The sequence below is a fragment of the Cannabis sativa genome, chromosome 5 (genome assembly GCF_029168945.1).
Source record: "Cannabis sativa cultivar Pink pepper isolate KNU-18-1 chromosome 5, ASM2916894v1, whole genome shotgun sequence".
NCBI classification, from domain to species: Eukaryota; Viridiplantae; Streptophyta; class Magnoliopsida; order Rosales; family Cannabaceae; genus Cannabis; species Cannabis sativa.
Genome location: NC_083605.1, coordinates 68,031,509 through 68,094,709, shown reverse-complemented (window position 1 = coordinate 68,094,709; position 63,201 = coordinate 68,031,509). Strand labels below are relative to the sequence as shown.

Below are 63,201 nucleotides of genomic sequence, written 5' to 3'. Positions count from 1 at the left end.
AAGTATCAATTTAAAAACACGTGGTGACACATTATTAGATCATGTATTAAATAAGCTAAAGAAATATGTCACTACAAGTTTCTGAGTTGTCACTTAACGGGGTAAATTGACACTTAACAATAAAAAAAATAGTAATACTACAACAAAATCGTAAGGTAAGGTACTTCTGCCATAACTTTTTTTTATAAGGGTTATATGTGTAACAATTACAAATGTTAAAAATATTTCGCCGCAAATATCCCTTATTTTTAAAAATATATATAATGAATTAAATCAAAACTTCTATAATTTATTATATTTGTTTTTGAAAAAAAAAATATATTTATCTTTAATATTTAGATTTTTTATTTTGGGATAATAAAAAAAAAGGTCTCCTCTATTTTACATAAACTCTAATTTGGAATCTCAATTTTTTTTTTTTTTTTAAAAAAAAAAAACCTTGTGTTATTAAAATGGTAAAAATAATCTTTTAGACACAATTTTAGTTGAATTTTGTTTTAAGCAATTCTTTTTTTAATTGAGCTTAAATTAGATTTTAAATAATTTAAAAATTATAATTATTAAAAATAAAAATACTGTTACTTTTTTTAATGAAAAAAATTCACTAAAAATATATTAAGGGGATTATTTTTTAACATTTGAATTATCATATGATCATTTTTATTATTTTTTAAAACAGAAGGTCTGAAATAGAATTTAATATAGCAGGGGAGACCTTTTTTTTTCCTTTTTATGTTATCCTTTTTTTAACCTTTAAATCTATTTTTACTATACCATTTTTATTTCACCAACAAAGTCTATAATTAAATTGATATAAATTTTTATTATTTTATATATTTTTTGTTCCAAAATTATTGGTTAACACATTAAAATTAGTTAAGTTATAAATATTGAGAAATATTCAAATTACACATATTTTACACTGTATAATTAATCTCAAGTACAATAAAATGTGATATAATACTTAAAAGTATATATAAATAATATTTAATTCATATTATTGTAAATAATAAATGTGTGAAATTTAAATGTGTATTTAGCATTTTCATTATTTATATATACTATATAATTTAAGCTAAACACTTCGATCATTTAGTTGTCATATCACGTGTTGCATTAATCAAATTATTTGAACGTATTCTTTTAAATAAGGAAAATTTAATATTTCATGTCTACATTTAGTTAAAAAAAAATATAAACCAGAATTAAATACGATCTTTAATAATATATGTTACACAGGCAACGCACATTCAAAAGCTAGTATATAGAAAATTGTAGAAAGAAAAAAAGAAAAAAAAAACGTGGGTTAATTCTTTAATAGCATGTTGTAAATTGTGGGTTTTTAACTTTTAGAGATAGAAGCTTTAGAGCTTACGGATGAGGAACCTGTGATTGACGATGTCCCTGTAAAATTAGTCCTGTTCGAAACCTGGTACTGCTCTGCTAGGGCTCTGCGACTCCGATCTCAAATCGGTGGCTATGGCAGGTCGTGGGCGTCCGAGGAAGGTAGCGCAGGGGTCGAGCAAACCTAGATCTGCTGTCAAAAATTCAAAGAAGGGAGGCAAGAAGGCGATTGATGAAACGGTTCATGCTGGTTTGATGGAAAGGATTGCTGAAGTTGAAGCTTTAGAGCTTACGGATGAGGAACCTGTGATTGACGATGTCCCTGTTCTTCAGGATGGTTTTCAACCTCTCTCTCCGAAGTCGTCTCTGGATGCGATTAGGAGACAAGAGGATGTTCGAAGTGACTTCTCCCATTTTATGCAAGCTAACAGTCGATGCAATAGTGCAATTGCAGCTGGTAAGAATTCTATCCCTCCTGTTTTGCGATCTACATCTGTTGTTAGAAATTTGGAGAATTCTTTTGAATGTACTAAGCAGAATGAGAACAAAGTAAGGATCACTATGGATGACATAGAAGATGAAATTCAATTTTGGAAGCCCTCTATAGTCTGTTATGTGTTAGGAGTGAATCCTCCTCTCCATATTTTAGATGGATTTGCTCATAGAATCTGGAAGGGGAAGGTTGATAGAGTGAAGTTGCTGTCGTTTGGAATTTTTATCATTCGGTTTCAGTCACTTGAGTACAGAGATCAGGTTCTAAATGGAGGCTATATCTTCTTCAATAGAAGACCAGTAATCATGAAAGCTTGGGACCCGAATGAGAACTATAAAAAGGAAGATGTCAAGAAGGTTCCTGTTTGGGTGCAGTTGGAAGAATTGGAGCTGAAATATTGGGGCCAGAAATCACTTTTTAAGATTGTTGCTCAGATTGGAAAACCGATTCTTGTGGATAATGTTACTAAGGAAAGAGAGAGATTGAGCTATCCAAGAATTCTTGTAGAAGTTCTAATGGATCAGCAACTGCCAGATTTGTTAGAATTTGAAAATGAATTTGGCTTGAATACATCGGTTGGGATTAAGTATGAGTGGAAGCCTATATCTTGTTCCCACTGTTCTGGTGTGGGGCATGCTACTACTGACTGTAAAAAGAAGGCTGTAGTGACTCAAGTGTGGAAAGTTAAGCAAGATAATAGGGAAAAACCACAAGTTGATGCTGAAGGATTTACTAAAGTGCAAGGAAATCTGGTAAGAGGCAGCCGAATGGAAACAGGGGGTACGAGATTGAGTTCTAGGCACAATGACAATACAGAAGTGAGGAATACTTTTCAAGTGCTAGAAGAAGAGGAAGAGATGGGTGAAATAGGGATGCAAGATCATGACTTAGCTTGGCATAAGACTAGAGGGGGGGAGAACCCTCTCTATCTAATGGATAAGCTAGTATGTTGGAACGTTCGGGGAGCCAATAGTCAACACAAGCAGCATTTGATAAAGCAATTTATCAATTTTCAGAAAGTTGATTTTGTTGGGCTTCTCGAAACAAGAGTTAAGGCTCTGAAACTTGGAGCCTTATACTTGAATGTTTTTGCAAATTGGTGCTTCTCATCTAATATAGCATGGCATGCAGGAGGCAAGATTGTCATTGCCTGGAATCCAGGAAGGTTCAATGTTGACATCCTCAAATGTACTAGCCAACTAATGCATTTGAAGTTGACAACAATTGAAGGATTTGATAGTCTGGTGACTGTGATTTATGCTTCAAATAACAGAAATGAAAGGAAAGTACTATGGAGGGATTTGTGTGAGTTGAAAACAAATAAGCATTGGCTTTGGATGGGAGACTTCAATGATATCCTTGCCAAAGATGAGAGGATCGGCCAGAGGGTTAAAACTCATCCTGATACAGATTTTTTGCAATGTGTGAATGAGTGCCAAGTGGAAGATGTCAAAGCAAGTGGGTGTTTCTATACATGGTCAAATAAGCAACATGGAGATGATAGAATTTATTCAAAGATCGACAGAATTATGGCCAATCAAACTTGGATCAATAAATATGAATCTGCTGAAGCGGTATTTCTCAATGAAGGTACTTTTGATCACACACCTGGCTTATTGACTTTATACCCTAATGCAATTAGTGGGAAAAAGCCATTCAAATACTTCAAGATGTGGAAGTCACACCCTAGATATGAATCTGATCTGAGGGAGATATGGAGGCAATCGGTTAATGGCTCTAAAATGTTTCAGATTGTGACTAAGATGAAACAATTCAAAGTGAGACTTAAAGAAATAAACAAAGAGGGATTTATGGATTTGCAGGCCTCGGTAACTAGAGCTAGAAATGATTTAGATGGCATTCAGAACCAACTTCACAAGAATCCCATGGACAGTAACTTGCACATGTTAGAGAAAGAAGCCCGAGAGAGAATGATTAAAGTTCAAGGAGATTATAGCTCGTTCTTGCAACAGAAGTCCAAAGCAGATTGGATTCAGCAGGGTGATTGCAATTCCGCTCTATTTCATGCTTGTATCAAACAAAGATTGAGACAGAATCGAATACTATCAATTGAGAATTTAGATGGTAGAAGAGTCCATGAGCCTGAGATGATTACAGAGGCTTTCCTGGAGTACTATCAAGGTCTGCTTGGGACAACATTGAATCAAAGAAGGAAGGTAGATATCAGGATTTTGGCCAGAGGTCCGATTCTTTCTAATGAGCAATCTGAGGGTCTTATGAAAGAGTTTACAAGAGATGAAGTGAAGAAAGCAGTATTTAGCATTCCTGGAAATAAATCACCAGGTCCGGATGGGTTCTCTAGCAGCTTTTTTCAGGACAACTGGGAACTTATTGGGGAAGATATAAGTGAAGCTGTGATAGCATTCTTGGAATCAGGTAATATTCTCAAAGAAATTAATTCTACGATTATTACTTTGGTTCCTAAATGCAAATGTCCTAATTCAGTTAAGGATTTTAGACCAATTGCTTGTTGCAATGTTATCTACAAGATTGCAACCAAGCTATTGAGTTCTAGAATCAGTACTGTTCTTCCTGATATAATCTCTCAATCACAAGGAGGGTTTATTAAAGGTAGATTCATAGGGCATAATATCATGATATGTCAGGACTTGGTGAGGCACTATCACAGGAAAGCAAACAAGCCAAGCTGTATGATAAAACTTGACCTTCAGAAAGCATATGATACAGTTGAGTGGGAGTTCCTAGAGGAGGTTCTAACTGGGCTTCACTTCCCAATTAAGTTCATCAGGACCATAATGAACTGTGTCTCTACTCCCAAGTTCTCTCTTATGTTTAATGGAACATTACATGGTTTCTTTGAATCTAGGAGAGGGCTTAGACAAGGAGACCCCATGTCCCCATTGTTATTTGTGATTGGTATGGAATATTTCTCGAGACTAATGGGGAAGATAGCAGATAAAGAGGGCTTCCAATTTCATGACAGATGTTCAAGCCTCAAGTTGAATCATCTTGCTTTTGCAGATGATGTTCTTCTCTTTAGCTATGGAGACTTCAAGAGTATAGTTTACATGTTACAAGCTTTGAAGCTCTTCTCTTTAACCTCTAGCTTACACCCTAATACATCTAAATCTGCTATTTACTGTAGTAACATGCAGGAAGAATGTGTAAACAAGATCAGGCAATTATCAGGCTTCATGAGACATGATCTCCCTTTCACTTACCTTGGAGTTCCAATTTGTGCTAAAAAGATTTCCAAGAAAGAAGGTGAGACCTTGGTTGATAAGATGACAGCAAGAATTAGAACCTGGAGCTCAAGGAACCTTTCATTTGCGGGGAGAGTAACACTAATCAACTCTGTATTGATTGCTATTCAGGCTTATTGGAGCCAAATCATAATCATGCCCAAAAGAATTTTGAAGTCCATAGAAGCTATTTGTAGAGCTTTTTTATGGAAAGGCCAAGCTGTGTTTTATGGTGCAGGTGCTGTGGCTTGGGATAATGTGTGTGAGTCCAAAGCTAATGGGGGGCTTGGAATTACAAAGATAGAAAGCTGGAATAAGGCAGCCATGTCTAAATACATTTGGGCAATTGCAAACAACCAAGAGAGCTTGTGGTTAAGATGGGTGAATAGTGTATATATCAAGGGGCAGAGTTGGTGGAGTTATGATGCCTCGATTCATTCCAGCTGGTATTGGAAGAGGTTAGTAGCTCTTAAAAACCAAATTCTCTCCCTTCATGATAGTCTTTGAATTTCGGAAAGCTGATAGATATGTTATCAAAGCTGGTTATAGGATGTTCAACACTCCAAAGCCGACTACTCATTGGAGTAAAGAGGTCTGGTCCCGATTTAATACACCTAAACACAGTATAATTCTTTGGCTAGTGATGCTAAACAGGTTGAAGACTAAGGAAAGATTGATTAGAATGGGTGTCATGATGCAAGAGCAATGTAGCCTTTGTGATGAACAAGCTGAAAACATTCAGCATCTGTTCTTTGCTTGTAGAGAAACGGTTCTGTGCTTGAAGGACATTAAACAGTGGCTGGGCTGGAATGCTAAAGCAACTAATGTGCATCAACTTGTCAAATGGATAGGGAGAGCAAAAATTTCAAAGTTTAAAAGGGCTGTCTATTGTGTTGCTACTGCTGCCATGGTTTATTACATTTGGAAATGGAGAAATTCTATTATTTGGCAGGGTGCAAGTTCGGCTACAAACCGAATTGTTGAAGAAGTGAAATGGAATGTAAAGGCTCGTGTTCAATTTTTATGCCCAAAGAAACTATCAAATGTAGATAAAGAATGGTTTTTTGCTTTATAGATATCATTCATTGTGTATCACAAAGATGTAAAGTGTTGAATAGATAAAAATGTATATTTTGAGGCCCTTGGAATGGGGTGCTCTTAGGTTGTAATTTTGTTAGTGCAATACAATTCATTGATTTATCAAAAAAAAAAAACTTTTAGAGATACTTCTTCTTTAGATCTTACAGGGAAGTTTCAATGTATAACTAAAAATAGAAAAAAATAAAATTTAAATCATATACGGAAACTGTATAGATAAGATAGATAGGAAAATTTGTTGAGTGTGAATTAATGACATCAATACTAAAGAGAAATATGTTGAAAGTGGTTTTTTAGTAAATAAAAAAAATAAAAATATAATAAAAGCGTATTTTAATTTAATTGCATTGTACACCTATTTTACTTTATTTAATTTAATTTTTTACTTTCATTTCTATATTTATTGAGATATACCCACTTTTATATATGATGTTACAATTATATCCTTTAGATTAATATAAATCATGTGCTACACTTAAGTGGAAGAATAAAAGTATATTAGACATTTTAATAAAATTTAATATGAAAGTATTTTTTGATTAATAAATAAAAAAAATAAATAAATAAAATGTATTCCTCAACTTAAGTTTCCACATAAAAACAAAAATACATCACTATGACATGCTTTTGTAAAAAAGGAAATAAAATACATTATTTTAACGATCCGCGCGACGATTCATCTGTTATGTTTCATCCGTAGATGAAATTATATTAACGGCCAAGATAACATCTTACTCATCACGCGGATCACTAGTCTCAGCCGTCGATGAAAACCATCATCCTACGGTTAAAATTGGATCGCGAAAAGCTTGGCTCCAATTCTCGCCTCAATATATAATGCCCCAAAACACAATTCCACTTCATCCATCTTAAACTTTTAAACGTCCTGTTTGGCAGTCAAGAAAATCTCTGAGAAAATGTCAGGAAGAGGCAAGGGAGGTAAAGGCTTGGGAAAGGGAGGAGCTAAGAGGCACAGGAAGGTTCTGAGGGATAACATCCAGGGAATCACTAAGCCTGCCATTCGAAGACTCGCTCGTAGGGGAGGTGTGAAGCGTATCAGTGGCCTTATCTATGAGGAAACCAGAGGAGTCCTCAAGATCTTCTTGGAAAATGTTATTCGTGACGCTGTTACTTACACAGAGCACGCTCGGAGGAAGACGGTCACCGCCATGGACGTCGTTTATGCTTTGAAGAGGCAAGGTCGCACCCTTTACGGTTTTGGTGGTTAATTAATTCCCAAAACTATACATACAATCAATCGGTTTCTTTCTATTAGGGATTTTAGGTTTTCGTTTTCTTTCTTTCTTTATTGTTTTTTAGGTTTTGAACATAGATTTGTTACCTCGTACGATCTGATATCAATGTAATCTGAATTTGAGGAAATGAATCAAATGTATCTTGGATTATCTTCAAATTTTGTCTTTTATCTGAAAAGCAATACAATGAAAGTTGGAATGAATGGAAAGTTTTGAAGTTTATTCTTTGACGGAATTAGTGACAAAATGGTCAAGATGTTTAATTAGTCGTAGTAATTAATTATAATTGTCAAATTTACTGTGCGTTTTGGTATTGTTAAGGGAGGAAATGGAATTCTGAGCGATTCAAAGTTATTATTTTCTTGTTAATGTGATGAGCATTCATTTACAAATTAATGTGGCATTTTTGAAAAATAGTAATAAGCTGAGATTTTGTAATTCAGTGAACCTAAGGGGCTAGGCTGCGTGACCTCCATTGTGTGAGGCCATGCCTTGAGCTGAGAACTTGGCTTGGCTGAGACAAAACACCTTAGCTCGAACCACTCCATATAAATCTTATTTGTTTTGTCCCATTAAATTCTATTTACACTCAATTTATAATGAGAAAATTATACCAAAAACCGAAATATTAAAATAGTATTACATGAATGTGGTTAGATTATTAAAGAGCATTGTTATTGGACACTAGTGGTGCATAGTATTTCTAAATATGTCAGCCTTATCATTAGTTAATGATATTTCTTGATCACAAAAATGTTTGAGTCTCTAATGTTGTATACGGCCATTGTCAGACTTGATAGAGATGCACTGTTATAGTTCTAGTGGGAGAATCAACACCGCCCAATCACCTCCTGGGCAATGCTCAAACATTTGATTCTTCTTTGATTTTGTGCTGTGCCTGTGGGTTCATTATCGAATGAGCTATTGTCGTTGACCCAAACAACCACAATGAAGGAAAATTGGGTACAATGGAAGGTGTTGGTATCTCGGTCCTGGATGTACCCGACCACATCTTGGAGGGGAGCTTTGTCATTAAATTTGTCACAATCAGAATTGTTTTGACAATTGCTATCACAAAAGGCTGGACAGTGAGACAGCTAAATGTCAATAATGCCTTCTTAAATGGGGATCTTCAAGAAGAAATCTACATGGTTCAACCACCTGGCTTTGTTGATCTATCTGTTCTTCACAAAGTTTGCAAGCTTCAAAATGCCATTTATGATCTCAAGCAAGACCTATGGACATGGTTTGACAAGCTCTCATCTATTTTACTCTCACTTGGCTTTATCTAAGCAAAAACAAATCACTCATTGTTTGTCAAACATGATTCTATTGACTGTTCATATGTGTTGGTCTATGTTGATAACATCTAGATCACAGGTTCCAATGATACTTATGTCTGTTCACTGGTCACCAAGCTAAATAGCTCATTTGCACTTAAGGATCTTGGCACCCAAAATTGTTTTCTTGGCATTAAAGCGATGCTTACTGCAACTGGTCTGCTACTTACTCAAAAAAAGTACATCCAAGATCTTCTATGTAAAGATGAAATGCAAGGGGAAAAGACTCACAACACTCCTATGAATAATGGCTTGAAACTGTCAACCTATGGCAGTGACCCAGCGACTTATCCAATTCTCTATAGGCCAATTGTTGGGGCACTATAATATACCACTATTACAAGACCTGACATTGCTTTCAATGTGAACAAAGTATGTCAGTTTATGCACAATCCTCTTTAATCTTATTGGGTTATTGTCAAAAGAATATTGAGTTATTTAGCTGAAACTCTTGACTACAGTCTGTATTTGAACAAAGTCTCTAATTTTCAAATTGAAACATACCGTGATGCTGATCGGGATGCAGATCCATATGATAGTAGATCCACACCTGATTTCTGTGTTTTCTTTGGCCAAAATCTAATGTCATGGCAATCCAAAAAGGATCCAACAATCTTAAGATCTTCAACAGAGGCAGAATTTCGAAGCCTTGCAGTTGTGGTTTCAGTATTAACTTAGATGCAATTGCTCTAACTGAGTTACATGTCCCCGCTTCATCTCCATCTCTAGTCTGGTGTGACAACATAAGTTCAGTCATGTTCGAAGCCAATCCAATCCTCCATGCTCGCATGAAGCACATTGAAGTTGATCTTTACTTTATTCGAGTCAAAGTAATCAACAGAGAAATTCAAGTACAACATGTCCCAACAAAACACCAATTAGCTGATTGCCTAACAAAGCCAACAATCTTTATTCTTATCTCAGAAGCAAACTTAGTATCTCTTCTATAGATGACACTTTGTTTGAGGGGGACTGTTAAGAGAAGCATAATTGGTTACTTTATCTAATTAACTTTGTGTTTTGTGAGTTAGATTTTGTTCATTTATGTAACTACTCTCTAACTGTTTTTGGTTTTTCTTCTTTAGTTGGTTTTTTGGTTATGCTCTTGTATATAAACATTGGCTTTATGCCATTCAATCAATGTACATAAAATCTTGTTCATCTTTTTTGCTTTGTTAATCTTCGCAAAAATATTTTGGAGGAGAAGTCTTTTATACCTACAATGTCCCTATACGAATTTTTTGAATTTATTTTGAACAAAAACAATGTCTCCCATACATATTCACAATCTATTTTGAATTCATACTATTCACAATCTAGTTTGAAGGTGCAAGTGTTATTTATTTGTTAAGGAAATGCTTCTAATAAATGTAGTAGGTGTTAAAAGAAAGAAAAGGAAAAAGAAATTAGAAAATTATGATATGGTTAATTAACATTATTATAACAATAATCAGACAGTTTATTTTCAAAAAAATAAAAAGAAAAACAATAATCAGCCAAAAGAAAATTTTATAACGATACTTTTGTCGGAAAAAAAAACATTATAACGATCCGCATCACGATTTCGCACTTGTGTTTCATCCGTAGATGAAATACTATCGACGGTTAAGAAAACGTTTCAGTCTTCACACGGATCACTATTTTCAGCCGTCGATGAAAAGTATCATCTTCGGCTAAAATTGGATCGCGAAATGCTTGGCTCCAATTCTCGCCTCTATATATACGCCACAAAACGCAATCCCGCTTCATCTCATCTTAAAATATTGAACGTACTGTTTGGCTGTCGAGAAAGTCTCTGAGAGAATGTCAGGAAGAGGCAAGGGAGGAAAAGGCTTGGGAAAGGGAGGAGCCAAGAGGCACAGGAAGGTTCTGAGGGATAATATCCAGGGAATCACTAAGCCTGCCATTCGAAGACTCGCTCGTAGGGGAGGTGTGAAGCGTATCAGTGGCCTTATCTATGAGGAAACCAGAGGAGTTCTCAAGATCTTCTTGGAAAATGTTATTCGTGACGCTGTTACTTACACAGAGCACGCTCGGAGAAAGACGGTCACCGCCATGGATGTAGTTTACGCTTTGAAGAGGCAAGGTCGCACCCTTTACGGTTTTGGTGGTTAATCTCATTACGATTTGTACAATCAATCAGTTTCTTTTAGGGTTTTTAGGTATTCTTTTCCTTTTTGGGTCTATGACTTAGATTTGTTATCTCTCATGATCTGATATTCAGTGTAATTTGAGTTTCGCTTCATTAAATTGTGATTGTGAGGAAATAAATCGAAATTACTTGGGCCTTTTAAATTTGTAATTTCTCATTAACTGATTTTCGATCTAATATGAATCTCGTTTCTTCAAATTGTTAATGTGACCAAGTGAATTAAAATTTTATTGAATTGTATCGTAAAAAGAATTCTACGGAGTTTCAATGAAGTTGAGATTTGAAGAATGTTTTGACTGTTGCATATTTTTTTGAGGTTGGAATTAGACACGAAATGGTAGGCACGAAGTACCAATACTACGGGTTGTGGTAATATTGATTGTATAAGTTGAATTCTGAATTATTCAAAGTTATTCGACCATTTTTATCATCTTATTTGTTGAATCTGTAGTTTTCTTTTTAGTTGTTTATCAGTAATCATTCAACCTTTTGCTTTGCAAACGTATTTCCTTGAATTATTAATTTAAATAATGTAGTTATAGGTGTATTGCCATTTTGTTTTTCAACAACCAAGTTACAACACATTAATTTAAGAGAAAATAAATCCATGAAAAGTTACTATACGTTTAAGCAGTTTTAAAGTTTTAAAATTAATCTTGTAATTTCTTTGAAGTATTTATGAGATTAAATTTATCTTACATTTGACGTCTAATTTTTCATTTCTCCAATACCTTAATTTCTTTCTTCCATCCATTTTAGCTTTACATGAAATGTTTTTTTTTTGTTTACATAGAATAGAATTGTAATAAAGATGTTATTAACAATAAAAATGAAGAGCACGTAAATGATTTTTTTTTTTTATTCCGTAAACACATTCTCATAATATTAATTCAAGGGAAAATGAAAGTAGTTTTTTTTGGAAAGAAAAAAGAAGATTAAGTACTTTATGTAGCGTCTCATGTTAGCGATATTCATATTCCATAAAAGTTATTTTTTTTTAAGTTATAAAAATACTGCCTCATGATTTTTTTTAGGGTAAATACTATTTGGACTCTGTGTTTTACAAAAGTTACAGATTGGATCCTGTGTTTTGTTAAATGACAAAATAGACCCTATATTTTCTAAAATAGTAAAAATAGGACCTGAACTTAATTTTTGACAATTTTTTTTTTAATACAACCAACTTGAAGACAATGCTTAATACGAACAGATACAAAAAATGTAAAAAGTTTTGTCATATCACTTTTAGATCGAATTATAATTAAATTTTATTTTGATAAAAAAATCAATTCAGGGTCCTATTTGTACTATTTTAGAAAATACAGGGTCTATTTTGTCATTTAACAAAACACAGGATCCAATTGGTAACTTTTGTAAAACAGAGGGTCCAAAATGGTATTTACCCTTTTTTTTTAACTATACTGTTTTTTACAGAACAACAGTGAAACACAACCGTATTTTTTAAAATAAAAATATTTTTATAAAAAATTCCACAGAATAAAGAAGTGAGAAATTTCAACATAAAGACCCAAAAATTAAACATTTGAGAAAGTCCCTTTCAAAGAAAGAAAAAAAAAAGGGTTAATTTCAGAAATGCACAAAAACAACAAAAAAAATAACAAAATACGGTTTCACAGAATTTTAAACATTTTTACGATTTTTTTGATTTTATTTACATAAAATACAGTCTTTTTATATTGAAATTTTGTTCATTTGTTGTTAATTTTTTGTTATATGTATGTTATTTTTTGTTGTTATTTTGATGTTATTTTCATGTTACTTTTATGTTATTTTTTTTGTTGATTTTATGTTGTTTTCATGTTATTTTTTGGAAAACCGTAAAAATATAAAAAAACATTCTTTAAACGTAAAAATGTAAATATTTTACAAAAAATGGTGCCTTATGTAATTATTCCAAAAAAAAAACATTTGAGAAAGTCTGGGCCTGGTCCGAGAAAAGAATGCTTTTTATGGCCCAAGAGAGTAGCAGCCCAATAACAAAACGCAACGTATCGAAGGAAAACGTACTCATGATTTGAGGGAGCAAAGATGGAAGAGGATGCTAGCTAGTGATAGTATCCTGTTCCGGGGTTTTTATCCAAATCTTTCAGGGTCTATCTTCCAGGCAAAAAGCTTCCAACAACTTTCATCAATGGCGTCTTCACTCTGCACTTACCACACCAATATAATTCCCCACTACACTTCCACAAAGACCATCAACAATTCCCTCCATGGAAATGTCAACAAGCACCTCTCCTCTTCTCTTTTGGGATCTCCTTCTTCCATTACCAGCCTCTCTTCAAGCTCCGAATTTTCTCTCAGATTCCTCCAATCCAAGCAGACTCAGCTTAAAAATTCTCCCTCAAGGCGTCTCAGTATCGTTGCTATGGCTCCTCCTAAGGCCAAACCTGGAGGCAAAGCCAAGAAAGGTAGTACATCTATCCCCGTTTTGACATTTTCACAAACGCTTTCTCACCCATTAAGCGCTTTACTCAATTATGAGTTTTGTACTGTTTTTTCGCAGTTGTTGGGTTGATAAAGCTTGCCCTTGAGGCCGGCAAGGCCACTCCGGCACCACCAGTTGGGCCGGCGCTTGGTGCTAAGGGGGTCAATATCATGGCTTTCTGTAAGGATTACAATGCCAAGACAGCTGACAAGGCTGGTTATATTATTCCTGTTGAAATTACAGTTTATGATGTGAGTTTATCTTGGTTCTGTTTAACCCTCTTTTTTATTATTCTTCTTCTTATTTTGTTGCTTTCTTAATCTTTACCTTTTTCTATTTAGGATAAGAGCTTTACTTTTATACTAAAGACTCCACCAGCTTCGGTTCTGCTTCTTAAAGCTGCAGGTAAACTACTAAGCCACTCTGACTAGCTCCCTCAATAATATACATGTCTTCTATTAACTTTTTCTGCCCAGAACAAAAACTTGTTTGGTTGGAACTCGGGGATTCAAATGTCTGTAATTTAGGTGTTAGCATTTTAGTTTTGGACCTGTACAAGGTTTAGTACTTCGACATTGTGTTCACTTCTGGTTTTGTACTGTCAATCTTTTTGAGGATGAGCAATCTTTAACCACATTTGTTCGATGTCTGTTGATGTTAATGAGGCTAGAATGAACATATTTAATAATCTTTGTAAAGAACAGGAAAATGAATATGAGATTTGAAAACACCTTACAATTGTAAACAAAATAGAAGAGAGAAAAGAAGGTAAAGATAGTGGTCTTGCTCAACATGTACTTAGAGCTAATCAAGTCTAATTCGAGTTTTGTTTGAATTTTGAAATTTTTATTATAAACTGGCCCTTATTTAGATCTTTATCAAACTATGATTGATGGGAATGCGTACATTTTTCATAAGCCGGTTCTCATAAATCGTTATTGCACTGACAAGATATGTTGTATGCATTTTACAGCACGTGCTATTGCATAATCTGACCTGGTTTTGTCCTACAAATTAAGATTCCTTTCAATTATCTTCCTTTAATCCACATTTGAATTCTATTGCTTTGGATCAGTTGTTCAATTATATCTTGTTGTATGTAGGAGTGGAGAAAGGTTCAAAAGACCCACAGTTGGAGAAAGTAGGGAAGATTACTATTGAGCAATTGAAAACAATTGCTGCTGAGAAGTTACCTGACTTGAACTGCACAACCATTGAATCAGCCATGAGAATTATAGCCGGCACTGCAGCTAATATGGGAATTGATGTTGATCCTCCAGTTCTTGAGCGCAAGAAGAAGGAAATTCTCTAGTTACTACCAGTTTCTAGGCTCTTTGTTGCTGTTATTATTTTTTTTCAATCCCATTAGGACCTCACAGTGAGTGTGCAAAGAAGACATTAAAATTCAATGTTTAATATAATATGCCTACAATTTTTTTCCTCCTTGTTGGGTGTAAATGTTTCTTCATAATTAATGATTAAAACTTATGAGGAAGAATCTCAACTGCCTTATCTGGGAGTTCTTTTAAGCAAAATCAAGAGGGCAATCAAGCAAGTCATTGAAGGAAACTATATAGTTATATAAGAAAAGCAGACCTGTGATGAACTAGTTTCTCTGGAAGAGTAAGAATTGTTGTGTAGCCAATTTCACTTGCCCAATGCAAATGATAGGGAGAGCTAGCTTTTCTACCTTGGGGCTCAGAGAAAAGTCTCCTTGCATGCTGGAGAAGACGACCCTTCAATTTTAGCGTTTGCTTGTCGTTTTCTGTTTGAGCAGATATCAAGTTAGTGTTGGACTTGCAGGAGCAGTAAGCATGAGTTATGCAGAGGATATTAGAATGGTCTAATAAGAGTATTCCAATGAGTTCTCTTTTCCATTTTTTAAAATGTCATAAAACCCCATATTTTTTCATGTAACTACTACAATAAACCACACATGATTTCTCTTTTATTGATTTTAGATTTGAAGTAATGAGAATTGAGAAGAGCAGGGAATCATTCAATTGAAAAAAATGGTTAGGGAATAAAGAGTGATATGTAAGGATGGAGAAGTTACTAATATGTAGTATTTTAATCTTTAGCTAGTTCATTAGTCTACTCAGTACTCACTCACCCATTCATCCACTACAAAACAAACCGAACAAAGTCTTGCAAATAGACAGTCTACAAGACTATGGAAAATCGTTTCCCTGGCTCATTTGCAAGCAGGACAATGGTCCCCCACATTAACATGCTCTGAAACATAGTGAGGATCTCAAGGCAATTAGCTAAAACTTAAACCTTGAATTTGACCATGCTCAGAACTATGGGAGAAAGCTTGTGAAATATAAGTTGCATATCTCATTTTAAGCTTTTCAAATCATTTTTAATCATCGTATTTGGAGTTCACATGAGTAGTTATGGGTGTTTTACTCAATGATGTCAAATTAGGACAAGCAAAACTTTATTTGTGGGGTGTTAGACGAGAGAGTTGGAAGAATTCTGTATATTATTCAATAAATAAAAGCTTTTACATACAAGGTAGCTCAAAAAGACTAGGCCAACGACACTATCTTAAAGCAATAGAAAAACTAACTTCTGAGGTTGATAGTTAATTTTTTGAGTCCGAATTGCGGCGGCAAGACCCGCTCTGGGTAAGCCATAGCTTATTTCATAACTCCTTTAACGGTAAAATTTGAGGTCGATAACTTCAGAATTGCGATTAAAATGTGATACATGACTTGATAGAGCATTGAAATACTTTCAAAATGCAAGTTGAATTGCATTAATCAAATTAATATTGAGTGAGTTATGGCTATTTTACTGAAAGCAGTTCATAACCCAGTGCCTAGGTTGACATCCCAACGCCCAAGTTGACATATGACATCCATTTGGACACTAGGTGAGTGGGGAAACGTCCTTAGGATGTACTTTTTTTTATGTCTCAGTGATATTTTGACATCACTTAGCCTATTTTCGTGTTTTGGCGAAGCTGGTTATTAGTTCTTGGAGATGTTGCTGTTTTACGGAAATGAGAGTCAAAACTTTTCATTTTCGAGTGGTTTTTCCCATGTTGGAAATGAGATATGTGAAGTTGTGAATTTAACTTCTTTGACTTCATGAATTTTAGTTATTGTGAAAAATTAGACGAACGGTCGAAATAGAATAAAATTCGGATAAGCAGAACCCAACGCACTAGGCCATTTGTCAACCTGCACGTTGGGTACTCATTTTTGAGCTTTCGGGATGTTGTTTATGAATTTTTTACTAAACAATGGCTTAATTGTGAAGAAAAGAGGTTTTAGGGTTTATTTGTTAATTAAGAGACTTTGTGGAGTCTAATTAATAAATAAGTTCAATGATAATTTTATTTGATAATTAATTATAATTATTACATTAATAGTTTTGGTGTTTATAGGATTAAAATTGAAAAATATGATATTTGTTAAATAAAAGATAAATGGTTAAAAAAAATGGCAAAATTATAACTAAAGGGGCCTGTCTATATGGCCGACCATTATAGGGTTATTTTTGCTATTATTTTATCATTTTTTATTCCATATAATTTAAATCCTAACTCTAGGTGAATAGTATAAAATAAATGATGGTCTATTATCCAACAACTCATATGACCTCTGTCAGATAACTAGAGTTTTTGAGAGTCACCATTCTTTCTTCTTCTATTTTCATAATCTCTTTTATTGTTCTTCAAAAATTTTGAGCCTATAGTGAATAAGTGTATGCCCACCTATAGCAAGTCTAGTACTCAATCATAGTGTGTAAGACTGTGAAGAATCCAACACTTGAAGAAGAATTGGGCTCAAATCTTGATAATACTCTGCAACAGAAAGGAACAAGAGTTAGAGATCTGAGTGGGAGGAGACATATTATTCCACTGCAATCAATGAAAGGTTTCTTAACTTTATATGTGTTTAAATTCTATTGTTTTAGAATTTCGTATTTAGGATGTTAATAAACATACTTGTTAGTAAATCTAGATCCTGTAAAATATATTCCAACACAAAAGGACCAAAGCACCAGTCGATGTCTCATCTCCTTCGCACGAGCTCCGACCAACATCTATCTAATTCTCTCTCTCTCTCTCTCTCTCTCTCTCTCTCTCTCTCTCTCTCTATACATATATATATTCTACGTAGGTGGGCGATGCTGGATCTGGGTTTGTGGCTGATGGGTTGGCTCTAGATCTCGCATTTGAAAGTGTCTCTCTCTCTCTCTCTCTCTCTCTCTCTCTCTCTCTCTTGTCTTTGAAGCGATATTGGCGTTTGTTGTCTGGGTTTGTCATCAACGGAGACGGAGTTTGATGCTCGACAGTCATGGTGTTGAGGTTCGTGGTTGACGACATTTGAAGCTATTGGATCTCAGCCTCCGTCACCTTGAAACCAACCGACTATCTCATCAAAACTAGTCATCGGTCTCCTTAGGTTTTATGTTTGTTTTGTTTCTCTCTCTATATATGAAGCAATGATGATAATACTCTTGTATGCTGTAAAAAATAGACTAAGAGAAAAGATCACGTTGCTTGGTGAGGGTGACTCATTTTCTCCGGCGAAAAATGGATGGGCCAGTCCTTTTCCAGTCGGTGTTCCGTCGTCATTCCCATCACTGGTAGTTGTTTCTTATCTCTTTTTTTGTCCGAGAAAAAGCAAATTTGAGCCTCCAACAACCTATTCTAAAAGTTTTACTTTTTTTTTTTTAATTTATAAATTATAAATGAAACATTATATTCTAAGGTTTATTTTAAAGAGATATTATAAAGAAGGGTAAATGGCAGCAAAACCCCCAATACTTTCGTTTTGGTTTCATTAAACCCCCACAACCCAAATTTCTGCGGGTAAACCCCCAAAACCACGAAACTGTTAGCAATTTACCCTTTCCGTCCAAATTTACCTGTTAAGTGCCAGGTTGGCTTGTCCACATGGACACAATATACACGTGGCACAATTTTATTGGTTCACGTAAAAAATTATTTAAAAAAAATTAAAAAATTAAAATAAAGAATAGAGTAAAGAAAAATGAAATAATATAAAATCTGAGTCTTTAATTATTTTGTAATATAATATTTGATGTAGATTTAATTTTTTTTTTAATATTTTTCTCTAATTACTTAAAAAATATATTAAATTTTATAATATTTAAAATATTTATTATTTGATTTTTTTATATAAAAATAGAGATACATGTCCAACAATGGTGGACACGAAATTACTTCACGTCCAACAATATTGGACTTGAAAAACTTCTTCTCATAGGTCCCATTATCACGTCGATAAATATTTATCTAGTCTAACAATGTTAGATTCGAAAAATATATATTTAATGTCTTTTGATATAATATCAAACACAAAATGAACTGGAAAAACTTATCTAGTCCATTTATGATGGACATAAAAAGAAATTTTAGTAGTAGTATTTCCTTTACCAAAAGAAAACTCATAGCGGTAATATCACATGATAATTAAACGAATATCACAATTTTTTTTTTTGGCAGGGGAGAAAGTTTAGGTAAAATCTCATAACAGTATAATATAAAGAGAAATTTACATCAAGTGACGTAAATTTCATTTTAATTATAAAATTCTGCCCGGATATTTAATTATGCAAAATACCGTTGGTTTTAATAGTAATACCGCCCATTTTCATATTAAAATACCGCTGGTCCTTCTTCCTCTGACAAACAATTTTTTTTTGTCCTTTTATTATTTTGCTTTGTTTTTCTTAAATAGCAGAGGTACGGATCCAATTATTTGACAGCTATTTTTTTTTTTCTTTTTTGTCTTTTTATTTTATAATATTATAAAAAACTTTTTTTTTTAAGTTTTAAATTTTTTTCCGGCCATATTAATAATTATTTAGGTTTAAAAATTATACTATTGTGATTTACTCTTCAAAATGATCATTTTAATATAGTAAGAAGCAAATATTTTTTTACCTTCACCAATAAAGATGATAAAAAATATATGTAACTTTTTAATTTTTTTTTTATATTTGATTAACCACATATGTTATATGAGAATAATTTAAGAATGATCAAAGTTTAAATTTTACTTAAATTTAATAAACTAACCAATTTCACGAGCTACTAAAAATTAACATATTGTATTTTTTCTAAGTTTGTGTTATAGAAAAATTTCAATAAATTTTTAAAGTAATTTATAAAGGATACCAAATAGTATTTAATTATTATTATACTAATTTTGTTGATAAAGTTAAAAGGTAACACTTACATATAAATATATATGTGATTATTACTTAATAGTAACTTTTTTATGTAATTATAATTATTAATTTCTTAAATATACTTACAATTAACGTGAAAATTTACTTAAAAAAAGTAATCTAGATACTGTTAAATAAGTAATGGATGAGTTACTAAATCATATATATATAGAATAAGTCTATTTAATAGAGTTATTCAGGTAAAAAAAAGTAGAATTGTTTTAAGATATTTTTTAAAAAACGATAAAGTAACTAAATAGTATTTTAAACATTATACCATTAGTTATATTATGAAAATTATTATACTTATAGTTGCACTCATAAGTTATGTAGTAAATATTTATACTTTATTGTATCTCATTAAATTCTCAAATATGTTTCGAAAGTAATGAAAATGTTGATACAAATATAAAAAATAACATAGAATTATCTTAAATAACAAAATATTGTTACTTAAAATAAAGTTTTAAGTGAAAATTACATGAAATATGGGATTTTGTAAAAAAGTTACAAAAATATGGCATTTATAGGTTTGCCACTCTTCTATGGCATTTTTTCACATTTAAGATTTTCTATGGTATTTGATATGCCATAGTTTTGTAAACCTATTATCCAAACCCATATTTCATGTTTTGTTTCTAACTTAATTAGTTTTATTTTTTTTTTAATTTATTTTACATTTACATTTTAGGGTTTCTTTCTATTTGGAAAATTTACACCAAATACTAACTTTTTTTTTTAAACATTACATTTATAATTAGACAAAGAAAGTTTTACATTTATACTTTTGTTAATTTTTTTTTCTTTTTTACTGTTTTTTACTTATTAAAGCTTTAAAAAACTTTTTTTTTGTCTTTTTTTATATATTTTTTTAGTCAATTTTGGCTCTCTTTTTTCTTTCATTTTTTAAGTCTGATTTTTTTTTTCTTTCTTTCTCTTCTCTATCTCTAATTTTTTTTTTTTTTTTCTAATTTCTCTTTAAGTCTCTCTTTTTTTTTCAATTTTTTTTCTTAAACTATTTTTTTTTTCTCTTTGTATATATATAAATATATATAATAAGTGTACATTTTTGTATCTCATTTTTTACAGAAATTAAACTTGTTTTTTTTTTTGTTAAAAACTAATCATTTTATTAAAAACACCAGAAAAAAAAAAAACCAGTTTCATCAACATCATCATAAAAAAAATAATATAAAAAATCATAATCTAAAAAGAATACAAACTTTAAAAACTAGTTTCATCAATATTGAAAGAAACTAACAATTTCATTAAAAGAATAAAAAAAAATAGTTTCATCAACAAGATAATGAAAAAAAATTACAATCTAAAAACGATACTAACTTTAAAAACCAGTTTCATCAATATTAAAAGAAACTAATTATTTCATTAAAAGAGGCAAAAAAAAAAAATAGTTTCATCAATAACATAATGAAAATTACACAATGACTAATAATTAAACTTTTACAAACGATACTAAATTTAAAAATCAATTTTGAACATATAAATTTTATATCAATACTTAATAAAAAAACTTCTAACTTCATTCTTTATGTTGGCATTTAATTTTTATTTGCTTGCTCAAAAAATAGAATTGATTAAAACATACATTATGTAGCAAATATAACAAAGAGAAAAAGAAATTAAAATCAAAGAGAAAAAAAGAAACAAAGAAAATTAAAAAGACAAAAATACAATAAAAACCATAAAAGAATAACAAAAAAATAAAAACAATGGAATGTGAGAAACCAGTTAGTAGAACAACCAAAATAAAAACTAACAAATAAAAACTAGTTTCTTGAAATAATAAAATAAAAAATTAAAACTTAAAACTCAATTATGAACAACAATAAAAAAACCAGTTATAAAAACTAGTTACTTAAAAAAAAACCAGTTATGAAAATAATAAAATAATATGTGTGTCAGAAACTGATTATTTAAAATAAAATAAATAAAAAGTGTTGTTCAAATATCATACAATAATAAAACTGGTTTTATACAAACTAAAAAAAATACAATAATATCATAAAAATGGAGCAACCCTATTACAGAACAGTTAAAACCTATGAAACCAGTTTTGACGCTATAAAAAATCATAACAAAATATAAATGTTAATTATAAAGTTAACTGAAACCAGTTTCATCAAACAATCAAATAAAAAAAATACACACACACACACACAAAAATATCATAAAAATGGAGCAACCCTATTACAGAACAGTTAAAACCTGTGAAACCAGTTTTGACGCTATAAAAAATCATAACAAAATATAAATGTTAATTATAAAGTTAACTGAAACCAGTTTCATCAAACAATCAAATAAAAAAAATACACACACACAAAAATACAAAAAATAAAAAAAAAAAACTAATCTCAAATATAATCAAAACAACACACCATGCATACCAATATTAAAAACAAAAAATAAGTGTAAGTTTCGAACCTAGAAACAAAATAAAAAAAAAGTAACTTAAAATAAAAAATTTGAAATAACATAATAAAACTATTTTTTTATTCTTTTAAATTGTTAGTTTCTTTTAATGTTGATGAAACTAATTTTTAAAGTTTGTATTATTTTTAGATTATTTTTTTATATTGTTTTTTTTTTCAGGATGATGTTGATGAAACTGGTTTTTTTTTTCCTGATACTTTTAATGAAATAATTAGTTTTTAACAAAGAAAAAAGGAAAAAAAAAAAAAACAAACAGTAGTTTAAATAAAAAAAACAAGTTTAATTTCTGTAAAAAAAAACACATCTAGTCATTTTTTATTTATTTTAGTGTTTTATTTAAAAAAAAAAAAAGAAGAAAATAAAAAGAAACACAAATTTAAAGTTTTTTATGGCATTCCTCATGATCTTTTTCCATATTTGTAAGTTTTTCTAAAAAAATGCCATATTTAAGGCAATTAAGTTTTTATGCCATATATATCAAAACATATCTTCATTTTCCCATATTTTTGTAAATAGCCCATCCAAAAAAGCACCCTAAAATATATCATGTTCTATTGGATAGGTAGATCCAATTACATTATTTATAAGAAACAATCAAAATGATTGCAGCCTAAAAAGGAGCATGAACACGTGAGACTGAAGCAAAATTTTAAGAGATTGCTCAACCGTAACGGTGCCGTAAGTCCTACTCATTGTCTCTTGTATGATGAAAAGACTATTCTGTCCCTACCACTATGATAATTAGTCTTCTGCTAACACCGTTAAAAGGTTCCGTTACCTAATTTTAGTTTAGGATGGCCAGATTGGCATGCCCCAACCCACCAATCCAACTAGTTTTGGTCCCACCTCCTTAGCTGGCAACTCTAACCCTGGTCAACTAACCACAGTTAAATTTCAAAAAACTAACCATGGTCTAAAACGGCCTTCCCTGATTTGAATTGGGCTGGTATATATATTCTCACAATGCGAAGATAAACTTCACCACTACCAAAGGCGTCTTGATAAACGCCGATCTAGGGTTTCATTTTCTTTCTCCTTTTTTCTTCTTATTCTCAGATTTGTTCTTTTCCTCAATCTGTGAAAATGAGAGAGTGCATTTCGATCCACATCGGTCAGGCCGGTATTCAGGTCGGAAACTCTTGCTGGGAGCTGTACTGCCTCGAGCATGGAATTCAGGTAAAAAAAATGATCATCAAATTTTTGATTCATTTGTGATTGTGAACCCTGATTCTCGATTTGTATGGTTGTTAATGGAGGTTTTTGTTTCAATTTCATTTTAGCCCGATGGACAAATGCCCGGTGACAAAACCGTCGGAGGAGGAGATGATGCCTTCAACACCTTCTTCAGTGAAACTGGCGCCGGAAAGCACGTTCCACGTGCCGTGTTTGTTGATCTGGAGCCAACAGTTATTGACGAGGTGAGGACCGGAACATACCGCCAGCTTTTCCATCCAGAGCAACTTATTAGCGGCAAAGAAGATGCTGCCAACAACTTCGCCCGTGGCCATTATACCAGTAATTCCTCAGTTTTCTTTTCCGATTTTAATTTCTTGATTCGACTCGTGTATGCAATTTACTTATGAATTTTCCTCTTGCGTTGTTGTTTTTTGTTCAGTTGGGAAAGAGATTGTTGATCTCTGTTTGGACCGAATCCGAAAGCTCGCTGATAACTGTACTGGTCTCCAAGGCTTTTTGGTCTTCAATGCCGTCGGTGGAGGTACCGGATCTGGGCTTGGATCCCTTCTGTTGGAGCGTCTCTCCGTTGATTACGGAAAGAAATCGAAGTTGGGTTTCACCGTTTACCCGTCTCCACAGGTCTCCACATCTGTGGTGGAGCCTTACAACAGTGTTCTCTCGACTCACTCCCTTCTTGAACACACCGATGTGGCCGTGCTTCTCGATAACGAAGCCATCTACGATATCTGCCGTCGATCCCTAGACATCGAACGACCCACTTACACCAACCTCAACCGCCTCGTCTCACAGGTTATCTCATCTCTCACTGCCTCTCTACGTTTCGATGGAGCACTCAATGTCGATGTCACAGAGTTCCAGACCAACCTGGTTCCATACCCAAGGATCCATTTCATGCTCTCGTCGTTTGCCCCTGTGATCTCGGCCGAGAAAGCCTACCACGAGCAACTATCCGTGGCTGAGATCACCAACAGCGCTTTCGAGCCATCTTCCATGATGGCCAAATGTGACCCTCGCCATGGGAAATACATGGCCTGTTGTTTGATGTACAGGGGTGACGTCGTTCCCAAAGATGTTAACGCCGCAGTGGCCACTATCAAGACCAAGAGGACAATTCAGTTCGTCGATTGGTGCCCAACTGGATTCAAGTGCGGTATCAATTACCAGCCCCCAACTGTGGTTCCGGGAGGTGACTTGGCCAAGGTCCAGAGAGCTGTTTGTATGATCTCTAACTCGACCAGTGTGGCTGAAGTGTTCTCCAGGATTGACCACAAGTTTGATCTCATGTATGCTAAGCGAGCTTTTGTTCACTGGTACGTGGGTGAGGGCATGGAGGAAGGTGAGTTCTCGGAGGCTCGTGAGGACCTTGCTGCTCTTGAGAAGGATTATGAAGAAGTTGGTGCTGAGTCTGCTGAGGGTGACGATGGTGATGATGGCGAGGAGTACTGATGTGTTTGACTATGGTGTCTAAAAACAATGTCTATTGGGATTTATATTTCTATCTTGTATCGAACTTGTTTTCTGTTTTGCTTAATTTTGTGTGTATATGATTAATATCTGCACAAACTATGCTCTGCAGCATCACCTATCCTATGATTTTTATCCTATCATATAATATTTTGTCTGTTTCTTTTATCTGATTCATATTATTGTTATGTTTTGGCCACATTTGCAATTGGAGGATTGAACCAGATATAAAGTCTTAACAAATATTATGGAACGTAGAAACTCACGCTTCTTTGATGTATCTTTTTAGAGTTTATGGTTTTTGCTGGAACATTTTTGTGATTGATTAGCAGATGATGATCTTATTCAACTCAATTAGGTGGAGATATTTTAGTTTGCGAGAGATTTATAACTGGGGAGAGAGAATGAATGAAGAGCAACTAAAGCATGGGCAAAATAGCCATGTGTGACATAGCAAAGCAGAAAATTAGATATGGAAAAGGGTAAAAATAAAAGAACTGCATCCTCTCTCTATGCAATATCTACTTCATGGATTAGATTCAGTATTGGTCAACATAAGGTTGAAACATCTCAATCCTCAAAGGCAAGGGAATTCGTGTGTGAACTCTATCCGACCAATTTAAGCCCCCAGACAAGTACCCAGCACTCATTTGGTGAGTTTGGAGACTGTAACCTTGAAGGAGACCTTAACAGTAGAATTGAAGACCCACACTCGGGGTTTTAGTTTAGTGACATAACTACACCAAAGGAGGTTCTATTATTGCTCTATGAATGAGTTTGGAGCTCCAACATTCATGACGATTCTGGTCACTGTAATGGAAGTACTCGTAATACTTGGAATGGTGATGGAAGGCACATTATCATCTAGAACAGAAGGTTGTTGAACAGGAGACTGCATAATGCTACCTGTAAGCTGAGAGATAGTAGAGTTGCTATAGTGCATTACACAAAGGTAATGAATGTAATCAGCTGCTGCATTTGGATTTATAATTACTCCTTCGAAGTCCAATGGATCAGCCAGCTTTCTAGGAGACCATTCAGCAAATATTCGCAAGCCAGACTAGTCGTCCATGCTGCACTAAATCAATGTTAATGCACCTGTAACTTTTAAGTTTTACATATGGAAAGTTCTTTTCATCAACAATGGTGTTGGAGTATGCAGTCCTGTGATATGGTAGTAATTGGAGCCAAAGGCTAAAATCCTGTTGTTGCTGAGATTATTGAATAAGTGAAAACAGAATAATAAGTACCCGGTTGTGAGTTGTGGCAAGTGCTGATTTAATGTTTTCAGAAGAGCTACAATGCCTGAAACACGGGGAGTTGCTATTGAAGTTACTGAGTTTAAAGCATATCCGCCATCTTCACACACGGCGCAGTTATATGCAAAGAAACAACAAGAAAAGACCAAGAGCTTTACCAATGTATATCTCTAGTTTACCAATGTTCTATGCTCAAACTAATGAAGAGATTAATAGTCAATGTTTCCACAGTTTCAAACCATCTTAGCATTTACACAAAATGGGCCAACATGAAAAAGGAATTGCTTGACGGCTGTTTTGGAAGGGTTCAACTTTTGTTAGAGAGTCCCACATTACCAATGTGTGGAAAAATAATAGAATATATAAGAGGAATGAATGGGCTACTTCTCCCATTGCCAATTCGTTTTGAGATAGAACTTCATTTATCTTATCCTCAAATTTTAACATGGTATCAGAGCAAAACAAACAAAAAAAATCTCTAGTGACTATCCAACCCAAAAAAATAAACCGATCGAAGTAGAGCCGAAAAAAAAAGAGCCACCAAAAATCCAAAAAAAATTGATCCAAGAGCCAAAGTCAAATAAGCCACTTGTGATTCGGGGATATAGTGAGCCAAAAATAAAAAAGAGCCACCAAAAATTCAAAAATACCGATCCGAAAAGTAGAGCAAAAAGAGCCACTTGTGATCAGGGATAGTGAGCTAAAAAAAGAGCCGCTTATGATCGAGTTATCCAAGATGGTGAGCAAGTAAAATAACTACCATCTTGAGGGGATGTTAGAGAGTCCCACATTACCAATGTGTAGAAAAATAATAGAATATATAAAAGGAATGGGCTACTCCTCCCATTGCTATTTAGTTTTGAGATGGAACCTCATTCATTTTATCCTCAAATTCTAACAACTTGTAATAACAACTTTACAAGGGAAATCTGTGCAGAAAAATGATCCCATTTAGATGATTCAAAATAACAAAATGTAGACACAGAAAAACAAAGTTAATGATAACGATCAAAATGTAGACTAGCAATTCTTTATTTATGTAAAAAAAAATATTAAAAGTACCTATAAATAGTCATTAAAAATAATCAATACTATCCAACATATATTTATATAGATTATAGAATTATCTTCCCATTATTTTGGCAAGCAAGTCATTGTCAGAATCTGTGATCAAATCAGGATCATGGTGCTTCTTTTCCCCAGATTGACAATATGAATATGAAACGAAAACTGAACTAAAGAAAATCTTCGTTTTCATGTATTTTTGAAGTTAAAATTGAATACCAGTTTCATAGAATCATAATGATATACATTCATGGAGGATATGGATGTAAAAACCAACATTATAGTCTTAGCTGCCACCATTGTTGCCGTTCTCCGGCTATTCAGAACAAGAACAAGCCAAGCTAAAATGAGCATGGAGGTAGTTAGCGTCACATTTATACATTGAATTGTGTACTTTATCTTGATTATTATTATTTATTTTAATTTTTTTTTTGTCTTAACTCTATATACATGCAAGCTTAGAATATGTTCGGTGTTATATTTTGACACCATTGTCGAGTGTTCAAAATTTGCTCTAGAATATGGTCCTCATACCACACTTTTTCTCTCTTCAAAAATTACTTCAGAAAGTTTTGCTATTTTTATCATAGTAAACAGCCCCAAGTTTGTACCACATATAAATCTATTAGTGTTACCTTCACCCTTCACATGTAGTTGATTAAATGGCCAAAATATAAGTAGAGATTCTTCTTTTATTATATTATTATTGTTAACCATTTTACTATTTGGAATAACTTTAATGTTTAACTCTTGTTTACCTATGCTCAAACACCATAATGGGTACCAACTAAAGGGTAACTATTTGTGACCAAAAATTAGTATCAACATTTGTAATAACTCAAGAACATTGAAAATAAATAAATAGAACTGTATCAGAATTTTTTTTATTGAGAAATTCAACTAAATTCCCTTCATAAAGGTAGTTTTAAAGAATATTTACTCCAAATATAAAGAAACAAGGTGAGAAATACTAACAAATTTATTGACCAATTTTCCATAATAGCTTAATAAATGGCCTTAATTATAGTACCCATCACCATAAGGTTGAAACATCTCTGTTCTCACAGCCAAAGGAATTCTCACAAAATGCACTCTGTCTGACCAAGTTAAACTCCCAAACAAGTACTGAGTATTCATTTGGAGAGTTGTATTGAATGTGACCTTGAAAGAGATCTTCTTAACAGTAGAGTTAAAAATCAATACACCAGGCCTTACTGACACAGCTACACCAGATGGAGGCTCAATTGTTGGTCTGTAAGTTGAGTTTTGTGTTCCAACATTTGTGACTGTTCTTGTTACTGTAATGGAACCTCTCCTAATGTTTGGTATGATAATAGAAGGTAAGTTAACATCTAGAACAGACAATTTTTGAACTGGACAAGTTGTGACATTCCCTGTAAGCCTAGATATGGCAGTGTTGTTATAATGCATTGCACAGAGATAATGAATGTAGTCAGCCATGCCCATGTCATAAACTAGTCCAGGCTCAGCTGCTGCGTTTGGATTTACAATGCCTCCTCCATAATCGAATGGATCAGCCAGTTTTTGGGGTGACCCTTCTGCAATTATTGGGGAACCAGATGGACTAGTCCTCCGTGCTACATTATTAAAATCATCAATTAGTATTAAGTATATCATTGAGCTTTTGGGTTAGTCATATTCTAAGTCAAGAGAAGAGAAGAGTAATACCAGTTGTGATAAGTGCTGATTTAATGGCAGCAGGAGACCAAGTGGGATGCAATGCTTTTAGAAGAGCTACAATGCCTGAAATGTGGGGAGTTGACATGGAAGTTCCTGAGTGCATGACGTATTCGCCATCGGCAAATTGGTCATGAGGAGAAGTTGCAGCTAAGATGTTCACACCGGGCGCAGCTATATCTGGCTGTTACACAGAATCTTAGCACATTTAGTCACAAGTTATTACTAATATAATTTTAGTTCTAAATAATACAGTAATGAAGTTTGTTGTAACTTCAAACATATTCCGTCACAATTTAAACAATTTTTAGAGATGCCATAATTATTATTTATTATTTTTTTTTTGTTACACTTTTTAGTGGTAAGATATGAACCAACACATTGTGTTGAAGTCTCTTTAACTCTACTTAATTAACTTCATGAACAATGAAAGCCCTTCAACTCAAAATTTAATGAACTTTTGATTGTTTCAACAGATTCAAACCATTTAACAACTGCATTAAGACCAAATAAAGAAGGATAATAAATGTCATTAACCTTGAGGATTGCAGGTTCAATGGAGTTAGGTCCCCTTGATGAAAAATGGGCCACTTCGGCTGATAAAGGTCTTCCAACAACTGTTTTGGAAGGGCTCAACTTCACTAGAGGATTTCTGTGTGTGAAAATGAAACAAACAAAAAAAAGTTACTTTTTTTTTTTTTTTCCAAAAGAACAAAACACAATGGAACAAAAGGATATGATAGTATCAAAACATCTAACCTGTTTGACCGAATGTAAAAGAGGATTTTGGTGCCAACATCATAGTCAACTTCAATACAAGGGAAATCACCAGGACATGGGTATAAGGCACTGCTTGGATGCTTGGCTACAATAAGACCAACTCCACCGCCTGCTTTAACAGTGGCTGCTGCACTTACTATAGCAACTCTTCGAGTCATTGAGGTGAAGCACAGCACCACTTGTCCAGCAACCTTGGTCTGATTTAGCTGAAGAGCTTGACAAACTCTGCAAAAACCAAAATGGTATACATCAACCCATGCTTACTTCAAACTCGTTATAATTGTGGCATATTTTAGCTACCCTGATGCAGTTGGATCAAGCCCGTTCGCCTCTGGATATAACAAGCCAGTCAAACCAATCTCCCTTCCCTTATAGATACCTTCTCCCTGAAATAATTAACAACCATAACACTTAACTAAGCAAAACTAAACCCCAAATACATACAAGTAACTATAGGATAGATAACTATGTTAGCATTTCGTTGTAGTTATATAAATCTAAGTTAACTCTGTTTAGTTATACGTTAAATGTTGAATATTCCATATTCCTGAGCCACGTGGTATACTTCTCAAAGTTCATCCACATAGTTACATATTTGTATAAATATCTATACATGAAATACTTCTACTAAAGCTACTCTAACAAATTCAACTAACTAAGAAAACATATAAACAAATAAACATGAGTTATTATTAGTACCATTAAAGTTTTATTGTTTCCTAAAGTAATAGAATTAACAAACGCTCGATCAATAGAGCTTGCCGCCACGGTCAAAATCCAAGGAGCAGTGTTCTGTACAGTCTGAGCTGAAGGCCCGTCGTTCCCAGCTCCACAAACGACAGTAATCCCTCTGGCCATAGCGTGAAACGACCCCGTTGCGATGCCATCTCGTTCATCCACATCGGAAAACATGGGAATCTTAAACCCAATCGACAGCGACAGCACATCCACTCCATCGTGTATGGCCTCGTCGAAGGCTTTGAGTATATCCGCTGAAGAACACTGCCCGCCCAGGAAGTTCCAGCACACCTTGTATACGGCCACGGGCGCTTTCGAAGCAGCGCCGCGTGCCGTGCCGTTGGCTAGGCCTTTGTAGCTGGCATTGCCCACAAACGAACCGGCTGCCGTACTAGCCGTGTGGGTGCCGTGCCCATTTGCGTCTCTTGCGGATAAGTACTCGATCTCCCCTGATGCGTTTAGGGGCTTATTGTACTCTGCCAAGAACCCGTTGACAAACCACCGAGCTCCTATGATTTTTCGGTTGCAGTGTTTTTTGGGGTCGAAGCTTTGGCCAGACTGGCATACACCTTTCCAGCGAGAGGAAACTGGGCCGAGCCCATTTTGGCTAAAGGATTTAGACTCTGGCCATATTCCTGTGTCGAATACGCCTATAATAACTCCATCGCCATTGTTGGTTTTCTGAAGAAGATTGGAAGGTGCTTTAGTTATTGTGAGGTCAAGAGAGTCCCAAGTCCTCGTTGTTTGTAGTTTGTGGATTGTGTTTGGTATGACTCGAATAACACCCGGTAACTCTGAAGTTCATCATATATTGTAGTGTTACATAATTTGCATATATATATATATATAATTTGCAGAGACATGAAAAAGCTAATTACCAGCAATATGTTGAGCTTGAGACTGAGTGAGCTTAGCAGCAAAACCAGAGAAGCCATGTCTGTAACTGTATACCATCAATTCTGAAGCTCTCTCTTTACTACAACACAAGTCAATAAAACAATTAACATAATCTCAAAAATAATCATTCTAATTAAAGATAATTTGTTATGCCCTTCCAACTATTTTGGCAAGTAAGTGATGATGTGAATCAGTGATCAAATCAGGATCCTGGTGCTGCTTTTCTCCCATATAAACAATGTGAACCTGTCTCATAAAATGAAAAATTTGAAGAGTTTATTATAACAAATAACCCAGATGGAAGACTTACTTCAGAAATGATATAATTTATGAAATATGAATAGAAACGAACATTGTTAGTGTTGGCCTCCACCAATATTGTTGTGATCATAAGGCAGTACAATAAAAGAAGCGGCAGACTAGTAAATAGTGGGAAATTCATATTCATATTGTCTCTGCTTCTTCTTTAAATTAGAGATGTCAAATTTTCATTGTTATAACTTATAACACCTATTTTTATATAGGCAACGGTCTCTGGCGAAAAGTTGAATATTCAATATGAATAAAGTTCTAGCTAATTAAGAGATTTGAAAAGTCAGGCATTAATTTCAGATGGACTAATGCACATTTTGATTAATCAAAAGAAAGTATCGTGTACCATGTCACTAAGATAATAACTCTTAACGTTAACCAATCGTAGCTACTAATATAATTGGTGTCCAATAGCAATAAAGAATTATCTCATATAAGTCATAAGACAACATAATGCAACTTTTGGTAAAATATGCCAATTTCCTATCCTAAAATAATAATTATTAATGGGGACTTTAAAAACTCAACTTCCCTCTTTCTAAATATTTTATAATTTTTTTATAATTTCATTTTACATTTATATTATACTATACATTAATTTTTTTTTTTTTTTATAATTTTCTCTAAATTATTTAAAGAGTATATTTATAATATACACATATAATAAAATATTATGTATTACATAATATTTATTTATTTTTGTACTTACAATTAAATAAAATATATTATAATAATAAAAAATTATAATTAAATACTAAAATTAAAATAACACTTAATTATATTTAACTAAGCACTATATATAAAGTAAAATTTTAAATTATTTTAGCTCATTTATTAAATATACTTTTTTGACTTTTTCTTTAATTCTTAGCTAGCTATTTTATAAATTATTGTGAGTGCTCATATTATTGATGGACTTGTGGAATTCCTGGACTTGTTATGCAAGTTTCAGTGTTGGTTTGCCGAGACCAACTCTATCTTGTAATAAAGGTCTTCCCTCGTAGTAGATACTAGATAGCCTTTTTATTAATAGCAATTTTGCCAATGATTTTTCTCCTTAATTAGTATTGTTATTAGAAACCATTTCAAACAAATATTGTGTCACGTCATGTAAATAGTTAATCATTATAAATTAAAATATGTAGAATTCATTGCTCTTTAGTTTTTATTTATTTATTTACTAATTTATTTTTGAGTTTATACGTGTTTCTTATTTATCCAATATCAATCAATAGAACCAATCAATATATATTAATTAAGAAACAAACTGAACTTCGCATCGTGCGATTGTATTTTAGTTAAATTAGTAATTTTAATTAAATATACATATTAATATTAAAATATATATTTAATGAAAAATACAATTTTTTTTTTAAATAATAAGTTTTATTTTGAAGATATTCGATCTCCATTATTAATTCTATATAGTTCTTGTTTTAATGAGATTCATCCATAATAAATATTGTACGTCTTTTATTCTTAGTAACGATTACCCCAATAGTGATTGCTAAGAGTAGGGCTTACAAAGTATGAAACAATGGTACAAGCTCATGAAATAGAATGACCTTGACTCTCGCTTAAACGAGACAACGTCAGATTCTCATTTCGATTGAATAAAAGGTTGCTAAAATGGTGTCCATTTTAGACGAGTTGACAATGATAACACTTGACTGTGTTAGTTATGTTAGTTAATACTGTTGTGTACAGTTAGGTAGTTGTTAGTTACATTCTTGGTTGTTATTAATTTTCTTGTAACAAACTTTCTATAATATAAATAAAGCCTTCTCTAATTGTTGGTTAGCTTTTGCTAAGCTAATCTCAATTAGCATTCTTTTCTCTCTGTATGTGTTTTACATGGTATCAGACGCTGTTGACTCACGTCTCTCGATCCTACTTCTGCTTCAATGGCGAATGCCTCTTCCTTAACAGCTCGTGCTTCAATGGCAAATGCCACTCCTGCTACTGCAACATGGAACCCGTTCTCAAATTCTCTTACTTCTTCTCTCACCCTCAAACTCGATCGACTGAATTTCCTTTCTTGGAAATCTCAAGTGGTTCCCACCGTAATTGGACATGATCTCGATGAGATCTTGTTCACGGGAATCCCTCCTCCTCAATTTCTTGTTACAGGGGAACCAAATCCAGATTTTCTTCAATGGCGACGAAGGGACCAACTCTTACTGTCATGGCTTCGATCCTCCATGACAGAGAGTATTCTTGCATCTGTGGCCAATTACAATTCATCTGCTGGTGTCTGGCGTGCCTTGGAACAAAAGTTTGCTAGCCAAACAAGAGCTCGAAGGCTTCAGCTCAAAGGTCAGTTCTCCAATCTCTAGAAAGGCAATCTCTCCATTTCTGAATATGTCGACAAGGTTCAGTCGATCGCTGATGCCTTAAGTGTTGGTGGTTCTCCAGTAAATGACCAAGATCTTGTTCTTCAACTTCTCAACGGTCTTGGTCCAGAATTCGATTCTGTTGTGTCTGGAATCACATCCAGAAGTGATATCCTTACCATGGAAGAAGTTCAGGCCTTACTATTGTCTCACGAAAGTCGACTTGAGCATCACCAAACTGTGACTGATCTTGCAGTCAAGATGCAGGCCAACATCGCCTTTGCTAATGGAAGATCAGGAGGTGCTCGACCCTTTTCCTCAGCCAAGAACACACAAAATGACTATCCCCAATCGTCTAATGGCCGAGGCAGAGGATATCCAAGATATAATCAACAACGGGTTATATGTCAAGTGTGCCTTCGATCGGGTCATACTGCACCAGTTTGCCACTACACGTTCCACAAGAACTGGGTTGTGCCCCGACCAAATCAACCTCCTCCAAGGGCCCATCTCACTGAACTAGAGTTCGATTATGACCCTCAAGCTTACATGACAACACTAGTTCAGGACTTTGGTGATGACAACACCTGGTATGCGGATACTGGGGCCACGACTCACATTGCTTTTGACAATTCGACCTTTGACACTCAACTTCCTTACACTGGCACAGAAACCGTGACTGTAGGTGATGGTAAGAAACTCATTATTTCTCATATAGGCAACTCTGTTATTCCATCTTATTCTCCTTCATGTCCTTTACAATTACAATCTGTTTTACAAGTTCCTCACATCACTAAGAACCTTGTCAGTGTTTCTAAATTAGTTGATGACAATGACATCTTTCTTGAGTTTCACAAAAACTGTTGTTTTGTCAAGGACAAGAAAACAGGTGCTCTTCTCCTCAAAGGAAAGCGTAAAGATGGGCTATACATGCTTAGTGATGGTTCTGTCAAGTCAAATTCTGCCTTAGAGTGTCTTTTAACTACTACTACTACTGCTTCTGTTCATTGTTCTTGTTGTCATCTGAACACTTGTTCTACTGTCAATACTGATGTATCTTCTTGTACTCAATTGAATATCAATAAAGAACAACTTTCTAGTTCCTCTATGCCTATTGCATGTTTTGCCTCTACAGGCCCTGATGTTAATACTTGGCACCATAAGCTTGGCCACCCCTCTTTAGCTACTCTCACAAAATTACTTCCTCAATTACCTTATACAAGGTCAATTAAGACACTGCAGTTTTGCAATGCCTGCCAGCAAGGCAAGAATCACAGGTTACCATTTACCCTGTCTCAAACCAACTCGACTCAACTCCTTGAACTTGTGCATACGGATCTTTGGGGTCCATCCCATATGTTGGGAATTATTTTACCAGGATCTTAGATCTACTCACAAGTATGTTTATTAACATCCTAAATATGAACTTTCTAAAACGATAAAATAAACACATATAAAGTTAAGAAAACCTTACATTGATGCAGCGGAATAAATGTCTCCTTCCACTCAGATCTCTAACCCTTGATTCCTTTCTGTAGCAGAGTATAATCAAGATCTGAGCCCGAATCTCCTTCTTCTTCAAGCTTTGATCCTTCACAGTCTTCCAATCTATGATTGAGTTACTGCTTGCTGTGTGTGGGCACTTACTCTTTCACTAGGGTCACGAAAAAGATGAAGGGAAAAGAGAGAGAGAGATTTCGGCCAAGGTAGAGAGTGAGGAAGGCTCAGTTTTTCTGAAGAGAGAAATTTCTGTCAGAAAGGCTAATGAAAGCATGTGTTGTGAATGAGCCATCACTTTCTATTTATAGGCAACTACTAGGTCTAGGTTTAGAATTATTTGTCATTAAAATAATGAAAATAATAATTTAAAAAATCTAATTAAGTGGCCGGCCTAGGTGTTGTAATGGGCCTCACTTAATTTTGCAATTTTATCAAATTTTATCTCTATTTTCTCAAAAATGCCAATTTTCCAATTCTAACCTTTAAAATGCCAAAACTAATTATTTAATAACTAAAATAGATTATTAAATAATATTGTCATTTAATTTAATTATTAATTAGACATATAAAGTCTATTAATAAATAAATAAACCTAGAAAACTCTTTTCCTTACAATTTCACCCCTGCTTAGTGAAAATTCATAAAATTAGACATAGTCTAACTTTAGAATTATAATTGACCAATCACGAATCAATTAATGAGTCTTACAAGCAGAATATTCTCAACTAGAATGGGGACCATGGATCTATATGCTGAGCTTCCAATAAGTGAACCAAATTTACCAAGTAAATTCCTACTTATTAATTCTTCGTTGAATCCACTCTTAGAACTTAGAATTGCACTCTCAGACTTATATAGAGCATATTGTATGTTTCACGATACCAATATACTATCTCATTTAACCATTGTTATAATCTTATTGTGATTTAAAGATCCTCTATATAGATGATTTACATCGAGATGGGATTTCTTTACCGTTCTCACCCCTCAATGTATTTTGCCCCTTAAAACACTTAGCTACCTGTAAATGGTGTTTAATGATCTAATAATTAGTCAGTTAAACAAGAGCTCATCCATTTACTTCTATTTGCTAAGCTCGAAGGGAATCATCACTTAACTTCTATACACCAGTAGAAGCTATAGATTCCATATTTATGTTCAGCACTCCCACTCAATCATACTATCATGTTCTCGAAATATACGTATCACCCTGACCCGAAAGTAGGCTTAACTAATAAATCTAAGAACATGAATAGCACTCCTGAGTTGAGCCTAAGCATATCAGGATTTAGATTCTTTTCAATCTTAAGATCAACTACTGATATTGACTTGGAAAGATATGTATAACGGTAAGTTTGTAATATCTTAACTTAGTTGCAATATCGGTCCAGTCCAATGTATACTCCATACATTCGAAACTAGTATACTTTACTAATGTCCTGGAAAGAACATAACACTTACTCCAAGTGTAAGTACACATCATCGCTGATTATCACATCAGTGTAAATCCAATAACACTGATGAAACAGGGACCAAAACTTTTGATTCATATGATCACAATCACATTCCACTGTGTTGACGATACTGTAATTGTGAATAAACATATGATCTGGATTTAACTGATTTTGTGTGTATGAATGTAATAAACATATTAAACATATTAAACCATTAGCATGTAAAATTCATGCAAACATCAATCACTTCAAATTTCTTATGTTGATTGCTAATCAGATTGTAAAGAGTTTTATTTAGGGCATAAAACCCAACACCATATACCATCCAAAGATGGATTCAAATACTATATTCATTTCATTGATGACTATAGTCGGTTTACTTGGATATTCCCCATGTCCCTCAAATCCCAAGCCCTTGACATGTTTCTCAAATTTAAAGCCATGGCTGAGAAACAATTCGGATTAGTTATAAAAGGTGTCCAAGCTGATGGGGGGGGGGGGGGTGAATACAAGCCATTCAAGAAATTTCTATCTGATCATGGGATCATTTTCTCACATCCCTGCCCTCACACTCATGAATAGAATGGGAGGGCTGAGAGGAAACACATGCACATCATTGAGACTGGTCTTACACTTCTAGCACAGTCTCGGTTAGATTTCTCCTATTGGTGGCATGCTTTTCAGTATGCTACCTTCACTATTAATAGATTACCTACCCCCATTCTTGATGGCATTAGTCCTTTTGAGTGTCTCTTTGGTCAAACACCTGATTACAATATCATGAAACCCTTCGGTTGTGCATGTTTTCCTCACTTAAGACCCTATAACTCTCATAAGATGGATTTCAGGTCTGAGAAGTGCCTTTTTCTTGGTTACTCACCATATCACAAGGGTTATCTATGTGAAAGTGCTAAAGGTCGAATATACATTGCAAGGAATGTCAACTTCAATGAAACTCACTATCCTGGCACTCCTTCTGTTTCTGCAACAAGTCAGGTACATGTTTCTCCTCATGTTTTACCTACTGCTAGTTTTAATACTACACAAACTAATCCTACTACTTCTGGTGTGGTACTTCCAAATACAACTGAGGTAATATGTGATCCTGTCTCCTCCCCAATTGTCTCAACATCCCCACAACAATTACCTCCAACAACTATACCCCCTATCCCTGCAGCAAGACCAACACACATTCCACCCACTGTCTTACTAAATAATCCTGACCCTCACCATACTTCCACTTCTCAGATTATCAACACAGACAATGCTACCACACATCCTGTCCCTAGAATTCACCCTATGACAACTCAATCACTAAATGGGATAGTTAAACCAAAAGCCTATTTAGCCACAAAGCACCCCTTACCCGAATCTCTTCTACCCACTAAACCTATAGAAACATCACTGAAGCATTGAAAAATCCCAAATGGCTTGCCTCTATGACTGATGAGTTTGCTGCATTAAAAAAGGCTGGAACTTGGGTACTTGTACCATACAAACCAGGAATGCATGTAATTGACAATAAATGGGTGCACAAGATTAAGCTAAATGCTGATGGCTCTCTCAATCGATTCAAATCAAGACTTGTGGCAAAAGGATATTTACAAACCCCAGGAATCGACTATGAAGAGACCTTCTCCCCAGTTGTAAAACCTGTAACAGTACGCACGGTTCTTTCCTTAGCAGTATCTCGAAATTGGTCTATTAAGCAATTAGATGTTTCTAATGCTTTCCTCAATGGCAATCTCCAAGAGACCGTCTATATGAAACAACCTTCAGGCTTTGTCGATTCTGCAAAACCAGATCATGTATGTCTTTTAAAGAAAGCCATTTATGGCCTTAAACAGGCTCCTCGAGCCTGGAATGACAGACTCAAAAGCTGTCTATATCAGTGGGGTTTTACTGCTTCTAAGTCAGATAATTCATTGTTCACTTATGGCTCAGGATCGAATCAAGTTATACTCCTAGTATACGTTGATGATATACTAGTTACAGGGCCAAATATGTCTCTCATCAGTAAGCTTGTCACTGACTTAAATCATCAGTTCTCACTCAAAGACTTAGGAGCAGTACATTACTTCTTGGGAGTCGAAATTTACAGGGATCACACTGGGATGTATCTGTCCCAAACTAAATACATCACAGATCTTCTACTCAAGCTTCACATGGAAGGTGCAAAAGGTTGTCCAAATCCTGCAAGTGCAAGTGCAAAACTGTCCTTGACAGAAGGTGAACCCTTCTCTGATATTACTTTGTATCGTAGCACCATTGGTGCCTTACAGTATCTGTCTCTTACACGGCCAAATGTGGCCTTCATAATCAACAAATTAAGCCAATTCCTAAAGGCACCTACGACATGTCACTGGGAGGCCTGTAAAAGAGTACTGCGGTATCTCAAGGCTACAATATCACACGGGTTAGTTTTTCGACCAACAACAGATATGGTTCTTACCAGTTATTCAGATGCAGATTGGGCGAGCTGTGTCGATGATCGACGCTCTACGGGTGGCTATCTTATCTACTTAGGACAGAATCTAATCTCTTGGTCCTCGAAAAAGCAACAAGTGGTCGCTCGGTCTAGTACAGAAAGTGAGTTCAGGGCTCTTGCAAACACAGCTGCTGAACTCAAGTGGATCATGTCTTTACTTACTGAGCTTCAAGTCACGATTCCTAAGTGCCCTGTTATTTGGGTAGACAATCAGAGTGCCTCTGCCCTTGCTGCCAATCCAGTCTTTCACGCACGCTCGAAGCACATAGAAATTGACTTGCACTTCGTTCGTGATCAGATTCTAGCTCATCACCTTGCTGTTCAATTTGTCCCATCCATTGATCAAGTTGCAGATCTGCTCACTAAATCTTTGTCTACAGAAAGGTTCAACTACCTACGATCCAAACTTCACATGGCTCCTACATTGTTCAGTTTGAGGGGGGATGATAACACTTGACTGTGTTAGTTATGTTAGTTAATACTGTTGTGTACAGTTAGGTAGTTGTTAGTTACATTCTTGGTTGTTATTAGTTTTCTTGTAACAAACTTTAGGTAATATAAATAAAGCCTTCTCTAATTGTTGGTTAGCTTTTGCTAAGCTAATCTCAATTAGCATTCTTTTCTCTCTGTATGTGTTTTACAGACAACACTATTCAATGAATGATATTTTTGACTCTCGCCTAAACGGGACACTAATATCGATTTGTTGGAAACTTTAGAAATTATTTAAGATATGTTTAGTTTGTATTTTTACATGTCTTTGTTACTTACTAAATGCTTAATAATTTTTGAATTGTGTATGTTATCCAGTTTTTTGCATATTGTTGTGGTGATAGGACCGAGCGACATGTGTCCTATATTTCTGATACCTGGGCGGAGGTAAATGTCCCTAGCAGCCTGCACATAATTTGTCAGCATCTATAATTGTCGCTTACTCAAACAGAGCTGTAGAGAAGACATTTGACTAGGTAGAAGATTGTTATGCTGAGCAACTTACAAGAGATAATCACTTCAGAATGATCTTGTTATGTGCAGACACGAAGACAATCCCTATAATCGTGGGATTGAGTTAGAGAAATATGGCAACCTGCTTTACTTTCCTATTTCATATATTGTAATTATGTAATCATTGTAATTTCCTATTTTATGTATTGTAAGCAAAAGGGAAATCGTCCCTCATGCATTAAGTCCCTATAAATAGTGGTCTAGCCTCATTATAAAGGGGATCAAAAAAATTGCTTCAGAGAGAGATTCTAGAAAGAAAATAGTGATCTAAGAGAGTTACTCAGAGATCAGTTGTAAGAGCTTTCAAAGGGGAAGAACATTTAATTCCTTTCCTTAAGTTAATACAATACAAGGGGAGTATGCTATTACCACACGCACGGGGTCAAACCTCTTTAAAATATGGTGTTCATCTTACTTTATTGTTTTTGTTCTCTTTTAATTATATTATCCAATCGCTTATTATTTGACTCACTGTCGTTGGCTAAAAGCGAGGTCAATATTTTGGTACTGAGAGCAAAAACACAAGTTCTTTGTCTTAAGTTTTGACAGAAAAATAGGATGGTTGTACAAACCTGTAGAGGCCTTGCTGATCAAGGCGACCCGATGGTGACGGATCCCAACGTGCATACTCATGGAAACACGAGAGGACCACTAGGGACAAACCCCGAGCAGGTCAATACACAACCACCTATTGTAAGCCATGGAGTGACTTCCTTTCTGACTGGGATCACACCAGGCGTACAAGAGACTGAGAACACCAATTCAGCAACCGATTAATCCACTCCTAACACTGAGGTCCCGTCTACCACTAATGCTCAGAGGCAAGTTGTAAACAATACTGAAATTCAAAACCTCCGAGCAGCCCTTGGGCTCATGCAAGGTCATAATAACACTTTTCACCATGATGAGGAGGATCTCTGTGCAACCATAAACATTGCATTTGATGAACAAAGGCGTCAATTTATAGAATAGAGGGATCAAGAGATGGAAACTCTAAGGGCTCAGTAGGCAGCCATTGGTGATCGCACGAGGCATGCCACCATGCTAATAAGAATGGGCTACCAAGTCACCAATCAACAATCGGCTATTGCGTCCAGGTTTCCCTTGGGCGGTTCAGAAGGGTATGCTACTGGGCATACCACACAAAGTCACAGTGGTCAGTCGTCTAATCCACGGCCACAGGTCTAACTGGTGGACCACACGGTAGACGACTAGATCCTATCGGACCGTCCTTTGGGTGGAGTTATACACACCAGCTTCACCCAAACTGAAGTCTCTAGCCAACTTGCCGGCCAAACAAGTTAGACACCAAGGCCACCTGGTACTTCAGTATTTGATAGGTTGGGTGTCGCAAATGACCTTAGGACTGACCTAAATCGAAGAAGGGGCCTAGACGAACAATACGTCCCACCAACTGTGCAGCCATGTATCCGCATCCAGGATCCAGTTTGAAGAGATCCCAATGTGACACAAGTGTTGCTATAATTTATAAACACTACGCAAGTATACGCAATCAAGTAGTAAATCTCACACAGGTGAGGTCGATCCCACAGGGAATTGGATTAAATACCACTAAACTATACTTATAATTCTATCTGGCAGATCAAAAGTAATTATGATTTAAAAATAGTAAAGTATGAAAGTAATTCAGAAAACTTGATAACACAATTGAAAGTTGAGCAAGATGAGATAATAGGGAGGAGAATCCTGTTGTTGTTTACCCAAATCGTTAATGATTAATTACTATCCTATTCTTGGAGTGAATGACAGATTATGAAATAACCTAGCTCCTTTCAGATCTTCTAGATTCTAAATCACATGTTATCTAATTAATTCCTTAATTAAACTAACATGAAATCAGCATTAAGTAATAATCTACTCGTCACATAAGTCATGCAAATACTTTCGTTTCACATAAAACATCGATTATCTTAATTTTAGCATTCTCAATTCTCACTTTTTAGATTTCGAATTGAGATCATAGAGCATGCACAAGGTGATCAATCTTAAACATGAAATTAAGAACAAATTAAGATAATTTCACACACAAGAATTGAGGAATGGTAATTAAACATTAACTAGGCAAAACATTAAACAACAATCATCATCCTCCCTAAATGGGAAATTTAGTTCAGAAACAAATCCATAACCATTCCTATAGCAATATTCAACATAAAGAAATTAAAGAGGAATAGAGAAAGAAACTGTTGGTGGATTGACTCTGGATCTTCACTTTGATTTCCTTTGCTCTTCTTGCCTCTTTCTGCTGTGTTTTAGGGTTCCAAATCGCTCTCCCTCACTTCCAATCGCAGTTTTCTATTTATAACTAATTTTTAGGGTTTGTTGGACAAAAATACCCCTGACCGTACGGACGCTCGCCGCGGCCAAAAGTGGTCTCGCCGCGGCCAAAAGTGCATAAAAAAACCACGTTTCTGCCCAGACTTTCTAGCCGCGGCCATGGAAATCTCGCCGCGGCGAGATGGAATTTTCTGCTTCGATCTGTTTTAGTAAAATGAGCATAACTTTCTCATCCAAACTCAAAATGAACTGATTCAAGATGCGTTGGAAAGATAAAAAAGAGATCTAAAACTTTTATGTTTTGACTTTTTCCAAAATACGATCAGAACATAGTCGAATTTAGGCTTGAAGTTTCAGCTTTATTCTCTTTCAAAATTTTCTCTATTTTATAGATCACTGTTTTCCGAAATTTGTCCACTTTATACATCCCAAGTGTAGAAACCTGAAATCAAAGAAAACAAGCGTAATTCTATTCTAAAAATAATAATAAAGAAGCAAAACAACTATAAAATGTGACCCGAAACTTAGGCTAAAAATAGCCTAACAAATTCCCCCAAACTGAATCTTTACTCGCCCCCGAGTAAAGCTAAAACTCAACTAAACTAAAAAAAACAATGTAATAGATAACTAAAATTTCCAATGATTGAACTACCACTACCACCTGCACAACTTCAAGCAAATCAATAACCAGAATTTCAACTCATTAACTCTAAGAACTAACTTGGATGCACAATTCAGAAGTAAGCAATTCATACAGACACAAAACATCGCATTTGACATTCATATCACAACCATTCAACACTTTCCGACATTCCGCTAACCCATGTTCAATAAGTTTGGATGACATACCTCTCTCCACTAATGTTGACAAATTTTTCTTTGGAATCAATAGGTCTTTTTCGGTTATCGCAACGTGGCTTAGGTACATGGGTAGATGACAAGTCATTTAAGCTACATTATACCACAAGCACAATTAACCAAGCAAGCACCCACATTTAGTTTTTTGTTTTTTTTTTTTATTTTTTTCATATATCCCAAAGACAATAGTAAGAGATTGCATATTTTTTTTCTATGTGCCTACCTCATTATTCACAATTGATTTTCAAGAAGACATCATCACATATTTTTTTTTTCTTCTTTCTCTTTTTCAATAGAGGCACAACACATAATACTTTATCATATATTTTTCAATCTCTTACTTATACAATTTATTTCCCCACTCACAACAATTTATCCCCCCAAACTTGCTTAAAGGCTCATGGCATAATAAGGTATGTTTAAAGTGAAAAGAGTTAAGGATAACGAGTTTAGCTTAGTTAAGTGGTGAATTTTTTTTTAGAATAGGCTAAGGCTCAACTTTGGGTATACTAAGGATAAAACTTTTTTAGGTAGGCTTGAAAGGCTCAATCGATTCAAAGAAAATTTGCCTAAATCACTTTCCAAACAAAAATCAACAAGAATTTCGCTTCAAGAGAGTATGTCAAACAAATTCTATTCCATGTCAAGCCAACATTCCACAATCCAAATAGAACACAAGTGATATGCGTCGAAAATAAATGTTTTACATCTAAATGAACAACCTTCTAATACTCATCAAATTTAATTCAAAGAGTTATGACTCAAGCACACAGTTAAGATTTCAATCCATAACACAAGTGAATAACAGTAGTTCAATCAATCTTCCAACTTAGATATCAATACATGACACTAACAAAAACAAAAACTAAACTAAAAAAAAACGAAAACTAAAAAAACAAAAACATAAACTGAAAAACTGAAAAAAATTAAATCTCTCTCCCCAAACTAAAGATGCACATTGTCCCCAATGTGACATTAAAGAAAAAGGAAAGGAAACTTACCTGAGCGCCACATCAATAAGCGGTTGACGCCCGTAATAAGCGTCATGCAAGACAACTTGAAAGTTGTTGTTGTACTTGCGTTCAAGCTTGGCAAGTGATGAGTTTGAATCAAAGTCAGTACCAACAACATAAGACTTTGGATGATGAGCTTGGGGAGATGCTTTTTGTAGCTTGTAGAGGATATAATATGGTGTTGATGAAATATATGAATTCATTGGTGGTTTATTAGTCAATATCATTGATGAAGTTGAATCAATGATGCCATGTTCTTCTTCATCCTCCAATGTCACAGTTTCTACACTTTCATCTAACAACCCTTCTTCTTGTTGCTCACTCTCCACTTGGCTATCCATACCCTCACTTCTGATTTCATATTCAATGATTTCCTCTTCACAAGGATCTTGATCTTCAATTGTAGACTCATTATCTTCCTTGTATTCAAATAATGACCCTTCTTCATTGTACCAACAACTCTCATAACTTTCATCATTGGAGTTATTACATTCTGAATCATGAGTCATTGAATTATCACATAAGGATCTCACCATGTCAGTTAAGCGATTAATCTCTCCTGGAAGTGATTGTAGAAGTGATAGTAGTTGCTCCTCTTTTTCAGTTTGTTGGGATGAATTTGGGCAATAAGGTGGGTATTGGTGACTCCAACCCTGAAGTGATGGATCCCAATGCCAATCGTAATCAAAATCTGCCATATCATTCAACAGATTTATTGCTTCATAGCCTCCCATTAATAGAGGCGCTCCAGTTGCCTCTGCTCCATAATCAACCCAGCTTCTTGTTTCATCGTTAAGTCCATTATAAAAGAGCCATGTAAAACATCCACTTGAGAAAGTGGGATAACATCTCTCTCCAAGCTCTTTAAATCTCCTCCAAGCAGAATAGAATGGTTCATTGTGTTGTTGGATAAAATCCTCAAGATATAGCATCTGGATTTATCTTGCAGGTCAAACTCATAAGTAAAACATTAGTATAATTAAAAAAAAATAAAACTAAATTAGTACTAAAAAAATAAAAATTTAAAACAACAAAATTAATACTAAAACCAAAAAGTAAAACCAAATTAGAACAAAATTTAATTTTTAATAATATTACAAAAATTAATCTAAAAGAAACAGATTAGAAATAAGCAAAAAGAACCAAAGTAGAAGTTAGTATAATTTTATGTAATATTAATCTTTAACAATTCCCCGGCAACGGCGCCAAAAACTTGTTGCTATAATTTATAAACACTACGCAAGTATACGCAATCAAGTAGTAAATCTCACACAGGTGAGGTCGATCCCACAGGGAATTGGATTAAATACCACTAAACTATACTTATAATTCTATCTGGCAGATCAAAAGTAATTATGATTTAAAAATAGTAAAGTATGAAAGTAATTCAGAAAACTTGATAACACAATTGAAAGTTGAGCAAGATGAGATAATAGGGAGGAGAATCCTGTTGTTGTTTACCCAAATCGTTAATGATTAATTACTATCCTATTCTTGGAGTGAATGACAGATTATGAAATAACCTAGCTCCTTTCAGATCTTCTAGATTCTAAATCACATGTTATCTAATTAATTCCTTAATTAAACTAACATGAAATCAGCATTAAGTAATAATCTACTCGTCACATAAGTCATGCAAATACTTTCGTTTCACATAAAACATCGATTATCTTAATTTTAGCATTCTCAATTCTCACTTTTTAGATTTCGAATTGAGATCATAGAGCATGCACAAGGTGATCAATCTTAAACATGAAATTAAGAACAAATTAAGATAATTTCACACACAAGAATTGAGGAATGGTAATTAAACATTAACTAGGCAAAACATTAAACAACAATCATCATCCTCCCTAAATGGGAAATTTAGTTCAGAAACAAATCCATAACCATTCCTATAGCAATATTCAACATAAAGAAATTAAAGAGGAATAGAGAAAGAAACTGTTGGTGGATTGACTCTGGATCTTCACTTTGATTTCCTTTGCTCTTCTTGCCTCTTTCTGCTGTGTTTTAGGGTTCCAAATCGCTCTCCCTCACTTCCAATCGCAGTTTTCTATTTATAACTAATTTTTAGGGTTTGTTGGACAAAAATACCCCTGACCGTACGGACGCTCGCCGCGGCCAAAAGTGGTCTCGCCGCGGCCAAAAGTGCATAAAAAAACCACGTTTCTGCCCAGACTTTCTAGCCGCGGCCATGGAAATCTCGCCGCGGCGAGATGGAATTTTCTGCTTCGATCTGTTTTAGTAAAATGAGCATAACTTTCTCATCCAAACTCAAAATGAACTGATTCAAGATGCGTTGGAAAGATAAAAAAGAGATCTAAAACTTTTATGTTTTGACTTTTTCCAAAATACGATCAGAACATAGTCGAATTTAGGCTTGAAGTTTCAGCTTTATTCTCTTTCAAAATTTTCTCTATTTTATAGATCACTGTTTTCCGAAATTTGTCCACTTTATACATCCCAAGTGTAGAAACCTGAAATCAAAGAAAACAAGCGTAATTCTATTCTAAAAATAATAATAAAGAAGCAAAACAACTATAAAATGTGACCCGAAACTTAGGCTAAAAATAGCCTAACAACAAGCCGGTCAATAGGCCGAACAAGTTCATCCATTTGTGCAAGCATAATTGGATCAACTTTAAAACATGGTACAAGGCCTGACCGACCCAAAACTCACTGATCTTGAACTCGACCGAGCACGCGGATCACCCTTCTCCCTTGAGATTGAGGTCCTCGAATTATCTCCAAAGTTCAAAATGTCAACCTGGAAAATATATGCAGGAAAAGAAGATCCTTTATCATATCTGAAGTATTTTGAGATGCAAATGGACTTGCAAGGGATAAGAGGTGATGTCCGATGCAAAATATTTCCTACTACACTCGCAAAGGTTGCCCAACAATAGTATTTCAAATTGTCTTCCAGAAGGTTTAACTCATGGAATGCCTTCTCCTCGGAGATTCATGCACAATTTTCCTCCTCCCGTCAACTTCCTTCGCACTTTGAAGACCTGATTAAAGTAAAGAAAATGCTAGGGGAACCCCTCAAATCAGCAGGTTTACGATCGAAGCTACGAAAGTCAAGGGGTTGACTGAAGAAGAAAGGCTGGCCGCAATACTGGGGGGCATTGAGCCACTTGGAGAGCTGTGGAAGGACATAAAAAGGCTGATTGTGGGGTCGATGTCTGAGGTTCATTAAGCTCAAAGAAGCTGTTCGGAGTGTGGATATTGTTGGACAAAAGAAAATCCAGCAATGTGCTACCTCGACGGGAACATTCGTTCAGAATCCACAATACCCTAAAAACTCAAGTTCAAATGGGAAGTGGTCTAACAACGGCAACAGGCAGGGTAATGGAAAGAAGGGCGAATTCACTGGCAATGCCGAACAACACCCCAGGGAAAATGCCTCAAAATTTACTACCTTCTCAATCCTAACAGACGACCTAAAGACAATCTACGCGACAACTCAGTATATGGTACCATACAAGAAACCATCTCCCATGAAAAAGGATGTAAGTAAGAGAGATACATCCAAGTTCTGTCGTTTTCACGTGGACTACAACCATAACACAAACGAATGTAATAATTTGAAGTAGGAAATTAAGTTTTTCATTAGAAAGAATAACCCACACTTACAGAAGTATGTCAATGCCGACCAGAACCAAAGGACCGCCCAAGCAGATAATAATCAGAACCAATTGATGCCTCCACCAGTGGATGAGCATTTACAGGTCATTATTGTGGGTCCACATCTTGCTGGAGACTCAAGCAAAGCTCTAGAAAAGTATGCCCAAGCCTTACAGTACGAACAAACTGAAATAGTCTTGGTCGTGGAAGAGAGAAAACCAAAAATACCACGGGTAGGGGAGCTAACAATAACATTCACTGAAGCAAATGCTAGCCACGTTCATTTCCCGCACAATGATCCCCTGGTCTTAGAAGTGCAAATTGTAAATAAGACAGTGGCACGGACTATGATAAATAATGGAGCTTCCTCAAACATTCTGTTTAAGACAACTTATGAGAAGATGGGACTCCAGCTTAAAGACTTGATCCCCTGCACCTAACTCGTATATGGTTTCTCCAGCCAGAGCGTTGCGTCTCTGGGACAAATCTGCCTACCCGTCACTGTTGGAAAAGCTCCGAGGAGCATTACTGTGATGGCATAATTCTTGATAATTGATGTTCCATCAGGTTTTAATGTCATGTTAGGCCGACCGGCCCTATATGACATAAAAGTTATTACATCAGTTTTCTACCTGTGTGTCAAGTTCTGAACAAAGAATGGGGTGGGATGTCTCAGAGGAAACCAGAGAATTGCACGGTAATGCTACAACCTTGCTCTAACTAAGGTCAAGAAATAAAATACCTCCGGCCAGAGTTCAAAAAAAGGGAAGAGCATTGCCCAATAAGAAGTCGCCCAAGGCGGGGACGAAGACATGGAACCCCGACTTGGGGAAACAAACACAAAAGTTGGGCCAATTGAAGAAGTGGAAGAAGTGGAAATTGACCCAAATATCCCGACCAGGAAACTTAAAATCGGTAAAGGTTTGTTGCTCGAAATAAAATTAACTCTCATAAAATTTTTGAGAGCAAACCTATACATTCTTGCCTGGTCACATGAGGATATGGTTGGTATTAATCCCACTGTGATGTCTCACACCCTAAATATTGACCCAAACTTTTGTCACGTCTAGCGAAAGAGAAGAGTACTGGACAAATAACGGGCGCAAGCACTGAAAGAAGAGGTAGAGAGATTGCGCGAAAATAAGTTTATCATTGAAGCTTTCTACCCGGCTTGGGTGGCTAACCTCGTACTAGTACCCAAGCCGAACAAAAAGTGGCGAGTATGTATTAATTTCACAGACCTCAACAAGGCGTGTCCCAAGGACTATTTTCCATTTCCAAGAATTGATCAACTCGTGGATGCAATAGCCAGACATGAAATCTTAAGCTTCATGGATGCCTATTTGGGATATAATCAAATCAGAATGCATCCACCAAACAAAGAACATACAAGTTTTCGAACAGATATGGGTCTGTACTGTTACAAAGTAATATCGTTCGGTCTGAAGAATGTTGGGACTACCTACCAGAGACTAGTAAACAAAATGTTTAAAGACCAAATCAGACGAAATATAGAGGTATATGTGGATGATATGCTCGCCAAATCTAGGAAGGCTGGAGGGCACATAGAGGATTTAGAAGAATGCTTCAAAATCTTCAAAAAATACAACATGAAACTCAATCCCTTAAAATGTTCCTTCAGAGTTAGTTCGGGTAAGTTTCTTGGTTTTATTGTCAATGCTCGGGGAATAGAGGCTAATCTAGAGAAAATACAAGCCATCCTGGATATGAATTCATCAACAAAGATAAAGGAAGTCCAAAGCTTGGCTGGTCAGATAGCCGCACTCAGCAAATTCGCTTCAAGATCAACAAACAAATGTGTTCCTTTCTTCAACATCCTTCGAGGTAACAAAAAGTTTGAATGGATGGAGGAATGTGAGAACGGAGAAGAATTGTCGCTATAGTAGACACGTGTACACATGCCCATAAGGCGTCGGTTATTACATAATAACTGATGCTATAGGCCTTAAAAATCCTACAGGAAAACCTAAATGAATCACTTCATCTTCTCCAACGTTCATCTCCTCTCAAAATACAAGCTAAAATCCTCACCAACCACTGCCTATTCAGTCCAAAACACCATTTCTCTACCATTTTGTTTCATTATTTTTGCAACTTTTTTAATTTTTAATACCCAAAAAAATATTATCAGTATTAGAACAATAATATTTAGTCTTAAAAGCATAGAGTGAGTGTGTTGGTGTGGCTGTGGTGGTTGTAACTTTGAAGACCAAATTTGAGGCATAAAAACGTTGAATCAACGTTTATTAAGGTTAAAAAAAATTATATTTAATAATTTTATTGAGGTATATTGCATTATTTTTTATTTTGTAATAGTTTTTAGAATTTGATGAGGTAAAACTATAATCTTTAATAGTTTTGTTATAAATTTTTTTGGATTGGAATAATTCTCTTATTGGTGGTTGTGTTTGTATTACAATAATAGTTTTATTATAAATTTATTATTTTTCTTTAATATTAATATATTGAATATTTTTTTATTTAAAAATAAAAAGAGTGATGAAAATTAGATAGGAAACTTTTAAAATAAAAGTCTAGAAATTAGATTCTAAAAAAATATATTAGTCAGATATAATTTATTACATATGTATAAGTAGTCTCTTTTATCAAAATAGATGTACATATAAGATGAAAAAAAATTAAGGTTTTTATTTATTGTTATGTATGTGCATATTAAATTTAATTTCATTTTATTTTTATTTTAACTAGTTATTATTTTTAATTCATGTTCATATATTTTTATTATTAACTAGTTACTAATTTTTCGATCTAGTTACTCATTAGTAAAAAATTAACTAGTTACTCATACATTATATAATCAGTAAGTAGTTTAATAATCAAATTTTTAATTTTATAGTATTTCTTTATATTGTAGGTCGTGAGGTTAATTTCTGAGAATCTGACTTATTTAGTGTTAATCAATTTCTAGCTAGCTAGAGGTGTACATTCATTAACTAATTATGAATGCTTAGAAGAGTTTAAATATCTTAAATATTAATCCGTAATAAAGTAGGTTATGCGATATATATTGCATTGCGGTCAGATAAGTAGAATAATTTGCATGTTAGATGAGTTTGAATATCTTAATAGTCATCCGTAGTAAAATATATTCTGAGAATACATGTACTGCGATTGGATAAGTAGCATATTTTTGTATTGCTACATGTTGTTATGATTGTTTAATCTTGTTTTTGGATTATTTTTTGTTGTTACTAGTAGCTTTAGATTTTTTGAGAACGTTAAATTGTAGCCGTTATGCTGTCGAAATTTCTGTATAATTAGGATAACAATTAAATTAGTACTAACTAGTTACTAGTTAGTAATTTAGTATAATAAGTTAGGAGACGTTTGGTTAGGAGGAATGAAAATATAGGAATAGGAATGGGAATGGGAATATAATAGGAATGGAATGGAATAAAATTTAAAATGCATAAAAAAATTGATAAAAAAATAATTAAATTTTTTTTCTTGTTACATTGGAATGGTCATTCCTTTCTTTTTAAAATGGAATAGTCATTCCACCAAAATGGTGGAAAGAGCATTCCATTGGAATGCCATTCCAATACTTTAAAATACAACCAAATAAAGAAATGGAATGAAAATTGTTTCCTTTCCATTCCATTCCATTTCATTACCTCCAACCAAACGCTTACTAGTTAATAATTTAGAGTAAGATTAGTTACTAATTAGTTATAAATTATATAACTAATAACTAGTTATAAATTAATATTTAATTTCATAGTATTTTATTTTTATGTTTTGAAGACAATATTTCATTTAAACTAATCTTACTCTAATTAAGAATTTAGAGTTATATTTTAAATATAAAGGAAATATAATGAATAAATACAAGCAAAGCTAAGAACAAAAAAAAAACATGACACGTGACAAATCTAGACACATAATTAAGGGTTAATAGTAACATAAAGAGAGAGATTAAGAATAAAAGTTGTATTGTTTCTTATTCTTGTTATGATGCAAAGGTTATCACACACAAAAAAAATATATAAGTTCTGAGAAAATACCATTTTATGTCCTGTTTTGAAATTTACCACTGTCTTGATTTAATTTGTTGTCTATATGGGTTGCTTCCTATTACGTCATCAAGGTTAAGAAGTCATTTTCCAATATCACCAAAAATATAGTTCTTGTTGTTGTTTAAGTCATTTTTCATACAAGAAAAATATAAGTTTTGTATTATTTGTATTAATGCAGTTGTAACTCTAACAATATTTGTTTACCCAAATTTTTGCATATCCTTCACTTATGACATCTCGTACACACATCATTATAGCTGAGATGAGATATGTGTTATGTGACTTTATCGGAAGTCAAGACTTGCTATGAGGTATGCTTTTTAACATACTTTTATAAGTGGTTTTTTTTTTTTTTTTTTTCAGGTTATATTAAGTGTAATATAGAGTAATGTAAATATGTATTTATTTAATTTGTCAATTTAATTTTTTAGTTATGATTATTATATATAATATATACTCAATTAATATATATTAATAAAAAAAACATACTTGAAAATAAAATCATATTTTAAATAAAAATTTAAAAACTAGATATTACACGAAATACTAAGTTATATGAAAGTCATAGAAGACCCCTATGGTGTTATTACAATAAAACCGTTGTTATAGGGTCCCTATGGTTATAGTTATTTCATAATAACCATAGCTATAGGGATTCTATGGCTACAATTATCTCACACCCCCTTTAGCGATACCTGGAACAGCAACGGTCGTAAATTTCTTCAAAACCAATATCATAGGGCCAAAAAAACTGCCTTCAAAGCGTAATTTTGTAATAGTGTGTGGTCATATGCATATTATAGCCTAGTGATTTCACATTTTTTCTTACAAAAAAGAGATTTCGACTTCAAATCCCCCTCTTCCAATATAAAATAAGAAAAAAAAAAGTTGGATTGAACTCTCAAACTGCACACCATGTAATTTGGTACAAATGAAAATCCAAAAACCCAATATTTACATTTACATAAGCTGTTGGTTGGTCAAAAATAAGTGAGAATGGGGGGTTGAAATGGTCAACTATATGACAAATATTTAAAGAATTTTCCATCAAACTATGGTCCCTTTACCATACCCTTAATTGATCGTTAAGACATTGACACAACAACTGCATTCATAAATCAATCATAACTTGAGAAAGAATATATTAAGTTTGAATTAAAGTGCTATCATATCCCATAAAAGAAAAAATATTTATATAAAAAAATTGTATCATAATTTTAGCCGCAATAAACCTTGAAGATAGGGCTCACAATTTTCAAAAACGACACAAAATAATCCAATTTTTACCATGGAACATTTTGAATGATATTTTTACTTTTTTTTTTTTGAAGAACAAACAATTCATTAAAGAGAAGGATAGATGGGAATCATAGGGGGCACCGTTGCTAGAAATTCTAGCAAGTTTTGCCAAACCATCAACAAAAAGACAAGCCAATACAATTAACAAAGAAAAAATGACAATTAGAAAAGTTCTTAACTAAGTCTAAAATAGCAATAGATAGATTGGTAAGCTTCCAATTTGGAATATATTTCCCTTGCTCCAAAGCTTGAGTAGCCACCTTGCAATCTGATAAAACATGCACCTCTTGCCAATTTTCATGAACAGCCCACGAGAGAGCCATATGAACTGCTTTTGTCTCTGCTTCTAAAGCTGAATTAGCTTTAACTCTTTCCAATTTGGCAGCCCAACTACCAGTAGTCAAATTGACCATCACAGCTGCTAAACCCGCATGCATCTACTTCTAACCAAGAGGCATCTGTCATCAAAATTATATTAACAGAGCCCACCGTTCTCTGCATGCCTTCAGGAATCGACGTAACATAATCCTTAGCCCCCTCAGCATTGGAGACTTCATTCCAGAGATCAGAGACTTTCTTATGAATAAGGGGAAAGAAAGTATTACTTCCCTTGAACAGCTTATCATTCCTCGCATTCCAAATATTTTGAAATAAACATCCCATGTAATTGATGAGAGAAGATCTGTCACTGCCAGGGAAAATGGACAATAAATTCTCTACATATTCTTTCATATTGTTACCTGGAATGTTAGTGCAAAAGATTGGTATATCCCTCATAATCCAAAGAATCTTAACCGCACTACACTCCCTGAAAATATATAAGCAGCTTTTCAATCCTTCACCACAAAGAAGGCACTCTTTATCAAGAGAAAAATGTAATTTGTCTCTAGTAGGAAGGACTTTATTGAGTACCCTCCACATAAACATAGCCATCCAAGGATGCACATCCGATTTCCATATCGAAGTCCAGATTTTGCTTCTTGGACTGAATCTAAAGCTTTGATCTGCACAGTACACACTCTTCACTGTAAAAATCCCATTTAAGTGATTCCTCCAAACAACCTGATCATGGTGGTTTAGAAGAATTCTCGGTATCTCCACTATTCTCTGACCCAGATCTCCCCTAAAGATTTGGAAGACTAATTCTCTGTTCCAAGCACCATCACAAGAGATATCAGCAATTGTTCTTGCAGTAATCAAACGTCTATTCAAACCTTCCATTAGAGCCCGAAACTCTTCATAACTCAACCACTGAATCCATGGTTGAATCCACATATCACTAGAATCGCCTTTGCCTGCCACCACCATAGAACCCCGAAGCACAACATCTTTGACTTCTAGCAAACTTTTCCAAAGATACGAGTCATTACTCTTTGGAGAGACTGACCAAAAGTTTTGCTGATTACAGTATTTATTAAGCAAATAGTTAACCTGCGGCTTGTCCTCCTTTCGACCCAAAGACCAAACCATTTTGGCAAGCAAGGCTTTATTCATATCTTCAAATCTTCTCAAGCCAAGCCCCCCAAAATTCTTTGGTTGACAAATCTTGTCCCACGATCTCAGAGCAAGAAACCGATTCTTTTCCAAGTGACCAAGCCACCAATATCTTCTAACTAAGGCGTCCAAATCTCGACAGATTGAAATTGGGACCTTGTGTTAGAAATATTTTACTATGATCTAGATTTACTACAATGTATATTTCATTAACATCCTAATATGAATTCTAAAATAATGAAATAAACACATAAGGGTTCAAGAAAACCTTACATTGGGTGTAGCGGAATATAATGACGCCTTCCGTTTAGATCTCTAGCCCTTGATTCCTTTCTGTAGCAGAACATAATCAAGATCTGAACCTGGATCTCTTTCTCTCCTTCCTTTGATGCTAATTCTCCTTCTTGATTGGATTCTACACAATCTTCCACACTATGCTTGAGATGCCACTTGATGTGTGTGGGCACTACTTTATCACTAGGGTATTTCGAAATTGAAGAGAAGAAAAGAGAAGAAGAGGGGTGGCTATGAGGCTCAGGTTTTTCTCTGAGAGAAAATAAGATGCAAGTCATAGTTTCCTGAAGCCATCACTTTTGATTTACAGAATGCCATCTAGGTTTAGGTTAGAATTGTATGACATTAAAATAATGAAAAATATAAATGGTAAATCCTATACAAAGTGGCCGGCCATATTAGTGGATAATGGGCCTCACTTTGTAATTTTGCCATTTTGTCATTTCTCAATCCTGTTTTCTCAAAAATGCCAATTTTCCAATTTAATCATTTAAATGCCAATTCTAATTATTTAATAACTAAAAATTAATTATTAAATAATATTGTCATTTAATATATTTATTAATTTAGACATATAAAGTCTCTTAATTAATAAATAAACCTAGAATCTCTTTTCTTTATAATTTCGTCCTTGCTTAGTGAAAATTCATAAACTAGACATAGTCTAACTTTAGAATTATAATTGATTAATCAAAATCAATTAACTGAGTCTTACAAGCAGTATGGTCTCAACTAGTATGGGGACCATGGACCTATATAACCGAGCTTCCAATAAGTCGAATCGAATTTACCAAGTAAATTCCCTAACTTATTAATTCCTTATTGAATCCACACTTAGAACTTGGAATTGCACTCTCAGTCATATAAAACGCTCTATATGTTCCACGATATAGATACGCTATTAATTATCCATTGTTATAATCCTAATTTGATCAATGACCCTCTAATAGATGATCTACATTGAATAGGAACTAAATTACCGTTATACCTTCAATGTATTTTATCCTTAAAACACTTAGCTTCGTATAAATGATATTTCAGCGAAGTGGAATGAGATCTCAACCATTTATCTATGTTTAGCCAAGCTCGAAGGATATCATCGTTTCACTTCAAAATTCCTATAGAAGTTATAGACTCCATATTTATGTTAGCGCTCGCACTCAATTATACTATCATGTTCCCAAAATGTACGTATCACCCTGACCCAAAAGTAGGCTTAACTAACAAATCAAAGAACATGTATAATACTCTTGAGATCGAACCTAACCATATCAGGATTAAGATCATTTGATCTAGGATCAACAGGTGATATTGAATTGAATAGATATTACGGTAAATTTTAATATATCTAATCAAAGTTTAATACCGGTCCCTTTCGATGTATACTCCATACATCCGATACTGGTAAACTTTGCCAATGCCCTAGAAAGGACATAACACTTATCCAAGGTGTAAGAATACCTATCGCTGATTATACCATGCCAGTCTAAATCCAGTGAATTGGCAAATAAGGGAATAAACTTTCGAACATATAATTAAGATTATATTCCACTGTACTGACAACACTATAATCATTAACAAATTCATATGTTCTGGACTTAAATAGAATTCATACATTATATATATAATCATGAAATAAATCATGTGAACCATGCAACATAAAATGTTATTTCTGATCTTTATTAATAAGTAAATCTGATTACATTCAAATGGGTTTTATTTAGGGCACAAAACCCAACACCTTGTTAGTAGACATGTTGTAAACAGGAAGGGAAGCGGCCACAGATTTGATTAGCACCAGCCTCCCCGCATACGATAAAAGCTTCATCTTCCACCCTTCCAATCGCTTCTGCATATTGTCTGTATAGTATAACGCGATTAATTCAAATGAGTCAGTGTGTGTTGTAATAAAACATATTCTTTGTATTATTTGTTTATAAGTTGTTAGAATGATTAGAAGTTGTTGTATATGTTATATGAATTTCCTCTCATCAAGAGGATTGAGCATTCTTCCATTAAAGTTTTTCTCCATTACTCTATAGAAATTTCAGCCGGCAAAAAAATTATATAGATATTTAAAAGTGAAAAATAAAATATAAAAAATTTTGCCATAAAAAATGGACTTTTTTTTCAGTTTTAAGCAAAAAAAAGTAACAGTATTATAAAAATACTTCTAGCTGGTCAAATAAACAAATATACAACTCAAATAAAAAATATTACACAAATAACACTTACACACACCTTCAACCCAGGATCCATGCTTCTTAGGCAACCATCGCGCAACCACGCAGTAATCCAACGCAATCGAAATGAAAATTCAACCAGAAAGAAAACCACCATTAATTCCGACAACTTCACCTGAGAAGACGACTAGAATCAATTTAAACAGGGGCTGTTTCGAATTCATGAAAAAAAAAGTATAGAAAAACTACTATGAAACTAAAACTCAATTGGAAATCTAATTTAATTTGCATAAAACTAATGTCCTGACTTCAATTTTCAGATTCATGAAATGCAGATCTCAAAAAATTGAACTGGAGTTCCCAAACAATCTATCTCAAGTGTAATCCAAAAAAAATTACATCACTACTGTAGTAAAACATTTATCCTGGAGTATTTTCATTATTTTTGAAATTTTTAATGGTGAATTTGTTCATATTAAATCATGAAAAGACATGTAGATAGAGTTACGTACGTGGAAACATTGTTCTGATTTTTAATGTTTCATAACAATTGTATTACTGTTGCATAAATATTTTGCTAACAGTTATTTCATCTAATTGATATATTTGTCTGATGTAACCTTTGGCCAACTATCAGCAACCTTCATCTGATGCAACCTTTGGTCAACCACCCAGCAACCTTCGTCTGATTGAAACTTTCATCTGATGCAACCTTCGGCCAACCACCCAGTTTTCATCGTTTGATTGTGTAAGTGATAGTGTAAGATATATTTTGGTAATAAAAATACATAAAAGGTATAAATGTTGTCCACACCTTATGGAGGTATTTTTGTAAACAAAGTATCAATTTATATTTTCCATGTAATAATTCCTAAAAAGAATTACATAAAAATTTAAGTGCAACAAAAATGAACTATATAAATATATCTCTAGGGAAAACTGTATATTTATTTACTAAAAAAAAGCTATGTGCAATGTACGTATACTTAGTTTTATATTAGGTGTTAACTACTTCATTTAAAAATGAAACAATTAATAATTGAAGAAAAAAAATTATTAGTTATTGTTTGAGATTATTTTTATGTTTTAGATCGTTTATTTCAATTATGTTTATGTATTAGTGTGATATTGTTCGAGTAAGCTTTTGATTTAATATTTTAAAATTAATATTTTAAATATTTTACAGGTTTTAGGTTCTTTGTGTTGATTGAAGATTATGCAGTTGTATCTATCTTTATTGGAGAAAGGTAAAATCTTTAAAACTTTATAATTCTTTGTTTAGTGGAGTTTGAATATGTTAGATATTCATCCGTAGTAAAGTATGTTCTGTGATTAATTGTATTGCGGTCGGATGGGTGTAATATGCATGTTAGAAGAGTTTAAATATCTTAAATATTCATCCGTAGTGAAGTAGGTTCTGCGAATACATGTACTACAGTCAGATGGGTGGATAATTTTCTATTGTTAATGTTATTTTGTTATTATTATATTGTTTTATGTGTTTATTAGTTATTTCTTTCATGTTTTCAATTTTTGGGAATGTCCGATTACAGTTGTTATAAAATGCATAAAATTCAATAAAATATATATGTGTGTGGTAATTAATTTAACTGATTATTTACTACACATATTTAAACAAATAATTGAATAAAGTTTTTTTTAGAAGTTTCGAAATGGATAGAAATTTGATGAGTGTGAATAGATTATCAGAAGAGTATAGTGAACGTGTTGACCATTTCTTGGACTTTTGTGAGAAGTATGCCAAAATTCTTAAATTAGTTCTTTGTCCTTGTCTTAAATGTGGTAACATGGAGCGTGTGGACATTACTAGGATAAAAGAGCATTTATTTAGGAACGAAATAGACAAGAGTTATAAAGGTTTGGGTTTACCACGGGAAAAAGAATAGAGTTTCGGACAAGGGAACGTCTAAGTCTAACAAGATTAAGGGTGTTAATTTGGAAAATGAAGATGATCACATTCCAGAAATGATTGGAGATGAACAATTCGAATTAAATGTCGATCCTTTGAAATTTCAAAATTTTGTAGAGGATGCCGAGAAGCCTATTTACCCTAACTGTAATAGGTTTACTAAGTTGTCGACACTTATTAGATTATACAATATAAAAGCCAAACACGGGTGGAGTGATAAGAGTTTTACGGATTTACTAGCTTTCTTAGTAGAGTTATTACTGGAAGGTAATGTGGTGCTTCGTCTTTCTATGAGGTGAAGAAGACACTTTCTTCCTTAGGCATGCAATATGAAAAAAATACATGCATGTCCTAACGATTGCATCCTATACCGTAAGATGTTTGTGGATGCAATATCGTGTCCCACTTGTGGTGAGTTTAGGTGGCAAAAGAAAAAGAATTCCGACGAAGTAATGGTTGGTGTCCCTGTAAAAGTATTATAGTACTTAACCCCAATACCTCGTTTGGATTTGGTTATTTCAAAATGTCAATCATGCAAAAAAATTAATCTGGCATGCCAGTTATAGAAAGTTAGATGGTAAGATGAGACATCCAGCTGACTCACCCGCTTGGAAATCAATTGATGCTAGGTGGCCTGAATTTGGCAATGAACCTATAGGAATATCCATCTTGGTCTTTCCGTGGACGGAATCAATCCACATACCAGCCTTAGCAGTAAGTATAGTTGCTGGCCAGTTTTGTTTGTGATGTATAACTTGACGCCTTGGTTGGTAATGAAGAGGAAATTCACTATGCTTACCCTGTTGATATCAGGCCCCTCACAGCCTGGTAATGACATTGATGTGCACTTAGCCCCTCTAGTTGATGATTTGAGTCAATTGTGGTATGAGGGTGTTCCTGCATACGATGCCTTTAGGAAAGAAGAGTTCAATCTTAAAGCCATATTATTGTGGACCATTAATGATTTTCCAGCTTTTGGAAATCTTTCTGGATACAGTGTGAAAGGGTACAAAGCATGTCCTATTTGCGAGGAGAGAAAATGTTCTATGTATTTGAAACACTTGAAGAAAATGTGTTATATGGGACACTGAAGGCTTTTGCCAAAAGAACATGTGTTTCGGACTTGGAAAAAAGCATTTGACGGTAAGCAAGAATTTGAATTGCCACTGCCACCTTTCCAAGGGGAACAAGTGTTAGAAAAGTTGAATAAAGTTCAATTCCACCTTAGAAAGCGAAAAGCGAATCCAAAGAAAAGAAAAGTTCGTCGTGAGAAAAGTGGCGTTGTTGCAAATGAACCTCAAAGGCCATGGAAGAAGAAGTCAATATTTTTTGAGCTTGAGTATTGGAAGCATTTGTTGATACATAATAATTTGGATGTGATGCGCATCAAGAAAAATGTGTCAGACAGCTTGCTTAATACCTTGTTCAATATTCTTGGGCGTAGCAAAGATGGAATGAAATCCCACCTAGATTTGAAAGAGTTAGGGATTCGGGCCAATTTACACACTTTCAAGTTGTTGGTCGACGAACGTTCTTACCACCAGCTTGTCATGCTCTAACTAAAGTAGAAAAACAATCTTTGTGTGGTTCTATCTCCTGGGTGAAAGTACCTGAAGGGTACTCCTCAAATGTCTCTAATTGGGTAGATATGAACAAATTAATTTTGAGTGGTCTGAAATCTTACGATCATCATATATTGATTCAACATATTCTACCAGTGAGTATTCGTTCTGTGTTTCCAAAGAAAGTTAGATATGCAATTACGAGATTGTGTTTGTTCTTCAAATCTCTTTGCTGTAAAGTGGTTGATGTGACTAAGTTACAGAATCTCAAGTTAGAAATTACAAAAGTTTTGTGTTATTTGGAACAATTTTTCCCGCCTTCCTTTTTTGGCATAATGGTTCACCTAACAGTGCATTTGGTGAGAGAGGTGAAGTTATGTGGACCTGTGTACTTGAGATGGATGTACCCATTCGAACGATACATGAAAATCTTGAAGGGTTATGTCAATTAAATTTTGCTCAGACTACTTGTCAGAGGTTACCACTGTTGCCTCTCGCTCTCTCAGGTCGATAGGGAAATAAGCATCCCATGTTGATTTACCTTGACTCACTAATCAACTTGTATGTTCATAGGTATATGTAGAAATATGTGAATCTCCGGGTAATGTATCCAACACAGCCTCTGAAGATTTACTCGGTCCTCCAATACAACCTCTAAAACACCCTGAGAGGCCGAGTAAGGCAAAAGTTCATGGTCGTTATGTCCAACCACGCCAAACTTCCTCCATCATTGCCTTTTGGAACTTCGTCAGAAGGTGGCCCAAGTCATCCATAATCCAATTCTAAGCTGATAATGAGCTATTTGGGGTCGCAGATGACTCTATTTGGTTTGCTAAAAGTGACATTCAAAAATTGTGCACCATGCAATACTTGGGAGGCCACCCAATAGGAGTTTGGTGCAAGTATGATTTCTAACTCTTCATAGTAAACTTGATAATGTTCTTTTGACAGCAATGATTATTAATTATAACTTTTTATCAGGTACATGAAAGAAAGACTGTTGGACATTGGTGGGCTGAATCGAGTATATGAATTTTCGAATTCGGGTGCGATTGCCACCGATGCAAGGGCTGATAGTAATCGTTGTCAAGCACTAGTCACTCGAATGACTAGGATGACTAATTCAGACAATTGGCTTATTGCCCTATATAATAATTGAGATATGTAGATTTAAAATAAGTAATTTCAGTAATTATAACTCTTCATAAAATTTATTATTATGTATATATTAACAATTTTACACATATTTGTCCGTGCAGGGATATGTTTCACTAGATGCTTGTACTCATCCAGCCAAGTACGCACACGGTGGCGTACTTGGATTCAAGCAATGACAACATACCGGATGATCTGAACTTCATCATATTCATGTAAGTTCTATATCAAATATCCCAATATGTAAGCGTGTTCTTTATTTATAAATTTATATATGCTAATTAAATTTACTTTTTGTGTATATCATTCACCATGTATAACCAAATGATAGGACGACCTGATCGACCTATCTAGTGGATGACTCCTATCTGTCTTGAACAACCCGACAACAAACAATGTGGATACTACGTCATGAAATTCATTGAAAGTTTCATGATCGTAGAAGATCCAATACAACTGTTGACCTAACATGATAAGTTCTCCACACCGTACACTAATGATGAGATAAATATTATGCGTGATCGGTAGTTTTATTACGTGAAAGCGGAAGCGGAGCGACAACAGTTGCCGTGTTAGTCAGTGTGTATATATCTCGATTTATCGTTACTATATAGATTTATAAATATATTTAGATTATTATAATTAGCGTTAATTTAATTATAGATTTTTAAATATATTTAGATGATATTAGCGTTAGTTTAATTATTGTGACTATACCGAATTTTAAATATATTTAGATGATAATAGTGTTAGTTTAATTATTGTGACTATACGTATTTGTACAAAATTTAAAAATTAATGCAGGAAAAAAATTACAAAAAATCTGTTTTTTTTCCCTATTTATCAAATGTAACGACTGAAAAAAACTGTAGCTAAAAAAATTAAAAAACGCAACCAGCCTATCAGGCACGGTTTAAAATCGTCGCCTTAACTGGGTATAGGGTACGGTTATAAACTGTCGCCTATATCCAGTTATAGGTGACAGTTTAAAACTGTCGGGAAACCCACATTAGCGACAGTTCCTATTCTGCCCATTTTATGACGGTCATATAGGCGACGGTTATAGAAAGAAACCGACGGGAATACTTTAAACGACTGTTTAAAAACGTCAGAAAAATCCATTTTTGTAGTAGTGACACTCAAATTCTCAAAATTAGTCTCTATTTTTATATAACCAAGATAAATGTATAAAATAATAACTAAAATTTCTTCATCCC

General features: G+C 34.2%; 6 protein-coding genes across 6 annotated transcripts; 4 read left to right on the top strand and 2 right to left on the bottom strand.

Moving 5' to 3' along the window:
• Positions 1-6,765: 6,765 nt before the first annotated feature.
• LOC115716229 (histone H4) lies at positions 6,766-7,573 on the top strand. The gene has a single exon (XM_030644981.2). The coding sequence runs from the start codon at positions 7,077-7,079 to the stop codon at positions 7,386-7,388; it is 312 nt and encodes a 103-aa protein (XP_030500841.1). The 5' UTR covers positions 6,766-7,076; the 3' UTR covers positions 7,389-7,573.
• A 2,911-nt stretch (positions 7,574-10,484) lies between these two features.
• LOC115716230 (histone H4) lies at positions 10,485-11,105 on the top strand. Its single transcript, XM_030644982.2, has one exon. It carries the CDS (start codon positions 10,559-10,561, stop codon positions 10,868-10,870), a length of 312 nt encoding a protein of 103 aa, XP_030500842.1. The 5' UTR covers positions 10,485-10,558; the 3' UTR covers positions 10,871-11,105.
• Positions 11,106-12,928: 1,823 nt separating this feature from the next.
• Positions 12,929-14,851, top strand: LOC115717245 (large ribosomal subunit protein uL11c). The gene is made up of 4 exons (XM_030646216.2): positions 12,929-13,336; positions 13,432-13,604; positions 13,695-13,758; positions 14,457-14,851. The coding sequence occupies exons 1-4, from the start codon at positions 12,967-12,969 to the stop codon at positions 14,663-14,665; spliced, it is 816 nt and encodes a 271-aa protein (XP_030502076.2). The 5' UTR covers positions 12,929-12,966; the 3' UTR covers positions 14,666-14,851.
• Positions 14,852-22,758: 7,907 nt separating this feature from the next.
• LOC133038059 (tubulin alpha chain) lies at positions 22,759-24,849 on the top strand. The gene is made up of 3 exons (XM_061116068.1): positions 22,759-23,196; positions 23,301-23,535; positions 23,636-24,849. Exons 1-3 carry the CDS (start codon positions 23,104-23,106, stop codon positions 24,661-24,663), a joined length of 1,356 nt encoding a protein of 451 aa, XP_060972051.1. The 5' UTR covers positions 22,759-23,103; the 3' UTR covers positions 24,664-24,849.
• Positions 24,850-27,859: 3,010 nt separating this feature from the next.
• On the bottom strand, positions 27,860-31,643 carry LOC133038058 (subtilisin-like protease SBT3.5). Its single transcript, XM_061116067.1, has 9 exons — positions 31,471-31,643; positions 31,275-31,364; positions 31,100-31,199; positions 30,183-31,015; positions 29,784-29,869; positions 29,463-29,708; positions 29,241-29,355; positions 28,695-28,887; positions 27,860-28,603 (listed from the first exon to the last, which is right to left on the bottom strand). The coding sequence occupies exons 1-9, from the start codon at positions 31,564-31,566 to the stop codon at positions 28,023-28,025; spliced, it is 2,340 nt and encodes a 779-aa protein (XP_060972050.1). The 5' UTR covers positions 31,567-31,643; the 3' UTR covers positions 27,860-28,022.
• Positions 31,644-53,756: 22,113 nt separating this feature from the next.
• Positions 53,757-54,836, bottom strand: LOC133038460 (uncharacterized). The gene has a single exon (XM_061116622.1). The coding sequence runs from the start codon at positions 54,834-54,836 to the stop codon at positions 53,757-53,759; it is 1,080 nt and encodes a 359-aa protein (XP_060972605.1).
• Positions 54,837-63,201: the final 8,365 nt, after the last annotated feature.

What these genes read in the sequence shown, in the direction of transcription:
- LOC115716229 (XM_030644981.2), top strand. Translation starts at nt 7,077, where the DNA reads ATGTCAGGAAGAGGCAAGGGAGGTAAAGGCTTGGGAAAGGGAGGAGCT.
- LOC115716230 (XM_030644982.2), top strand. Translation starts at nt 10,559, where the DNA reads ATGTCAGGAAGAGGCAAGGGAGGAAAAGGCTTGGGAAAGGGAGGAGCC.
- LOC115717245 (XM_030646216.2), top strand. Translation starts at nt 12,967, where the DNA reads ATGCTAGCTAGTGATAGTATCCTGTTCCGGGGTTTTTATCCAAATCTT. An exon ending in TTGAAATTACAGTTTATGAT is followed by an intron (nt 13,605 to 13,694) that starts GTGAGTTTATCT and finishes TTTTCTATTTAG; the next exon opens with GATAAGAGCTTTACTTTTAT. An exon ending in TCTGCTTCTTAAAGCTGCAG is followed by an intron (nt 13,759 to 14,456) that starts GTAAACTACTAA and finishes TGTTGTATGTAG; the next exon opens with GAGTGGAGAAAGGTTCAAAA.
- LOC133038059 (XM_061116068.1), top strand. Translation starts at nt 23,104, where the DNA reads ATGAGAGAGTGCATTTCGATCCACATCGGTCAGGCCGGTATTCAGGTC. An exon ending in GCCTCGAGCATGGAATTCAG is followed by an intron (nt 23,197 to 23,300) that starts GTAAAAAAAATG and finishes ATTTCATTTTAG; the next exon opens with CCCGATGGACAAATGCCCGG. An exon ending in CGCCCGTGGCCATTATACCA is followed by an intron (nt 23,536 to 23,635) that starts GTAATTCCTCAG and finishes TTTTTTGTTCAG; the next exon opens with TTGGGAAAGAGATTGTTGAT.
- LOC133038058 (XM_061116067.1), bottom strand. Translation starts at nt 31,566, where the DNA reads ATGAATATGAATTTCCCACTATTTACTAGTCTGCCGCTTCTTTTATTG. An exon ending in TGGAGGCCAACACTAACAAT is followed by an intron (nt 31,365 to 31,470) that starts GTTCGTTTCTAT and finishes TTTATGAGACAG; the next exon opens with GTTCACATTGTTTATATGGG. An exon ending in TACTTGCCAAAATAGTTGGA is followed by an intron (nt 31,200 to 31,274) that starts AGGGCATAACAA and finishes GACTTGTGTTGT; the next exon opens with AGTAAAGAGAGAGCTTCAGA.
- LOC133038460 (XM_061116622.1), bottom strand. Translation starts at nt 54,836, where the DNA reads ATGGTTTGGTCTTTGGGTCGAAAGGAGGACAAGCCGCAGGTTAACTAT.